The sequence below is a fragment of the Aplidium turbinatum genome, chromosome 11 (assembly GCF_918807975.1).
Source record: "Aplidium turbinatum chromosome 11, kaAplTurb1.1, whole genome shotgun sequence".
Lineage (NCBI taxonomy): Eukaryota > Metazoa > Chordata > Ascidiacea > Aplousobranchia > Polyclinidae > Aplidium > Aplidium turbinatum.
The window spans coordinates 18,025,646-18,088,481 of NC_137482.1; the positions used below are offsets into that span (position 1 = coordinate 18,025,646).

A 62,836-nucleotide genomic window follows, 5' to 3' on the forward strand; every position below is an offset into this window, starting at 1 on the left:
TAGAAAAACCTTCATTTCAGTATGGGCAGGAAAATTCTTGAGTTTTTCTTTTCATGGTTTAGTGAACTACGAAACTTAAATAGCCTAATTGCTGAAATCAGTGATGTGGTTAAAAAATTTCTGTTAGACAAGCAAACATAACAGAAATACATATTCAGATTATTTGACGAAAATGACGTACTTTGGTTTGGTACAAAACATAAGTGGCAAAGTTGGGTCAAGTCACTGTGTAGGTTAATTCGCTTTCCATGAAACGTTTCACCACTGTGGCTCTGTCAGTCATACCACTTTGAATCAGAGTCGTACAATCCATGATGTTTTTTTTTGTTCTCTTTCATAATATTGCATTCGTCAATGAAATTTGTGATAACCCAATAACTTGGAAATGGTAAATCCCATGATGTTACCAGAGCCAGATGTTACAACAATATTTGCATTAGTGTAGTCATTGTTGTGATATAGGCTATACTCTACCTACTACGAATTCTTGTGTCAACACACTAAGCACTCAATGTACCTAATCTTTAGTAACTTTATTGGTGTTTTATGTTTTATTTTTAAATTTTAATCGCGACAAAGTTTACTTTTGTATTGAGACTGTCTCTGTCATTAATCGTAAATTTCAAAGGTCACATTAAAAGTTTTCAAGAAGGCTCTGACCATGCTCTGACGTTGTGCGTCCTGGATCACGACATGTCGACAAATCAAGGACGACGAGTATAGCCTATAGGTTGAAGAAGGGATAGCATGGCAACTTTTCAGGCTACAGAATGTTCTTAAACTTCACTAACAAGTTACTTCAACAACTTTACAGTATTTGGACAATTTCAAAAAATTCGCATAGATTTGGCCAAATTTTTATTTTACTTCTCTAAAATGTTTGGTTCCGAACGGTTACGCATCTATTGCCATGCGGATGTGTCCAAGTGCTTGTTCATTAAAGTTACAAGCAAAAAAGCCCACCGTAAAAAAAGAGGAAGACATCAAGTGTTAAATGATTTCTTCAATAGAAAAAAATTTTATCCGTTGCATCAGAACCCAATGGGTTGCATTTCTATTAAAAACCAATAAGTGGTGCAAGTAGCTACACAGTTACTAGGCCATGCTACAATAGCTTTAGTTGAGTATTGGTATCTTTGACATTTTGCAACCGCTTTGCTCCATCACTGTCATCCTGGATACGTCAGTGTATGATCAAATTATTTTTTTTTGCATTTTGGCGTTTTTCGATAACTAATGCTGTTTGAAGGTAGCCTATATGTAAACAAATAAGATGATATTCAAACTAATTTGCATCGGCGTAGAAGGCAAGGATAAACACCGCTTTCGAAAAAACAGTTCACTTCTGTAGCTATTTTAAATTTAATGGACTTTTTGTTTTCCTGCACTTCCATTTGACTTCGACAAATATTCTTTCCAACGTACAAAGCTCAATATGCTGGTTCTAACACCTCCCAGCGAGGCGTCATTGGATATTTGAACACACCCTTTATACAAAGTATTTGTGTTGAAATGTAACCTAGTTTCCCTTTCTTCAAGTCGTCCGGTGGTAGAATAGTGAATCACGCGCCGTCCTCGTGGCATTTAGCCCACTAACCTTCACAGAGCAAACTTTAGTTTTTTTTAGCTGTTTACGTTTCTTTGTTGGAGCAAGGTCATGAAGACGATCCACTATGCAATATTGTTGTTTTTGTAGGCAGGGGCGCCGGAACGATTTTTGACTGGGGGGGCAAGATTACGAAAAAAGGGCACTTTTGTTTACTAAAAGGCCAATTTTTTTTCAAGTTTTAAGATAAGATATAGCGATAATGCTAATCTATCAGCTCACTATGTGTTGAGTAATGATAGCATACAAGTGTCCGGTATGCAAAGAAGGGCATCATGCTATGTTATTATAGGCTTGCCATACGTCCCGGTTTAGCCGGGACAGTCCCGATTTTAAGGCCTTGTCCAGTTGTCTCGCCCGGTTAACCAATTTGTCCCGGAGTTTTCAATTTGAGATTTGCAAAAAAAAACTCTTGAGCTAGTCATCTTAAACAATTCTTTCTCAAGTGGGTCTGCGGAAAATATCAACAAAATGTTTCAGAAGCAAATGATCAACATCGACTTCTTTTTCGATGAGCACGTTTTGGTAAAGAAATAGATGTCTAAGAGTGAGAGGAAAGAATCATGGCAAAATGCAACGACATCTCTTGAACAAAAGTAAACTTTTAACAAAAACATAACCATTCCAAACTTTCAAAACCTTGTCGAGTTTGTGTTTTGTTTGCCTGGGACATCAGCACCAGTTGAACAAATTTTTTCAATTATGAACAATATGTGGTCTGATGACAGAGGCCAAATGCTAGAACAGAATGTCAAAGCTCTCCTCACTTGCAAAATTAATGTTGATTTGACATGTAGTGAATTTTATGAAAAGATAAAATCTAACACTGTAGCCTACTTTCGAAAAAGGTACTTAGCACAGAAAAATATTATTAGGCCTGATTCATGTGCTCATAAATATTGTTAAGTTCCCTTGCTTTCGTTGGAGAAATAGGCTTAAATATATTGGTAATTTTCCCATATTAAATAATTATAGTTGCATTAAATTATTTTGTATTAGGCCTACATTAAGATTATTTGCAGTTTTATATGCGTCCCGGATTTGCATTTCTAAAAAATGGCAAACCTATGTTATAATGATGTAACCTACTGTCAAGCCTTAAAGCAGCCGGCGGCCATGGCCGCTAAGTAGTGCTTGAATAACCGCCGGTGCTACCTCCTCAATCGGCCAAGTTTGGCCGCCAGTCTCTTCTAGCCAATTATTTAATTTCGCAATAGAATGATCGTGGATTAACTGTCGAAAATATGTAGTGTCAAAGAGTGACGCAAAATTAGATCAGCGCGTCATAATCGCCACTGTTGCATTGTGCGGGAATATTTGTTATTGCTGGAATATATCCATCTGCGATCAGCCGATCAACAGCGCTGTAAGTCTTGTTTGTAATTCCCGATGTATATTTGAATAAAGTCTTATTCGAAAGTGCTAATTTACATCGGCTGGCAATATTGTCATTTTTATGTCGAATCGATGTTGTCGGATATTGAATCGTTGTTAAAAAGCAGAACTAGGTTAGTTGACATCCGAGGGGAAAACATTTTATCATCTTATTTTGCAAAAATTATGCTTCTTTTAGTAATGTCCTTCACATCATTGAAATACTTATTTTATTACCTTGCCGTCATTGTCAACACATGTCGAACGTTGCTCTTCGTTGCTAAAAATAATTCTAGATGAGTGGCGAACTTCTTTAAAATCAGCCACATTGGAGACACTCGTGCGAGTGTCGTTAGATGGTCTCGCAGTACTGGATTACAATCCCGATGAAGCAGTTATTGCGTGGTGCAACGATTCTATTGTAGGACGTCGCCCAGACCCAGACTTCAACAACGCTAAGTGATGATTTTAGCATTGTTGCAAGTTTAATTCTATTTACTTGTGCTATCGTTATTTTGTATTTTGGCCTCCAAGCACGCAGATTTGGCCGCCGAGAAGGAGCTCCCGGTAGGCCACGATGGCTGCCGAAAAAACAACGAGTTTTAAGGCAAAAAGCAGAAATTGTTATATTGTAGAATGTGCAGTAGCTTACATGACTTTAAAAGGGCACCATTGCCCCCCCTGCCCCCCATCTGCAGAAAAATTGAGGGCAGGGGGGGCATTCGCCCCCCCTGCCCCCCCCCGCTTCCGGCGCCCCTGTTTTTAGGGATGGCAAACATTCAATGGGCTGCATTGCATACCGTATGAATAGTATTTATCATTAAACGAGGCGGTTTACATTAGGTGTAAAAGTTTTGGTCAAGTGGCTGAACTGGTTTTGTCACAAGCTTTCACAAACAGGATGTACCAGTAGAGATTGAAAAGCCGGTTTTTCAAAATTCCGATCACGCTATTTTGACAACAACACACCGTGAAATATCTCTCAAGTAGACAGACCAGCTACTCCATCGAAATTTAAGAATTCCTGACCTTAACACTACAACCTTGTGACAATTTTTTTTCAAAAGTTCTCAGCTGATGTCACAAATGCAGCGTTACGCTTTATTTACTTCTGTTTGATCGACCTTCGAGGTTATTTGTTCTGACTATTGTCAAGCATAAAATTGATGTTGAAAATGAGAAAAAAGCTATCGCCCACTGTGACGTGGTTTCTAACGGTCAATATTAGCCACCTGCAGGATCTGTTACAATAGCGCTGTTAGCAAAATCCCGAGGTTTTTTCAAAAAACGAAAACTCTACCTACATTTCTTATATCAAGTGTCGTTGTAGAATAGAAGCAAAAAATGTTGGAATTTCTTTTAATTTAACTTTGCTGCTGATGATTGCAATACAGCGCTATCGCTCGCACAACGTTATCCGATATTATCGCAAACTCTAAATCAATGTTACATAAGGTGCAGATTAATTTAATTACAATACGATATGTAAAAAAGGAAAGCGTGTAATGAATGAAAGATACAGTAAAAACAGGTACATTTGGGGCATCTTTAACGACACCATTATCAATATATCGAACAGTTGTTATGACTATACTTAGTGGGATAATAATGCATAAGAAAAACGACATAAATAGTTTGTGGTATCCGAAAGTGCAGAGGTCTGCAGACATTGAATCAATGTCAAACCGACAGATTTTGCTGTCTGGAAATTATAGTCCACAAACACCGAATTACAAAAAACTTTGGAAACTTGCATTGTATTTCATATGCGAGAACAATCAAGTCTTGGAGAACCATTAACAATAATAGAGCTCGTTAAATATGATACGAATCATGTCGCATTGTACTTGACGAAAAACCCGTATTTGGTGTCACACAGGGAGTGAAGAACCGAACAACGTAGCCATATAATATTTGAACAGACCTTATGCCAGTGCATTGATATTGTTTAAATCAATGGAGATGGCAATTCTGAGTAAACACGCGTTTTTAGGTCGTTTTCAAGTCTAAAAACATTATACAAATAATGCGTCAGTTGGAGATTTTGTGGGCGTACAAAACGTAGCAGGCTTTCTTGCAAAACAATAAGGTAGGCCAGAATGAAATGTACATAAATACCAAAGCGATGACATCCCTGTGTATCGTGAGAGTGTTTCTGCTTTATAAATAACGCGACTGGGAACGCAGTATTTTAGTAATATAAATAAAGATTGCTAAAAAGTGATCAAATCAAATAATACGTCGAATAAAAACGACATTGACCTACAGACTACCGCGTGACATCAAAACTGTGAAAAGCACAAAGTATCTCATGAAAACGCAACGCAGATAACAGGAGTGAGCAGTCATCCAGTGTAAGCATTTCTGTAAGTTTTGGCGTGGCAACACGAATGTAAGTGCGAGGCCATGTATTGGAACCACAGTGAGAGGTGGTTTGTGGCCGCGGAAAGAGCGGAGCATTTGTTCGTAGTATTACTGTGAATTAGTATCAACAAACTCCATTCATCTGAAATACAAAAAAAAATGATTACCTAAATTCATTTTTTGGAAAATAGTTATTTTCATTAATGAAATATGTAAAAATCACGCCAGTGAACATTTGATAAAACGCATTATGTTGTTTGCACATTACATACCTGAGAATTCGTTATGCGATGAGCGACTGCTGTCACTAAGGCGGCCCCTTTTCCGCTGCCATCATACGACAGGGCAAAGTCGACATCGACGTCAGCGTCAAAACATAAATCCTTAACTTTTTCATTCATCACTGTACTGAATGTAGGGTGCTTCTTGTACACAGTGCCATCAACTCCAACTGTAATCCTCATGTCTTTGTCGGGATGATTTGCCTTTATTTTTCGAGCAACGGCCGCAATACCTAACAAAAAACAAACTCAATCAGCCTTCCGACATCAAACTACCGCAAAGGTCATGTGATGCTGTTGCTACTAAAGGTGACTCATTAACGTCATGGAAGTGAGGAAAGTGCAAACTTCACGCAAGTTTGTAAACGTGTTTTCCACTTAATCGCTGGTTAAATGGTGTAATAAAGTTATAAAACGGGATAAAAATAACACTTTTTCGTAAACAATAAAATTTCCAACCACGATTTTCGATCACTGTGCACTACCCCAGACAGCAAAACCTGTCATTTTTACGTTGATACAACATCTTCAGGCGTTGAATCAACATAAAAATGACAGATTATGATGTCTGGAAAACGACACCTCGAGCTACTCAGTGATTTATAAAGAATCGCATTCGACCGTTAGATTATTGTTGTTGTTGTTTTTGATAAAGCAGTTTCACTTTCTATAATAACAGGAAATGTAGGATTACTGCGGCTAAATGTTTTCTATGTCCCAGACTTCTACGTGTTTCTAAAAGTATACTGGGCAGTGCGATTTGAAGAGAAAAGCCCTTTCCTGCATATTATTCAGTTTACTATTACAAAAATAGAATCTTTACAAAGTCATTCTCATTGACAAATAGTTCCAAAGTCTTCACTGTTTGTATTGCGCTCAGCACGTCACGGTGATGTCAATATCATTAGTGACGCCATTGATGATGCAATAGTGCTCACAAAATTTCCGATCGACAACACCTGATGAGTTCACTGTACCTTGCTGGTTTGCTTCCAACAAAAAACATCGACTTATGTAAAGGTCGGTGAACGCAAAGAACAGAAGCGGCGATAGAATTTCTAGAACGTCGCGCAAAACAAAACCAATTAAGGGGGTGGTCGCGAAACGACCAATGAAAATCGAGCAGCGAAGGCGTGGCTCTATCGCAAAGTGAGTCATGGAAAAATACAGGAAGGCCGCCGTATGGCAAATCTATTCAGGCAAGCACGGTAGTTTTTTTTTTTCTATGAAACATGAGCGAGTCTGGGCTTTGTTAAGGATTAGAAAATTGCGAATGGGGCCAGAAAAATAGCTTTAGCTTGAAATGCAGAAAATGCGATAAATAACATACCGTCACTTTAACTTTAGGCTATTGAGTGGCCGTGTTGGCATCCACAACCCATAATCACAAATAATATTTACTTCAAAAGAATTCCGCCAGACCGTCCAGTTAAATTGAGTTCACCAATCAACACCAGACGGAGGTGTAGCCGACGAAGCAGCCAATTGGAAGCACCAACGTGCTTGCGAGGTTATGGCCATGAAAAATTTATCAGTTGCAAGATTCGCTTTCCAGCTAAGTAGATTGTACTCACATGCACAGCTGAAGACGTCATACGAGTCACGTACGAAAGTTACATCAAAACCGTCTCGACAACTCGCAGGATATCGACAGTACAGTCAACAGTCTACACGTGTGTACAGTAACTAGACTCTCAGTCAAACTGGCTTTAAAAGCGACCATGTCAAAACAATGCCTGATGTCGCCACGTCAGCAAACAGGGCAAGAAACAACTACGAATACTACAGGGAGGCATAAAAGAATGCTAGCTCACGTCACAAGTGATCAACGGAAGTCCGTTTGAAGTTGTTGCGCTTCACCTACGTGCTCAACCACAGACGTGCGTACCTGCTGCACAAAGATGAGCTGCTCTTCGCGAAACAGCTTGACATACACGAATGACAATTTCACAATCCATTCTCATAGCGCCGATGTCCAACTTTGCAAGGATGTTTTGGACAGCTGTCATGCCATCAGGAATTGCGCTGTGAAAGAAATCCATGAAATCTCGTGCATTGCGTACGGAAATGCATTATAAAAGTACCTTTGACAACACTTCACATAATTTCAAACGTTTTCGGTGCAACACTGTGGTGCTCGTCAGATGGCAGGTAATTACTTTTTCCAGACGAAGGTATACTATACACATTATTGAGTGGCAAAAGTTTGAATTTCTTGATGTTGATTGAATGTTGTCAATTCGGATAGCAGAATTAAAAAGATTGGTTTAAAAAATGCCAAAACAAGCTGTTTGGCAAATTGCTGTCACACTAACAAAAGTTTTGGCTACAGACCGAGTTTAAACAGAGCAAATTTTTGAAAAAGTGATAAAAAAAACGGTTTCAACTGATCTAGTCACGAGATAAAGCATTAATAGCACGTGTAAACATGTAATAAACACTATATCACACGTTGGCCGGAAGTATGCTGGAAAGAATCTAGCTTAGGCTTTATGGATTCGTGAGTTGTCATATTTATGACAAATTGGTAAAGTATAGATGAAACTATAATATTTAATGTTAGTCATGTTAGATTGAACCAGAATGCCTTCACACTAACCAAGTTTGATTGTGGCACTGATTAAAGAAACAAAGCTCAGTTGAGCAATGTTGAATATGCGCTTTTTGATGCATGTTTTGCCATTAAAAAAGTGATGGAAAAACTAAAAACTGCATCGTCCTGGCATTGAATAAGTAATCAGAGCATTAAAATGATCACGTCAAATCATGATTTCATGCATTTTTGTAACATGCAAAGCAGTCGTTAAAGGGTTAGTAAAATGCTTTTTTTCTAAACTAAGCAAAAAAATCGCTGTATAACCGCCTTGATCAATCACCAGTGAAGCGTGCCCATGTTAACTTACTGTTCTGCATGATGTTTAGGATTGTTCTTTGCCGAGCTTTGTAATAAAAATGAAAGAAATTTAAAATACTTTCAAAACGCATTTCGGAAAAAATTGTTGCAACAAAATCAAAAATTTCAACTTAATTGTCAAGATGATAAGTAAAATGAAACCATTAAGTTTCAGTTCATTTGCAAATGTCACACCATTCCCTCTACACTTGAACAACAAACAACATGCTTCTGGTTAAAACAGAGATTTCTAGTGTTGTCGTTAAGATGATGAAAGCAATCACTGTTAGACATAGAGGGGTAATGTTCGACAGAACAACACTAACAAGCAGTTTAGTTTTGAAATGACTAACCAATAAAGATTTAAAAATATACCTTTCGATTTGTGACACATAAGACGATTCAAAGTTTCCTTTTGTGAACAATGGCGAGTCTTCTTTTATTCCATTGAAAATTACGCCATCTTTAGTTAATTTACACAGAACCAAACGGACAATCTCTCCCATGTACATCCCACTGATCATTTTCTCGTACCTTGACAAAACAATTTGCAGGTATCAGCAATGTGCATTTCATTTCATAATCATTACATTATAATACATTCAGTTTTAATTGGAAAAATAAGTTACATTTATACATACAGAAAAAAAACTAAAAGCACAATATATTTCGATGAGTTGATATCCATTGTGTAGCTTCATCCGCATTTGCTCACCGTTGTTTTCCTTTATTGAGTGAGTGTTCATCAACATGGGCATCATATTCATTTCTAAACTCATCAAGGGCTCCATCATCACCAAAGGCTCCCCACTCCATGTTGACACACATGCTGCCTTCGTTTCCTTCTAGCAATTCAATATTTGACATTTTCTCCATGTAGCATGCATTAGAACCAGTACCTGAAAAAGTGGACCTTCTTCACAATCCATTCTTTTAATTCAAGATCGCAAAATATCAAACAATGCCAAAAAGACTTTTATGCAAAATATGCACAATTTTTATTTCATTTTTACTACTTGATAAAAGTAAAAGTTTTGCAGCACCGATTCGAACTATGTATAATGGCATCGTATGCTTAATTGCTTAAAGATTAACGTTAACAAAATAGCCATCAAGGAAAGTAAGCAAAGCAACTATATTAATGCATGCATTGAAAGCTCGTCCAACTAGCAAATCCTTTAACTGCTTAAGCTGTTGCCATGAATAAGCAAAAAAAAGCATTAAATCTACACTCTGGATGCAGTAGAGTAGTAATATTTAAGCTTTAGTGATTATACCTGCTTATATTGCAAACTTAGCAAAAAAGAATTTGCTTGCTGGAGTTGTCACTACTGCGACATGCAAAATTTTAAACAAACTAAAAAAAACTGATTTACCAATGATTAGTCCAGCACAACATTGCTTATAATCAAAAGAGCAAGACATCATGGTCCCAACTGTATCATTGACTACCGCAATTATGTCCACATCAATATCCTTTGAAGTCAGTGGAAAAACATAATTACTAATAGAATAAAAACTGGTATGATCGCATGAAAACTGGATGAAATTTCACCCAGTTTTGGGTACCGTACTTAAATTTTCTTTGATTCAATGGAAAGATGATGGTGTTGTGAGAGTGGGCAAACTAAACTACATGCAAATGAATTTTGTGCAGACATTACTCCAATTCTTTGAGAAAAATCAACAAGGTGGCATGTAACAAATTAGCTTGAGTGCATTGATGTAAGTTAATTAAAAAAAAACTGCTAAAATTAACCTTTTGTTAGTAAGAGCAAGAAAGCATAAGTAGACCCACACCAATTCAAAATTAGTTCAGTTCAGCATCATCAGCACACACACAAAAGCAAGGTTTAAGTGACATAAAGGAGCATGAAGATTGGAACCAAACATGAGAGAAATGACATTTTGCAGGCAAGCACAGAGACTACACTATGGTTCAGCAAGCGTACCAACAATAAGTCCAACTTTGCAGTGATTGTTTTCATGAGCACAAGACATCAAAGTTCCTACTGTGTCATTCACCACTGCAATAATGTTGCAGTCGAAGTCCTACAAACACAAAGGCACCAAGAGATATTAAAAACAAGATCAACGAACACAGACACAAATATAAATGAAGCTAATAATGTTGAAGCAAAATGTAAACAATGATATAATTCTTTTAAGACTTAAATAAATTATGTTTTTTGTGACAAAACTGGGTGAAATTGTCCATCACTAATTAAAAACAATCTTTATAAAACTATTAAAAACGATTTATCCAAAATATATACGGTACTTTCACAATTTAGCCTAAGCTCAAGTTAATTTACTGTATTCAACTTACCCCGCGACGATCAATGGCTGCTCTAAGCATTTTTACAATGTCTTGTCCAACAACTCCCTTTGCACTGAAACCTTTAGTCCATGTAATTAAAGTGGCCTAAAAAAATATAGCATTTTATTAACACAGTACATTTTCTATCTCTATATGAACAACTCATAAGTTGTAAAAAATGGATTTCACCAGTAGCAGAATCATTACAATTTTATCTTACATGATCTAATCCTTCTTGTTTGCAAGGAAATGAAAATGTAAATCCCACAGGCAACTTTTGATCCAGTAAATCTAAACGTTCCAAAAACTCAGCCATGCACTCAGCGATATGATCAAACAACTGTAAAAGAAAGCGTGTTTTATTGTTCATACAAACAGTTTATGTATTGAGTAATTTAACATATAAAATCTGTTATGTCTTTTGTCTGACCTGTGCTATTCACAATTAAACTGTCAACATAAGACATTTATGTAAAAAAACTAAATCGGTGGAAACTGCCTTGATAACCACATTAGGCCATTTACTTCATTTCCCTCAATATTGTTACAAAATTTCAATGACATGTTTCTAAAATCCTTTTGTAAGCTATGTAACTTTGTACAGAATCATGTTTGATTGAGCTACCAACTTACTTTTTCACCATCACCCACTATTACATCTTCAGGCATTCGATAAATTTGGCTGTCCATTTCAATGCTTGGTGATGGGTCAGATTCAGTGCCTTGCAATATTTTCACTAACAAAACTCTAAAGTTTGTTCCTCCAAGGTCAAGTGCAAGAAAGGACCCAGTTTCTGAAAAAAATACAAAATATTTATAAAGCAACATGAAACAAATGGAACATATGAAGCAACAACAATTTTCTAGCACGCAAAGTAGGCTACATTACTGAACCTAAATCATGTAGATTTTAAAAAATACCTGTTCCATCAGGGAGTGATCTAACGAATGAAGGGATCATTTTGACTTTTGCTGCATCGTTTGTATCTTTTCCAAGGCCCTTTTTCATTTCAAACAACATTTTGTTCATAATTTGCACCAGTCTTTCATCACTGATATTGAGCTCTTGCTCAATGCTTTTTACCTGATAAAACAGAATCTCAGTGAAAATTAAACCAAAAAAGCTAGTGACGACAAGCAACGAAGAAAAGTGCTCTTTGTTGTACTTGGCAACTTAGGCTACTTGATGATATACGGTACCTTTTTGAAAATGACAGTCGAGTTCAAAGAACAAAATTGCACAACTTTTTTATTGACTTACTTTTCTTTCTAAAGCTTCTGTCAGGTGCACTTCATGGTAATGTATTTTCGACATTTTTAATTTTTGTTGCAAAAACGCTTGGAAAATAGAGACTGTTGAAAAGCTTGCTGCTTGTAAATTATAAATTACACTTTTTGCTTGCTGAAAGATGCGAGAATGAAATACTACAACTCGCGCTCATTATAAATACGCCAAAGCACGTCACAAAAGGGGCGGATGAAATTTGACCAATCAGCTGGTTGAATTTTTCGCATTCTTTTTAGAGAAGGGCGCCAACACAACACAACCGAAAATGTTTGTTTCTCTATTATTTTTTGCTCTTCGCTGTAGCGCAAAAATTTTTTCATTCTATTTTTCTATAAGCTCAGAATAATCCCACACGCATTCCCGCACGCAGTGTCAGCGTTGCCAAAAAAAGCATTTTTTCAAACTAAAAAAAAATTGGTACTTAAAGTTGAGTATTCTTTAAAAATAACGTTACTAAAATTTAAGTTCAATAAAATAAGTAAATCTTTAAGAGACAGACAACAATTTTTTTCATATACAGTACTTACTCGACATTCTCAAAGTAATTTTAACTAAGCTTGACCCATGCTGATGCTTGACCTTATTTTTCAAAATACGATACTATAACATAATTTGAACCAAACTTAACAGTTTAATTTCAAACTAACTTTTGGCTGAAGGAAGAAATCTTTCTTTCCAGCTAGGAAACAGTTTCTATTTACATTGATTCGATCTCATAGCTCTCCATTCACGGGCACCAAATGGATTAAATAATTTTCCAGCAACAATTATCTGGACCGCCGCAGGGCGGCACGTCTGGGGGCGGCACTTTAGACTACGATTTTTGAGTTTGATTATAATCTGATAAAAAAACGCATTTCATTTTTACATGCTTTTTCTTGAAGGGGCGGCAAAATCTGAATCCGCCCGGGCGGCACGTCTGGGGACGGCACTTTCAGACTACGATTTTTGATTTTGATTAAAATTTGATAAAAAAAACGCATTTCATTTTCACATGCTTTTTCTTGAAGGGGTGGCAAAATCTGAATCCGCCCCGGGCGGCACATTCCCTAGCTACGCCACTGTGTAAAAGTGTTATTATTTGCACTGAAAAACTTTTTCAGCACTGCTTAGAAGTAAATCCTGGTGTTTATATTATAAACCCCTGTTCAGGTTTCTCGAGGGCGTCTGGCAATTTATGCACAAGTTTAGAGGTTGCGACAAAGATTTGGCCTACATTCGTGGATTTTCAAGCTGATATTTTTGACCTGAAATTTGCATAGATTTTCAAGTTGACAAATGACAAAACCTGTAAGGTGGCAATTGACTAGTAGACCGTAGGCCTATGGTTGTCTCCCTGTCATTATGGGAACTTGTGCATAGGCTAGGCCTATTACTTGCATATTTCAAACATGTACTTTGTTATTGTTTGTGATAAATAAACTTCTGATTGATTTTACAGTGTGTTTTTCCATACGTATTAGACTAGAATTAGTTCCTCGACAATGTTGTCTGATTCTGAAGACATTTGACTGACAATGTTGTTGAAAGGTCTGTCGACGTAGAAGGGGGAAGCTTTTGTGAACATAGGCTACCACTCATTTTTGCATTTTTGAGGGACTGTCTTCTATATTCTGTTTCTATATTAATGAAGTGGTGTTAATTTTGCTTTATCGATGAATAGGCTAGGCCACTAGGAAGCCTAAGATCAGAATTGTTTTGCAGTCGATCGATGTATGGTGAGTGAAAAAGATAGAAAATTTTGCTTATTTTTCACGCTGGTAGCGTAGGCTACTCTCGAAAAACGGACTATTGGATTACGATTTCGAAAAATGATACTTTTTAAATCACCCCTGTGAAAAATTGTCGACGAACTAGCTCTTTTGAGTCATCTAGCGGAAACAATCTTTATTTCTAACAATTGAATAAGACTGTTCACCAGCCAAACATGTTTGGTTGGTTTAGCCTACGCCCTACAGCAAGGGGTTCTTAAACTTTTTTTTAACGCGGACTCCTTAAACAAAATTGGTTTGCGAGGACCCCCTTTGTGGCCTAGTCCAAGAAAAATTTTTGATCAGCATGAATTGGATATAACGCAATAAAATTAAAATGAATTGGTAACAAAATTTATCTTTTATTAAATTTAAAAAATAGCGAATGCAGATTGTTTTTCAATATCTTTGATTTTATTAATGTGAAAAATGCTGCTGTTTGTCCTCAACAAGAACATGAAATTGTGGCTTCGTGTTTGATAGGGCTGATAGGATAGTTGTTTGAACTTAATCTTTTTTCTTTTGAAAAATTTATTCCATTTTTGAAATTATACACTAAGATTTCCATTGGGCCTTCCCTTCATGAACCCCTTAAAACTAGTCCGCGTACCCCTTGGGGGTCCACGAACCCCAGTTTAAGAACCCCTGGTTTACAGCAACATGGTCATGTGTTTTTCCATGCTAGACAGGTAGTCACTACCTGATCTAGCCCCTTGAGGACGTCGGTCGTGTCTGATTGACGAAACGTAGGAATAAAAGCAGATTATCACCTTATATAATATATACACCTTGATAGTTCAGCTTAGTTTGCACCAGAAGAACGTATATTATGTTATTTATCTTTATTTCTGTCACGAGACTTCAAAAGGTCTGTTCAGTATTTACAAGAGGACGAACAAAAAAAACTTGTGCTTTGTGGTTCTGGACGTCCACTTCTCATGTAAATGCTACCGAACCGCTCATTCACTGTTAATAATTTAGAGCAGTGGTTTTCAACCTTTTTGGTGGAACCGAACCCAATGAAACATTCCAAAAGCTCGAGGAACCCCTGTTCATTAATTTAATTGCCATATGCAAAAAACATCGGTTTGATTAATAAAATAGAATTAAAATACTCATGTTCAGATTTATTTATGTACAATAAAAATGCTAACCGTAAAAAATTACATTTATTCTCATAAAAAATCAATGAGAAACTTGAGCCTGGTGTTTCTTGCACAAGCTGACCTAACCTAATCAATATTTGATTATTTAAACAATATGCATATAATAAAATAAACTCTCGGATTTGAATGTAAACTTGCGGAACCCCTAGACTTACTGGCGGAACCTTAGGGTTCCGCGGAACTCTGGTTGAAAACCACTGATTTAGAGACATGGAAATCTTTGAATGAGCAACAAATTGTATGAATTAATTTATTTCAAAAACAAGGAAATCACAAAAGCTGCTACGGTACACGACAAATGGGATCTTGCATAAGTGGTTGCGTGTGGTGGAAAGTCTTTAAAACTAAAAAATATAAAACGTTTGTAAAATATTTATTAGAATTTTTTTTGTCAAATCAAATAGACAATAAATCACCAGTAGAAAAAGTTTAAAATCTTGAAAAAAAACAATGGTCCACACAGAGCAAACTCCAAAGTTCTTGCATTTTTTTTAAATTCAGATAACAGTCGGAAATTTCATTTCTGAGGAAATATGGCTTTGATAAAGTAAGGTACTCCAGATACAAAAAAAAGTCAAAACCGTACTACCATAGGGCGCAAAATCTGTTGAACAGATCGAATACAAAATGGTTATCCACAGTAGCACGTGTTCCAAACCTTTCCACTCCACCTTGGTCATGAAAGTCTTGGAAATAAACTCTTGCAAACAATATAATTATTTCCCTAAACTGTCAACTCAGAAGAGTTAAAACCACACGTCACAACTACGTATCTACAAATTGTCAAAAGTATAAAAAATTACTGCGAAATATATTTACATTGACTAATGGAACCATACAGTTATCAACTTATACATACTCCAATTACAGGCGTAATAACAAAAGCATATCTTTAATCTTTATACATTTCTATATCTGTTTACATTTGGCGCGAGACACATCAGCTACGGACAAAAAGCAGCAGATCGACGATCTTTGTAGCAAACCAAAGAAAAGACACAAAAACTTTTAAAAACGCATTTCTAAAGCAGCCTCAAACAAAATCAACACAAGCAGGTTATAACTACAACAAACATCTAGCTGCGGTAAAAAGAATAAAATTCTGCTTGGTCTCATCGATTTGGCTTCAGCATTTGTCAGAGACAGGTATGTATCTCGGAAAGTTGAAGCGAAAGCTACGTAAAACTCTCTGTTCGAGAGTCAGTAGCATCACTTTGCTGATATGGATTTCAAACATGGCTGAACCAAGCGACAAATATCGAAGACTTGTTAAGATGTGGAATAAGAAAAGAATTCGAGGACGCCTCGCTCATTATTGTTTCTTGGCCTTCTTCAATCGCAAACCCATGAGGATCTTTACTTCTCTTCGCTGATGGGGAATTCATGATGTGCTTGGTGAATCCTACGAAAACATTCAATCTAGCAATGTCAACTTTTAAAAGAAAGAGCAGGTAATACAGGAGCTGTTTTTCTATCTAGTTCACACAACAATGTTTTTAGAAGTTAGGTTTTAATAGTTTCGACTTGGCAGCGAGTTTTCACCGTATATGTTCCTGGTAATGTCAAAATATCAAGACGTTTCGATGAAAAGCTCTGCCTGGATCGAAATAGAAATTATGAAAAACAATACATTGGCCTAATTTTTCCTTCAGGTCTAAATCATGCTAGTAAGATTAAAAACTAACCTGAGAGTTTGGGATGCGGGGTTTGCTAATTGTGTTAACTGGCCTTCTTTGTAAAGGGAGGTACAAAACCATTCGTCAAGTCTGAAAATAAAATGAATAGTAAAAGGGTGCAAGTAAACAGACACCAAACAAAACCTCATCAATCAATCACATCAGACGACATTACACTTTTAAGGATTGACATTTTTATAACTTAAACCAGGTCTGCCCTTCAACCGTGAGTTGTACATTCTGATCTAACTTGACACAAACTGTATAATTTTCTTGCTCTTACTTTCTATCGGTGATGGAAATTGCACTAGCAAGATGAGAGTAACAAGACATGTGAAGCATCTGTTGCTGATGATTTGAGATTAGGCTCATGTCGTCAGCGAAGTATGAGCAATACGTGTCGTCAGAAATCGTATTCGGAATTAAATTTCGAGAGCTGCATTGTAGAGAAAAGTTGATGTGTATATATTAAGGTGTCCCACTTTTAGGCGACTTTTCAGGAAAATTAGGTTCGGGTTAAATTCTGACTGGATTTTCGTCACTGATTTCAAAAACAACGTTATTTTTTCATTATGACGTCATCTTGATGCGCCAGCTAGCGGATTTTTGCTATTTTGGCCTTATCACGAATATGGTATGAGCTAGAGAGTTGGAACTTGCGCCAAAATGTCCGGAAGGGGCGATTTCCTATTTGTTGTCAATACAGTATGAAATGCTAACTGCAACAGAAAAGGAGTTATATATAGAAAAAACATGTTTTTGGTCAGTTTTGGACAAAAAAAGCGAAACACGGCAATTTTGCTTGGGTTTTGCTACACTGATGCTTTTATTTCGATTGTTAAGCTGCGCCACCTTGTTTAAAAATTAAGTGCAGAGGTAGTAGCTTAACAATATAATATAGTGATGCTTTTATTTCGATTGTTATGTTATAAACAGTACATCCTAAAATAAAAATGATGCAATGTTGCATCATTTTTGTTTGGGATGTTTTGCAAACAAGATTCATAAATTTTGTCTGGCAGATGGTGGTTTGATGAACAGAATTAAGAAAATACCAAAACCTAAGCCCCAACATCTGAAAATCCGACAAGATTGTAAAGTTTCCATCACAGATATAGCCCCAAATCATTTAAAAGCCAAGATCTTATGGTTTTCTGACAAGAAAGAAGCTAAAGATTCATCTGTTCGGAGCGACCATATGTGTCTTCTTGCTCTGGCAGCTCATTTATTGATGGATGTTCCAGGAAATTTGAAACCCCTACTTTTTTATCGTCAAGAAGGCGTGTCCCATGCGCGTTGGATAACAACAGCTAGTGGTTACTTAAGAATGCTGATTTTTGGGTATTGTGTTGGGCCTCAGGATATCCCTAAACTTCAACGTATGGTTTCTTTCATTGTTTGTGTTCATTTGCCAGCAACTTTAGTCATTCATCTTAAATCTTCGGCTGCTGAAGGTCCCTCAATGGTACTGTTCACAAGAGATTTATTACTTGCAGATAAATATGTTCATGAACCAGTATTCAACGCTGTTCTGATACATCGTTAGGCATGCATCCTAATGGTCGAGCACTAAAAACGTTGCTTTAAGTTCCCACGCTGAAGCTTCGCATTTTGCTGCTGATGCGGTAAGACAGAAAAATTTTCCAAGAACGTTGATATCGAGTAGACGCTTTTGAAGCGTGGCAACTTACGTGATTTTTTCTCCGAAGAAAGTAAGATGGCTCCATCATGCATTGCATGTTTTTCATCTCCATCAGTGTTTTGGCGTATGATCGACAACAACAACAACAGAGCGCTTCATTGAAAGACTGAAAGGCGTTGTGAACGGCTAAATTCAAGATGACAAAGATGATTTGGCCAAAACAGACTTGCGCATTTGTGCTGCTTTGCACAGTACGGTGTGATAAATAATCCCATTGAACTGTGCTGTGTTGTTGAATGGTGGTTTTGTTTGATAGATCCAGGGATATCTAGAACAACGGGATTGCTGACTCTGTTTTGAAGTGGACAATAGGAGGGTTACTGCATCATTACTGCACAAACTAAAATGTGGATTTCTCAACATACAACCCATTTCTTGTTTTTGAAATGATGCTTGAAGATGAAATAATTTAAAAAAAGCAAAAAAAAAATTGAAAATGTGGCCGTTTTTCCCCAAACCGCCACCACGTGGTAAAAAATACACAAATTTCAAACACAAATATTTTTAAAACCACTTACTGGATTTGAATCAAATTTTAACAGAATGTTTATAAGTATCAAGACTGAAGCTCTATGGAAGGAAATGAAGATGCTTTGAGAAAATAAACAGTTATTCGAATTGTTGGATTTTTTCAAAAATTTTTGATCTTTGGACATGAAACAAATGGGTGCCGACAGCATCATGGACAAAATTTCCAAAATTCTTTGACCAGAGGCTTTGCATGTTTACTCTGTCTGATAGTGTTTAAAATTTGAAAGCGATAGGCAAATAAATGAAAGAGATATTTGGGATTAAAATTTGGTACTTGGTCAAAAATCACATTTTACGAAAAACAACAATAAACATTTTCAACACCTTAAAGCCTCCTTTATCATAAGTAGACCCTTTTTTTGCCTCTGCTTGGGTTTGTAATTTTTTCTTAAGTGCTTTTAATGTTTTTCTCCTGGCCTTGGATGTGCCAAAGCTTCTTTTTCATGATTTGTCTAGTCAAAACTTGTCGAGTATTTGGCAGATTTCTGAATATGCAGAGATTTTGCCACTGTCTTGTTTTCCTAATTTTTTTTGCTGAAGTAGAAGGTTGGCAAAAAGGGCTTTGATCTTCTGTTGTTGGATGGCTTTCTGGTGTTACAGGAAAGGTTACACTTGTGTTACAGTAACAGTTCATCAAGTCTACCACCATTGTTAGACTTACAACCAACCTTATCCAACTTTCTTTGTTTAGCAATACCACGAAATTGAATTTTCTTACTTCTTTTCATGTTTTTTTTATTTCCTATTTTTGATGACTAAAACTTGCCCAAAAGTAATGCAATAATCAATTAAATATGAAAACTAAAGCTGTGTTCAATACTCAATAGTCTTGGATGACTAACAGCAAAATTTTGGTTTAGAATGATGATGTTAAGTTATAGACAAGGCCAGCCATTAGTTGTTGCTATGGGCGTTGCTAGGAAAGATGCCTAGGAGTGCCCACTTTCAAGACCTTATTTTAGCTTCACAGCAGGGATATCTAGAAAAGGCGACTTCTCAACAGCGTAATTGACACGCGCTTTCGCCTTTTTCATTTTCGGGCGTTAACAGCGCTGACCCTTCTAGTGTCCATCGCTTTATCGAAATTTGCAAAGTCAGCAATCCCGTTGTTCTAGATATCCCTGGATAGATCTTTGAACGAAATGATCAAGGGTTTAACGTTAGCTAGTATTAGTAATATTGCAACATGCATGCAAAAATCAATGCTGAGGTAATTAATTCTAAATACAATATGCTAGTAGACTACTACCAAGTACCACTGTACTTAATTGTTAAACAAGGTGGCGCAGCACAACAACTTAATCGAAATAAAAGCGTCACTGTAGCAAAATTGCCATGTTTCTCAATTTTTTGTCTAAAAACATGTTTTTTCAAAATAACTCCTTTTCTGTTGCAGTTAGCGTTTCATACTGTATTGACAACAAATAGGAAATCGTCCCTTCCGGTCATTTTGGCGCAAGTTCCAACTCTCTAGCTCTTACCATATTCGTAATAAGGCCAAAATAGCAAAAATCCGCTAGCTGGCGCATCAAGATGACGTCATAATGAAAAAATAACGTTATTTTTGAAATCAGTGACAAAAATCCAGTCAGAATTTGACCCGAACCTAATTTTCCTGAAAAGTCGCCTAAAAGTGGGACACCCTAGTATATATAAAAGAAATGCTTATCTTTTAACTGCACTCGTACGCAACTGTGCTGCTGCCATGTGCAACTTTAACTGCATAAACAACAAATATGCTTTCTCCTGTAACTCAATAATAGCTCTGAAGCTTGTGTCGAAGAGAAAAACAACTGTTTAAACTTCACCTTGGGGCTGAAGGGCATAAACTGTCTAGCTCGTTCATGGAATTCGAGTTGGAAGTCGAGCAACTTGACGACTGAAAGCTGATTGGAGTACTTCCAACACTGCGAGATGCTAAGGCTAAAAAAACGATGCACATTTTGTTTGGACACGTACTTCTGTTTATAAAATCATTTTCTTAAGAATGAAAATCATTCAAAATTTGCAAGAAAAATTTTTCTCGAATGCACTGCAAACGAAAATCAAGATCTTGAAAATACGCAAGAAAAAGTTTTAATGCGAATTGTAGCAAAACAAACAGAAGAATGTTTAATTATCTTACGTAAGTTTGATCTTTTCTCCTGGTTCATCAACGGAATTACTTGATCTGCCGGAATTACAGGCGAGAATTTCGCTGATAAATGTCGATAGTCATTTTCCTTGTTAGAATCTATAAACAAAATCATTAATGTACTATTGTACTGTAATGACGGAAAATTACAAGATGCAGCGTTTTTAACAAAATTAGACAAATAAACTAAATTTGCAACCGTTTTCAGATGTTACACACATATCTCACCCTTTTCCTGTTTCTTCACAAGAGGAGTGGAAGTCTTATGTTCAGCTCGTGAAGCAAGAGAGAACGCCGAACTGGCCTCGTGCCATTCAGGGTTAATTGTGTAACCAGCTTCTTCAAAAGGAATCGCCAGCATCTCTTTGTTAGGAACTGTTCTTAACATTTTCTCCATTCTTGATCTTTTAGGTTGAGGCTGAAATAAGTTCGTTTTTATGAAAAACACGTTTGGTTTGGTGAGAAATCGGAAACTTACGTTACATAAGACAAACTGGTTGTTACTGGCAGTACAGTGCAAACTACCATATGTACAGTACTTTCCCAATTCTATTGATGTGTTTGTTCAAGGTAAATATGATATCATGTACAATGCGAACACATTTTCCACCATACCTTAACGACAACTTGGTCTTGAGGCAGTTTCTCAACGCCATATTCCCTTCTGCTGGATTTTTTCGTATCACTTTGCTTCACATCATTTCCCATCGAGCCGTATCCTTGCTTTTCTAGTCTAGACACGAGGTTGGTGACCACAGAAGAAGATCTGTTCGCGTGGCTTCTAGGGTCACATTTTAAGGACAGCGACACTTTCGATGTTTTGGTCATCGGCTTCGAAGCAGCACTTGTCAATGTAGAATTGGGGTCATCTACATTGGCCAAGTCTAACTTGATGAAGTTTTGCTTGTTTCTCACAGCAGCAATAGAGTGTCTGCCAGGCACGTTCAGCTTCACCAGTTTCATTTTCTTTTGTTTCGTTGGGACGTTCTCTTGATTGTCAGGAGCAAAAGAAGTGCAATACCGGCTAGGTGTGTGAGATGGATTTAAAACAACTTTCACTGTTTTACCTTCATGGTTGTTCCTCGTCGGCTGCTTAACAACGTCAGTTTGCGTTACATTTTCGACAGGAACTAGGTATTTTAAAACTTGACGACTGTGGCTCATCGAACTTTTGCAAATTGGAGTTTTGTTATTCAAATCCGAGAATTTTCCATCGGTTTCGACAGCAAACTGTTGGTTTTGTTTCAGTTTTAAGTCATTGGCAATTTGACCACTTTTGACCGGCTTTAACTGGCTTGAACCGGACCCTTTTTGTATAAAACAGTTACTATTGATGAATTGGACGTTTGAAACAGGAACAAGTATACGTCCGTCTGGGCAGAGTATCGGTCGAGTACTTTCGTCTACATTGGGAGTAAGGTCGTTACAAGAGGTGGAGAAATGCGAGGGGTTCGATTGGTTGCTGCCAACCCCACTGACAGCGTTGTCCACTGTGTTTGAAATAATGGCTTGTTGTTTGCTCAAATAATCCAAGCTGACGTTGGTAGGGGAAGAAACTCGTTCAACTTTGTCAGTATCGTTCTTCGGAGCAGTGTTTGGATATTCTAGGCTCGCTACAAAAAAAAAAATTGCAGTATTATAAACCAGTACTGAGTACAGTATGTAACATAGCAGTTTAAAAAAACATTATAAAAGAAAATTAACTAAGACTAAAAAATGTTAACTTTTAAGTAAAAATCTTTTCAAGAAATATTGAACCCAAGAAAATTTTGAAAACGACCATTTTTCTGCAAAATTTTAAGGCTTTGTCATAAAATACGTTCTTGAATTATGTACTTTGATAATGCACTTAGCTGAGGACCCAAACAGAATGCAAAGCATTAAATTCAGTAAACAGCCTTCGAAAGCAATTTCATGAAATACGGCAGTTGCATTGAAAATGCTTACAAGTAGCTATCAGCCGTATGCCTTACGATTCAAAATTAGCGATAGCCGTTAGCTTTGTCCCACCTTTAGACTGGCTTCTCAGCCGCTCCAACTTTTTCCGTTTATGCTGCGAGAGGGCATGCTGTACATTGCAAGCAGATAGCAACCTGGACATGGGAGAGGGAAATCGCTCTCGAAGTAATTCTAATTCTTTTCGAAACACCTCATCACCTTGAAAGAATCAAAGAATGATCAGCGGATGACAATATTAACTGACCAGACGTGGTGGTAAAAACTGGCTAGAAAGCAGAACTACTCGCATCACTGGCTGAGAGTGGAACAGAATGCCGACATCAGAGTTCATTTTGATAAAAACTAGGCTGTGCGGTTGGAATCAGGCAATCAGCACAGTAGCCCGCACAAAAAACAAAACAGCAACAACAAACCAACCCAACGGCCTACCCCTAGTGGTTTGAGTGGCAACGTCTGAGTGGACGCAGATGTGGATTTGATTCCTCATTTAGGGTCATACCAAAAACCTTTCAAAATTGTACTAAACTTCATTCCTGCTAGGCACTCAGCAGAAGAGTGGGTTTAGAATACTAACGTACTTCCCCGACGTCGTTCGCAACCGCTGAGCACTTTGCTCTCGGTGTCGGGGATGAGACCGCTCTCCTGAGCGCTGAACGAATTGCTTTCAAATAACGAGGACTGCTTTGAAAACCCGGCAGTTGATTGCAATTCAAGAGCTTTCTACGTTAGTCCCAAGAAGAAACCCAAACAAAACAACAACAACACACTACAGCATAATGCGTACTGTTGAATGAAGAGTCTAAGTTTATGTTCCCGTGTTCATCCAACGCAATGCCGCTTGCAGACGAAATTTGCATCATTTCGGGAGTCCCTTTTATAGGTGTTAGTATGGCGTAACTTTTATTCTTAATCGGGGTAACCATAGCGCAGTTGGTGGCCTTCACAGGAGTGGTCATGCAAAGGTCCCTTCTTTCTTGTTCGGCAACCTGAATTCAAAATAATAGTTCCGAGTCAAAAATGACAATGTTCAACATCTGTGGGTAATCTTAACCTACTGTTATATTTCACAAAAAGGTTTTGTTCATATCACTACTTTATTTGGCCCACGCACGCAAAAGGTTGGCCACCCCCTAATCTAAGGTATTAATAAAGTTTGCAGTAGCCTAAAGTAGCAACGCAAAGATATTAAGATATCTGAAACAAACATACACTTGAGCAATCTTCACAAATAATACCTCGCACAAGCTGGAAAACCCGTCATCCACTGAAACTAACTTAAGAGGAGGAGAAGACCAAATGTCAGCAATTGGTGAAGCAAACACAGTTTTGAAATCCGATCGCTTTGGAGAAGAGATCTGGATGCTTGAAAGAGGCCCAGTCCACCTAAAGACCAACACACATTGCCAGCACAATTCTTATCTATGGTGTAGTAACGACCAATATGGTACAAAATATTGTACTAATCCTTTCTCTTGGTGGAACTCTGGTACCTAAACGAAGGCTTGCGTCCAGGAGTGTGCATCTTTTTGATCAACTTGAGACTTGTTAATATGTTGGCAATGTCATACAATCGCCTAACTTTTGCTGAAACAAAAACAACAGATAATGATCCCGACAATACAAGATTAAAGCGCGGTGTAACAGTGACAATATTACATATAATAGATGATATTGACTGTTGAGGCTACGATTTTATGCCCATCACACTTCGATAATGGGTTTCAATTTGATATCAGTGCTTGTCAATACTTTAGTTTCAGTCAAACCATCTTATGGCAAAACAGAAAAAAACTTTCAAATCAAAAATATCGCTAAACTTTGAAATACTGACTTACCATACAAAACTTGGCACTTGGCAGTTTAAAAATTACAAGTAGAGAAAATGCAAAACTGGTACACTTACTTTTATATTTGTTTTCTGCGGAAAGTCCGTGTGTAATGAGAACACGTGCGGCCATTTCCAAGGAAACTGACTGGCTCTGTAGACGTGAACAAAACATAACTTGACGAAGTCGACGTAGCAATAATATGTTAATTCACCACACTGTGATGTGGCGCTAATAAATGGTGTTATTATTACTTCAAAAACAAATCTTTTGCATGTATTACATGCTAAAATTTGTATTTATAAAATTCTCTTCTAAAAACACAACATACTCACTGGTTGCACAATGAACATAGTGACAAATTTTCTGCTTAGTATTCCAAGTGACTTGTCTCTTCGCTTCACTGCTTGATCAGTATCCGAGATGGTTGAATCCGGAGGAGATGAAGAAAAGTTGCTGAGTTTACATAAGAACAAGCCCATAAGCGTGTTTTTCTATCTAATTTTAATAAAAAATGGTACACTTTGAAACTTATTCTTGAAGCATCTTTGATAACAAGAGTCATGAATTCAGCATATCATTGAATTTGAAACTCACAACAACTTTTAACTTCTTAATTGAGCTCACTCCGTGCTAGCCAGCTTTAATAGCCCACTTTGATGAAGGCTCGGCTTAGCGAATAAAGAAGCAGCGGGCGTGCTAATAATGGTTTAACTTTCGGGATGTGTACTTAAGCAGTACACTCCAAGAATAAACCCTCATTTAGTAACATCTAGAGCGGATAGATTAATTTAAAAACAAATATTGCTTCCATACCAAGCGGAAACTTCATTCTGTCAACCTCGGTGACCGGGTCTGCTTTAGTGGTTCAAAGCTTATACAAATAGATATACAAAACTGCTAGAATTACGTTTTAAAAGTGGTTTACTCAGTCAGAGGGTGAAGACTCCGACAATCAGTGTTATTACCATCTTACTATAAGCTTAAAACAACTACAATATATTGTGACAACAACCAACAATTCTGCGTTGCATTGGTGGCATAACATTGAAAGAAATGATTCAAAAGAAGTCACCTTTCAGGTTTGCTCATTGGTTTAAAATCTTGATATTGTTTGAAGTTTTCTCGCAGATTTTCAGCAAACCCACTGGCTTCAGCTTCTCTCTAACAAACACAAGATAAAAAGTACATAGTTATAATAATAATGTCGATGATCATTGATCATTGTCCTTGGTGTGTTAAACGCCGTGCAACACCATCAAGAGAATTCTTTAAAGCAAGTTGATTATTGTAAGGGAGTGCAAAAAAGCAGTCACGTGGAAAAACTGCGATTTTTATGCACTGCAGCATGTGACGTACACTTATGAAAAATTTGAACCCCTGCATTAAACACTCCAGCGGTCTAGGCTACTGCATATACCTACAAATCAATTTGACAGCAACCAAAATAAGAAAGGTACCGTAATCACTGTTAATTGTTAAATATGGTACTCAACTTACCCTAATTTCATTCAACGTCTGAGTTAAACCATTACGTCCTCTCCAAGTGTAGTTATTTTTGGCCAATCTCACAACAATCTTAATAGATTCTAGAACATTGATAATGTCATATATACGTCGTCTGCCAACAGATAACTTTCCAGCAGCATCATCCAAACAAATAGAAATGCTTTCCTGTAAGTTATAAAACAACAATTTAAAATTTATTGAATGGATGCAACTTCAGCTTATTAACGACAACATAAAAAATAAGATATTCATACATTTTAAATCGAACTTTAATTAGAATTTAATTGTAGGATAGCAAAAGATAATTAGCAGTCAACTGGAAACAGAATCATACCAGTAGACAACTGTTCCAACATGTAGACTGGTTTATTTTTGTCTAAATTTTATGACTATCCAGTAACGTAAGTTAAATAAATTCATACTATTAACACAAAGTAAGACTCGTTTCTCGCACTAGTTGCAACGTTTATGATATCTGATGAAAGTGAAAGTAAAAACGTCAGTGAAGCAATAAATTAACCTGTGTATTGTTGCTTTTACTTTCACTTTCATCAGATGAACTTTGCAACTAGTGCAAGAAACGATAATTATCCTGATGAACACCCAAGCTTTTCAGTATTCACAAAGTAAGACTGCTGAATGTTGTTCTCATTACTTTAGGATGTTCTGGATACAATCGAAGAAACCGTCGACACAAAAGACCAAGAGATTTTTCTTTCCTGTTGCACACTTTTGGCTTGACGCTTTTCAAGTTATGATGTGAGCATTCCTGACTAGTTAGATGATCCGAGACAGCTGCATCATAAATAACCGGTTCAGTAGATGTAGAATATCACCACTATAATCAAGACATTTTACAAATCACTGACATATTATTCGAGTAAACATTCAGTAAAAACTTACTTTCGCTTTCAGAGTTAGACCCATCTCGAACAGCTTGCGTGCAGTTAACAGTAACCGATTCTATCATTTGTTCTGAGAAGTTATCCTTAAAAACAAAAAATATGGTAAATATGATGCATAGAAGCAATGATGTCAGACTCTTGAGTTTATTCAAACAGTTGGACTGTTACCAAAATTTATATTTCAAAGTCTTCAATGCAGATCAATAAAGTCAAAGCAGGCACCAAGCACAAGCAACCACTACGCTTTGTTGTATATATATAATCCTTAATAATGAAGCAATTAAAGTATAAACTCACGCATTTAACTCAGTTACCCAACCAATAGCAACACAGGGCAAGATAAAAATTACTGAGACCAAATGAAAAATATCATGTTTGTTTAATGGCCTAGACCAGGGGTCACCAACCTTTTTTGCATGCGGCCACTTTGGCACTAAGGAGAGCTATGGCGGGCCGCACTAATAAAATGTTAGGTAGGTTGACCCTTATGCTAGAAAAGAACGCATTTCGTACCCAGTATCCAGCGTTACATGTTGTTCATATTTAATATGTTAGAATACCGCAGCAACAAAATTAATTGAACAACGCTACTGCCAGGCCAAGCTCCTTTAACAACACTTTTGACTTTTTTAACAATGCCTAATAATCGAGGCCACTTGTTTTGCGCACTTATAGAGAGGAGAGCCGCGGTTTCATCAGGCTGCATAGCCGAGTGGTGAGAACCCTGGAACGACTATCGAAAGGGCGCCGGTTGGACACCGCTCAAGAGCATGTGGCTGTGTTTATAGCAGGACACTTAAAGGCATGCCTGAAGGCAATCTAAATCTTCAACTACCAGGTGTAAACCTGGATACGGCAAACAAAAAAATCAGAATATTCATCGCCAAGCAAGAGTGGTGTGGTCACTTCGCTTGACAAAAGATATTTTGCAATTAACAATTTCAGTAAACCAGGAAATGTTTGACACATCGCAATACAGGCAACAATAGTGACCTGCAAAAATATCAGCGAAAAATAGGCTCCAGTAACAAGGAAAAAGAAACCAGGCACCATGTAACAAACGCTTGTGGAAATCACCGAAAAATCGTAATCCTATCGTAATTCATGAACAGTCTTCCCTCTAAAAAAGCAATGAGTTGGTTTTCATCCTTTTTGTGAGAGTCTATAAAACCGTCTTTCTTTGATTTTTAACAACTCTCACTTGCGGTGCTTATCAGCGTGGCAAGAATTTGTTGATTAATAACATTTTGCAGCTTCCGCAGAACATATAATAAAATTGGAACGATACAGAGAAGATTAGCATGACCCCTGCGCAAGGATGACACGCAAACTCGTGAAGCATTCCATATTTCTTTAAAAAAAAATATTTTGCAGTACGGTACTAAGCTAAATATTTTCATAATACAATCAGAAAAGTCTTTAAATTTATATATAATATTTTGCCAATTTATTATAAATTGAGTTGGCACACCCATCTATTTTGCAAACAAAAACTTGCATAAAGAGAACTCTGCTCGTGAAACACAATAAGGGTGAAACGCACACTAGTGTTTACATGACATTTGCAAACTTAAAATAAGCAACCCTATGCTCACAGACAATTTCGAAATTCGAAAACAGACGTTTTAATCAACCACTGGGACAGTGTGGCTGGATATCGCATTGGACCTAGAACCCCACCTAGAACTATAATCTGATTGGTCGGTCAGTGGAATCGCATGCAAAGCGAAAATATGATTCCCGGAAAGTATTATTTGCTTTCGTGCTCTTTAACTCCTCAAGAAAAGTATTTTTAGTTATAATTGTACGACTATGTACGTTGATACGTTCCGCGGGCCGCAGCAATACAGCGTAGCGGGCCGCATGCGGCCCGCCAGTTGGTGACCCCTGGCCTAGACCAAGGGTTTCAACACAAGGCCCATGGGCCACCGCCCACCAGGACGTTTTGTACGCCTGCGATGCATTTTTAAACTTTTAAATATATCACAATTGAAGCTCACTCTTATTCACTTGAGATAAAATTCACTTTAAAATTGCTCCAAAAATCTGAAAATACTTATCAAACTTCGCCCGACTTTTAAGCGCTAGCCTAATGTCATGCCATGTTATTGCGTGTGAGAAAGCTATATTGTTACATCAGACACATTGCCTAGTCACTTTTTCTACCATTGTCGCAATAATAATCTTGGTAGCCTATCTGCAGCACAGTTCTTCAAGAATTTCGTTTTCTTATCGCGCTTTTTGAAAGTCGGTTGCAAGATTTTTGCTCTCCAGGTCCAAGTCGTTCCGTTTGCATTTTTCGTTTTTGCCGTGTTTTTCTATCTCTTTGTTCTTACTACTATTTCTTTTTTTTGCGATCTTACGTTTTTTGTGCGTTCTTACCATGGAATGGTACCCCCTTTATTGCGTTTATCCTGTGTGATTTTGTTCAATGTTTATTGAACAGTGATAAACTGTTTTATCAGCATTGACAACACAAAGGTAAAAATAATTGACAAGGCGAGAAGAGCACAATGAACACAGTCAGAGGCTTTAAAGGACCGGCCTGCCACACTCGCGGTGGGCGGAGTGTTTTTAGAGTAGCAATGTACACTAGGGTGTACCATTTTGCAAAAAGTTTTTAGAAATTAGTGCGGCTATGTATCACGGGTTTCCACTTTTGTTAAAAAGTATTTTGATGGAGTTTCAGAATTTTCCCGCCAAAACTGTGGTTCTGCCGCCATTTTGAAAAAATGGCGACCAGATAAGATATCATAAAAATCTACAGCCTTAAACTGGCGCAATGTGATCATGCAATATGTCGATTACAGGGTTTTTGGGGTCATAGAACACGAATCTGAAGTCAAAAACGCTCTACGACAACAATTTTGTAAAGTGAATTTTGACATATAGCCTAGATGTGACCACACTGTTTAGGACTGCAGATTTACCTGAAAAGAGCATCTTATTGTCATTTTAACCTTAAAATGCATGTATTGTATGCAAAAACTTTTCTAGTCGGTGTGATTATATCAATCAATATGAGGGAAAAATGAACATGTACTTTCTCGTGTACTTCAAATCCAATAAAAATCTACTAACTAGTCTACAGTAGCCTGTATATTTAGTTGCTAACCTATACCTACTTACTAACTAATGGGCAGCAACAGAGTACCCCACGGCAGACCAAAAGGTTCGAAAACCAGAAGTAAACTCTCCCAACTGGGTAAATGCCTTACTTCTACACGACGAAGATCATCATTAGCTACAGTGACTCGAAGAGTAGCTAGTGATCCTACCCAAGTTACAAGATTCAGATCAGTTATGCCACTGAATGAGACGGCCGGTGAAGCATACCCGTCATTGGCACAAACACTAAAAAGAAAGTACTTCCTCATTGGGAACACTAGCACAGACTAGGTGTTTCTAAGCTTCCTAAAAGCTCTGACGTTCTAGCTAGGCTGCTGTTCCTCAGAAACGAAAGTCACAGAACGATCAACCAATCCATCGTTATAGCAAGGGAGGAAATTTGCCAGGTATGGAAACATCATTTTGGCGTGGGTTTGGTATTTAGTAAGAAGAACGAGAAACAATCTGGAACAGAGAAGGAATCGTGTAAGGTTGTTAAAAATGCGGATATAGACCGGCATCTGAGGAATTTGTATGAAACTTGGTATCAACTAGGACTTGATTCTAGGCGTGAGAGGAATAAAAGTGATTCATTTAAAAAACGTTAGCGTGATATGGAAGAAAAGCTCAAGGATGCTCTGAATATATGTAAGACTACCTCGCAGTCAATTCTCATGCATTCTGGTATCATTGACTGGGAGACAGATCTGGAACATCTGAAAAATCAGCTCCAGCGAGATCAATTAGGTTGCGCATTGTGCACAGTTGCTCTGCAGAAGAGATGGGACTTAGCTAGAGAAAAACTACACGGTGCAGCTGGTGAAAGGAAATAGAAAGAGGATGTTGCTGACAATCTTAAAACAGTGAAGTTGGACTTAAGTGCAGATGAAGAAACATAAAGTAACAACTGGAAAACTCCTGAAAGGAAGAGAAAGAAAATGAATATTATGTTGCCTACAGCTTTAACATCTGATCGACTTGGATTGAGCTATCGGCAAAGAACAATGTTCGTGGCTGCTGTGGCTCAAGCGTCCGGCATACAAGTCTGATACTAATATCTCAGCCACAACAGCTCGTACTGGCTAATAAGACTAGGTCCTCTCACTCTCAAAATATCAGAGATGAGTTCCAGGCCCCTGATTTGGAAATAATTTACTGGGACTGTAAGATTATGAAAATGAGAGGATATGTTTCATCAGAACGGTTAACTGTATATATATGTGTCTGGCGTTAGTTTTGATAATGAAGATAATGCAGAAATGAAGCAGGTGCTGGGAGTGAGATACCAGACGGCACCGGATTATCTCAGGAACAGGCCGTAATAAAGTTCGTATAAGACTGGAGAGTGAATAGTGCCATTGGTGGTATGTTGTTTGATACGACTGCAGCCAATTCAGGGAGGTGGCAAGGTGCTTGTATATTGCTGGAGGCAACAACTGGGAAAGCAATTTGGAACTTACTGATTAAGAGTGGCTACAAATGCCAGTATCAGAATGGAAAAACTTTTAAAATTTATAAGAAACTACACAAATTCACTTTGAACGTAAGGGTGGTCAACGATATTGCGGAACGCGGGATTACGCTATTCACTGATTTTATTGGCAGGTGTTCTGACGAGAGCCACCGGCAAGCTCTCTTGCTTGTTGTGCAAAGGCACAGAGAACAGATCTCAGATTACAAAATGCTACGTTAACCAAACTCAATTGTCAAAGAAATTCGTCAAGAATTTAGTAAATTGGGTGTTTGCTTAACTCTGGTATTGCGTTGATGATAAGGAATAGCATGCAGAAGAAACATGGATGGATCATGTCTGAAAGTGATTAACTCAATTTGTTTGTAAATTAATCGTGTTGTTATTTCAAAAGTTTGACAATAGTTGAGGATTATTCATTCTGGCGTGAGGTATTCTTGGTCAGGTTGCGTCCATGTCTGTAAAATTTCACCATTAATTTCAAGGGGTAAAATTTCACTTTGCAAAATTGTTGTCGTAGAGCGTTTTTGACTTCAGATTCGTGTTCTGTGACCCCAAAAACCCTGTAATCGACATATTACATGATCACATTGCGCCAGTTTAAGGCTGTAGATTTTCATGATATCCCATCTGGCCGCCATTTTTTCAAAATGGCGGCAGAACCACAGTTTTGGCGGGAAAATTCTGAAACTCCACCAAAATACTTTTTAACAAAAGTGGAAACCCGTGATACATAGCCGCACTAATTTCTAAAAACTTTTTGAAAAATGGTACACCCTAATGTACACAGAGAGAAGGCCCACCAGCTTAAGTTGCGGGGACGGGACAGGTTGGGGAGTCGAGGTACCTGTGGAAGGAGAGTGTGGATCGAAAACTCTATAGGACATGTCTGCAAAATTAAAAAATCGAAATAAGCCAGGGAGACTGGCTTAACTTTCCAAAATGCAAAAAAGTGATGCGACTCTCGGGTTCATTTAGCCCTCAGAGCAATTTGAGTTTGAGACCCTTGGCCATCAACAACAAGTGAGTAAATTATGCTTTAGATACTGATGGTTACATTTCAACATGTTTCAAGCACAACTTTAAAACTGTACAAAAAAAATTATACACACCTAGTCTAAGTAATGCTTTTTTTCAGTGCTGATACTGTATAGGCATTTTGAAATGTATTAATTATAATACCTGTGCTTGATGTGAAGAATCTGGACATACAATACTGGCAGTCGATGAGTTATCATCTTTATTTTTTTCATTGCTTGGAGTAGAATTGGTAAATAGCAGCTTCCTTCTTTCATAGTTTCTAATTTCAGGACTTGCTGCATGAAGCAAGACTTTGAGATTGGCAGTTGGAGTCAGAGGGTCTTGGGAAGCAGAGCTTCTTTCATTATTATCCCCTTTTCTTGGAGTGTGTGTTGTAGATTGTTTTTTGGTATTACTTTTTAAACTATTAATATTTCCATCAGCAATTGATATGGAAATGTTTTCTGAAATTTCATAGCATGTATTTATACAAGAAATTAAACTGTGTTCATTTAATTGTTGGAGTTTAGAGTTATCTCTGTCATCAATTGCAAATCCACTGTCTTCAAATTCATCAAGTTTGCTTTGAAATGGCATTTTTTGAGTAACACATTCATCTTCTTCATTCTCCCAGTCTAGAAATAAAATCATCAGTTATTATGTAATGCAATAAGAGTAAATTAAATCATCTTAGTCCCTTCTCTTAAAAGTGCATAAGGTTGATTAACTAAAGTCTCAGCCAAGTTCTAATAAAACCCTTTCTGGTCTTGAGAATTTGGTGCCAGATAAATTGTCTGCAGCATTGACCGATTTACGTCAGCATACATATGCACATTGTTAACCAGAATCACACAGCATCGATGTTTCAGCCTGTTTTATTTATAAAAATGCATGTTGCTGTTGTAGCATCTTGTGGTCATTTTTTTTGGGGGAAATAGAAACAATTAACAAAAATAGATAGGCAAGCCTACGTAAAAAAATATATATATATAATATACAGGGTGATCAAGCCAAGTGTAGACAAAAATTTATTGAAATAACAGTAGGCTACATCCAAACAGGAAAAAAATTACACATGAGAAGAAAAATACAAAGAAAAGTATAAATAAACAAAATGTACTCTTATTTTTCATTTGTACTCCCTTTGCTTTCACCAAACGCCTTTGTCTGTTGTGCATTTGACTGCATGGGACAAGCAGCCACTAGTTCTTTGGACAGACGGAAAGTTATTCACTGTCCAGGCTGCGTATAATCATCAGAATGACCGTATTTATGCAAAGAATAAAGATATCCCACTGAATGAAAGACTGATGTTCCGGAAACAGAAACCAGCCCCTGGGATGGTTTGGGGTGGGGTAACTTCAACTGGTGAAGAAAATCTCCTCTTCTTTATTAAAGAGGGAGTAAAAATTAATCAATATGTTTATTTGAAAATGTTGAGGAAAAAGTTGATTCCCTGGATCAATGCAACATTTGGAGAAGACGGAATAACTCTTTAACAAGATAGGGCTAGGTCCCACACAGCGAATCTTGTCTAGGACTGGTGTAAGGAGAATATGGAAGAGTTTTGGCCAAAGGAATTACGGCCTCTATCCTCTCCTGATTTAAACCCAATGGACTTCACAATATGGAGTATCTTGGAGAGTGAAGCCTGTTCTTCAAATCATTTAAGTGTTACAGATCTGAAGGCAAAATTGCGCACTTGTTGGAAAAAAGTATCATCAGACACCATACGTGCCTCATGCAGTCAAGTGCACAACAGACTAAGGCGTTTGGTGAAGGCAAAGGGAGGATATACTGAAAATTAAGAGTACATTTTGTTTATTTATACTTTTCTTTGTATTTTTCTTTTACTTGTATTTGTATTTTTCTTTATATGTGTAAATTTTTTCTTGTTTGGATGTAGGGAAGGGCAATTCAGAATAATTCACTATTCCAGAATACTAAACCGAATCCAGAATACCGAATCCAGAATAACGAATCCAGAATACCGAATCCTATTAACTTCCAGGCTCCAGCAACACAAAAAGTACAAAATTTCAGACACAAAAGCTACACAATCAAAGCAAATAAGACATAAGACACTGCCATCATGCATACGCAAACCTCTTGCAAAACGTTTTCTATATAAGCAGGGATTATTTTTTAAAATGTTTAAAAAAATTAAAAAACTTTCTTGAAAAAAATTGAGTGGGGAAAATTTCACCAGATTTCACCAAAAAGTTATCTGGTTCCAAGGTCAAACAGCTTGGCAATAAAGACCTTAATTTTCACCAGAATTTTTTAATTTGATATTCTATTTCCCCATCTGGCAACGCTGAACGGGAGCGCAGCTTAGTTGCCATCAAGCCCGCAGTGGAAAAGCATCGCTTGGAAGATGCTGATGTGGCAGGTATGCTGAGGTCTGAGGTGTTTCAGAGCCAACTCCTTTAGCAGGGGCATCTGCTCAATGTTGTTACGCCCACCAGTCAAACTATCGCAGAGTTGCATACGCACGTGGATTGAAAAAAAGCATTGCACGATTGTGCATGTTTACAAAGCGTGAAGAAAATTGCGCGCTTAGTTTCTTTGATTGCTTATGCGAGCGAGTGACGTAGGGTTGCATGCGCCGTGCGCGCACAACGCGTGCAAAATGTTTTTAAAAGTGCGGAACTGCAGATGGTGTCAGTGCAAAGAAAAAATGAGTAAACCACACTTTTTTCAGTTCACTGTCTCAAGCTGACAGCTTGCACAAGACTTATGCATATTTTTAAAACCGAATCTTATTACCCGGTTTTATTGCCGTTTTGGATTCGGATAGTTTAGGATCCGAATCCTTCTGGATTCGGTATTCTGAATTGCCCATCCTTATTTGGATCTATAAATATTTGTCTACACTTGGCTTGATCACCCTGTATATAAAAATTAAATCAAAAAGTCTTAATTTCACAGTGTAGCCTAGTAATTGAACACATATAGAGGCATGAGGACGGAATGCCTCTATTTAGCTTAGCAGTTTCTCAAAGAAATATCACTAATGCTTACAACTGTAACCAACAAATTTTTGTTGTTCAAAAATTTTAGTGTCGTCTCATGGGTTTTAAGCAGCCATAATCTGAGATTCGTTTATTTCCAATGCTGGAATAGAGTAGAAAATTCAAAACTTACAAAATTCTCTTTGTGCCTTGCATACAACATATAGCCTGAGTCCTATTAAACCATTATGACAGAAGACAATGAAAATTTAAAGTGAGTATTGCAGTAGGTATATACAGTATTTTTGATCATTATTTTTGAGAAAGTGCAATAGTTACCACTTTTGCGTAACTGGAGACTTTTGTGTTTGAATGACATCTCATTCCTCAATTGTAAGATTTTGCATTGTACGGTAAAAAGGAAGCTTATTGATTGTAGGTATACCGGTAGCTAATGGAGCAGACATAAGCAGATACAAGTAGGGATGGGCAAAATAGAATAATTAGCTATTCTAGAATACTGAAACAGAATATACAATACAGATATCTATTCTAGAATAATTGACCGTTTTTACTATCGACACATTTTAATAATTCTTATAACTTAACAAAAACAATGAACATCACAAAAATTGCTTATAAATTGCAGTGTAACAAATTTAGGCTTTCTAAATGTTCCCCAGTCAAACGGGATCTTAACTTGGTGACAGTTGAACCTGCACTTGAAAAACATCTCTCTGAAGAAGCAGATGTGGCAGGTACACAAAAATATTTTGAAACTAACTGATATAAACAAGAAAATTGGTTTTTATTTGCTTTCTACTAAACAAGGGCGTTTTCAACAGATGTGATGGATGCTTTTAACAACGTGAGATAGGTATTTATCTTTGAAGGTGGGGAAGCCAAATTTGCTGATTCAACTTCACTACTGCATGTAGCATCTTCAATCCCATGGCTGAATAAGTCGTCCATGTCACTCTAGTGGCATAGTAAAAGCTAAGACAAAGCCAACTACCCGTATGTACTTCCGCAAGACTGTGACGACTGCAAAGCATTTGACAAGAAAGATCTCTTTAATGCAATGAAACTTGTGCGTTTTCCCTACGCCGGATTGCACCAAATCGATAAACAATTCTACTTTTGCTGTAGCGAATTCGTTGCGACCAGACGGAGTGGTACGAAGTCGATCGTTAAAGCGGTTTCAATTATCCGATTTCATATGCATTTTGAAACCGGTTAGACTTCACAACCGGTTATTCTATATTCGGTATTCTGTTTTGCCCATCCCTAGATACAAGTCTTCAATTAAGCAAAATTGATACCGGTACTGCAGCTTTCTTTAAATTACAATTAGAGCTGCTATCGATATATGTCTGAGCTTTAAATAAAGACTTTCTTGGCCCAAAGATAAACTTGATCAAGATTAACATGGCATGGAAGTTTGAAGAAGGAAAAGTAAAAAACACTTAGGCTAGATGTTCAACAACCTATTAGGGATAAAGTGATAATCTTTATGACATCTGCAGGAAATGTACAATAAAGATCCATCAAAGTTTTCAACTTAGCATGATTATTTAAAAATATCTGCAGCTTACCTTCACTTAGGTCAGTTCCATTTAAAGCAGTGTTGATGGCAGTTGAAAGTTGCCCACTCTCATACTTGTCGCCATCATCTGAGGTTGATTGCGACAAAGTATCCATCATTCTGTTGTATTCGACCAAAGTACAACCTGCTTACCAACGACAGAATATTTTTTCCAATAAGATTTAAGCTGTGTCTTCCATCCGACAATCTGCGAACCTGAAAACCGAGAAATGCGAGAATTGAAATTCGCGCGTAAAAAATTCCGCTCACTTACGCACTGTCTGTGTGCTCAGACCGTGACGCGTTCGCTGTGACAACGGCGCCAAGTCCAAACTTGTCAATATCGGCCTCAACTTTGTTCGCAGTTTGCAGTTCAAATATTTTTTAAAGCCCGAAGTTTCACTCATACAAGACAGCTTCCATGTTCTTGCAAAACAAACGTAAATGTAATGAAAGGTCGCTGTCGGTAGATAAAAAGCACCACGTAATTTTGAATTCGGAAGGTAGGCTACTACATATCTGCTCATTTCCGTAAAACTAAGCTCGTGCTGCGACAACTTTCAAGGCATTAAACTACGCAATAAAGGTAGCTTCGTAAGTTTAGCTTGCATTTCAGTCTTTAAATTTTTAATATCATTAAAAAAATGAAACTTTTCAAGCAAAAAAAAAATTAGCTCACTCTTTCAAAATTATAGCTTTGTCCTTCGTTTCCAAATAAACCGTTTGGAAACATCTTTTTATTTCACCTTTACATAAAAAAGTAAAAAACACACGACGCAATATGAATGTTGAGGTCAGGAAGCATCAAAGAACCGTTTAGGTTTTCAAGCCAATTTGATTTCTGATATAATGATTAAAATAACAATAAAAATAAATAATGAGAGCAGCTGACTCGATGACCAAGCCTACGCCTGCAGGTCTCTTCGCTGCTTTCAGATGACTGTTGCATGTCTTATCTGTGGTAGGGAAAGATGGGGACACTTCGAACAGATTTTTCTATTTTAGTTGCCACATAAATAGTATAGAAATTAGAGATCAACTTTTATGTCCATTAGGCTATATTTTAAATTTATTACCGGTAGGCTACGTAAAAAAGGGTAGCAAAATTACTATAATTAATATAGGCCTCCTATAGTTGTGGTCAGGGATATCTATAACTACGGGATTGGAAACTCTTTTCTCTGCTATACAGGTCAACATAGGCCTATTACTATGACTACAGAAGAATTATTAAAACAAAACACTGTTTGTATCTACTAAAGAATGTATAAAATTTAATTTCGCAATAACAATATAAAATGTACACTCACATCAAAATTTATTTGATGTATTATATATATAAAAGTTTAAAACCACAAATCCAAAAAATAAATGAATGCAAAGAATCCAAAAATTTCCTGTTGCTCTTTAGCATTTTGCGTATTGCAAACCGGATCAGAAGTAAAATAGAAGTGTTCAACAATCAGTGAAATGTGTTGTCGTAGACTTTTAGGATAAACTTATTCACACACCAACCCAGTACGAAATCAATAAGTTTAAGATGTCATAAGAACTAAAACTAATAGGCTACTCGGTTTTGACATTATTTATTTGACATTATTTTATGGCAGGTGCATTGATTGTTACAGTTTTCCTTGTCTGTTGACTACTTACTATTTTTAAGGTCAACTTATGTAAACCTTTATCACAGCGACGCAAAGAACAATGACCCTACTGGTGTATAAAAGTGTTTTCAGTTACACAGAGTTTTCAATCTCGTAGTTATAGATATCCCTGGTTGTGGTAAAAACATGTATTTAAAGAAACACACGAGTATGTCATGTGTCCGAAGTCACCCCAGTAGTGGGGTGACATCGGACAAGTCTTTTTTTGACTCAAAAGAATTGCGTTTTTTCAATTGAAACAATTAGAAAAAATATTACGAAAAAAATACAAAATAATTGAATAAAACTATTTAGGTTAAATCTATAGCTCCTTTCTTAGAAGCCATCATTTGTAAGAAACCTATAGGCTAGCCTACATTCTATTTGTGATTTTGTGAAGAGTTCAAATCAATGCGACGTCTCATGAAACTGTAGGCCTACAAGCCTACAACCTACTTTTGGAACTGCTTCCTTTCATTGTTTCAGATGGAGGCAAAATGGTTTCTTGTTTTCGTTGAAGAGATCTATTTGTTGAACATGAGTTTAGTAGGTTGTCTATATTTTGGGTTCTTCATTTTTTGATTAGATCTAGTCATATCCATTAACGTACAAAATTAGCCTATCTGAGGAGACTTCGGACAAGATATCCGAAGTCTCCCCACTGCCATGTTTGGGTTAAATGGTCTCTAGCCTGTTCACTAATCATCAGCTTACGTTTTTGATCAAATCTTTTTCAGAAAATTATCTTCAGTTAAGCCTAGGCCTACCACTGCAATAACATACCAAATTTTAGCTCAATCTCTCTGCTCTGCACTACACCTTATTTGAGAGCTGACGTTTTGTGCAGAAAAAATTTTGACTTTGACAAAAGTGTAAATGTTGATTATTTTTCTGTGTTTGTTTATTGAGCAAACCCAGCTATGTGGCTGTTGAACATAAGGTCACATACATGATCCCGAAGCGCATTATGACGTCAACAGAAAAGGGTGCTTGTTTGAAGTCTCCTGCCGTCCGAAGTGTCCCCATCTTCCCCTACTGCATGTTGTCCCAATGGGTACAACATAAAACATTACTGATTTGTTACTGTGAAATCGAACGAACATATGTTTGGGAGTTCATTGTTTGTTGCATAAACTAAACTTATCAAATAGGCTAGCCTACAGATCTGTATAGGCTCTAGCCAGGGTTGGAAGTCGCTAGTTAATTTTTTTTTATCTTTTTCATCTCTTTTCTAGGTTTGGTGGCTGTGCACACGCCCGGATTTAGGGGGGGCAGAGGGGGCATGTGCCCCGGGCCCCCCTACGTGGAAAAAATGTAACTTTGTGTTATTTTTTTCCTTTCAGCCTTTAAAGACTCTGCAAATTGGTGTGTAGTGCTGAAGTAATGCTATTGTAGACGTGGAGGTGGTTTTTCGCGCCGTAGGCGCGAAAAATTTTTTACAGGGGGGCCCCCCGATCTAAAAGTGCCCCGGGCCCCCCATCAGCTAAATCCGGCCCTGGCTGTGCAAATTAAAAACAGTGACATCCAAACACTGTTTTTGCATATTTTAAACCTTTTGGTTTTGCCATCTTTCCCTTTTGTTGATGCCAAATTCGGTGTGTTTACTTTGCTGTTCTCTACATGTTCGCGCCAGCAATAAAAAATAAATTGAATTGAATAGTCAAAAAGCAATGACTATTTCACTATTCGATAGTGCCCAAAACAGCAATGACTTTCCGCTATCGATACTTAAAAAAAGCAATGAATAGCAATTACTAAAAATATTGTATTTGCGTAATGACTCTCACTGGCATGGTTTTTTTGAACTGTGTTGCCGCAAAATCTTCCTTAACCCTTTAAACTTCGAAAACCGGAAGGGGACTAGGTCGGATAATAATCCGAAAACTAAATCTCGTAAATTCGTTTTGACGACGAAGTAGGCTAAGTGAACAACTAAAAATGATTCAGAAGTTCTTCTAAACATCAATTAGTGAAAAACGAATAATGATTTCGTTGCTTGCATAAAAAAGCAGTGAATAACGCGCATTCAATATTTATTTTTAAAAGGAATGGGTAGGCCTATAAGCAGTGGCGTACGCAGGATTTTCTCAAGGGGGGGGGGGGCATTGAGAGTAGCGTAGCCAGGAATATTGAGAGGGGGGTTTTGACGGCCGGCGGCGAAGCCCGACGACGTTTCCGCTTAAGACGACACCCAGCGGTGAGGGGTCTGGGGAGCCTCCCCCAGAAAATTTAAAAAAACTACTTTAAATTTGGTGCATTTTGAGAGCATTTTCAACAAAAATGTGGGTATGAATATTCCTGTAAAATGGTGCTGTCCGGTGGCATAGCAAAAGGATAAGATCATGTTTTCTTCGGCATTTTTCGGAAATGAAGCTAAGTCTCTATGTTTTCTTGTTAATTCCTGGCTGAGATGTTTGAATGTTTGGTATTGGCAAAACTCGCTCTTTTAATGCAGTTTTGTTTAAAATTAGGCAAGTTTTTTTTAGACTGAAGCCATCATTTCCGAGCAAAAAGAGACTGAAAGCATCTTTCTCAATATCGTGACGTCACACGCGTGCCAAAGTGGGGTTGTAACCCCCAAGGCCTAACCCCCCTCCCCTTGGCTATGCCACTGGCCATTGATATCCCAGACGTCTTCATGATATCCCAGTATGGTTTTAGTTTAGACTTTATCCATTTCTCTCTCACTAATCACTATAATAGGCTTACAGAACACTATGCTACATTGGCATACCTGGGGTGGGGTAGGTGGATTGGGCCATGTATTTCGTATTGGCCTAGTCTATAAAACAACATTGTTACAGTAATTGCTTTGACAAAACATATTAAATGCCTTAATCTACGTCGTTAACTACTAAAACATTTTTAAGGGGGGGGGGGGGCATGCCCCCCCCTGCGTACGCCACTGCCTATAAGCATTTGATATTCAGAAAGCAACGATAAACGCTATCGAATAGTGACAACTAGTCGTTACTTCCAACCCTGGCTCTAGCCTAGGCCTACGCAGAGATTCTCAACCGGGGTCCGCGAAAGCTTCCGAGTTTGCAGCATGACTGATCAATTACATAATTTAATAACTGGTAGCCTACTTTTTAGTAACTTATATTACAGTGATTCTTTAATCAGGTCCGGTCCTAGGGTATCGCGAGCCCTGTGCGGAATATGCTTTGCGGGCCCCCATGACAATGGTCCAAATTGTTGTACTAAAATCGGTTTACTTTTACTTGGTTGCATAAATATGAATAAACATTTTTATCAATTTTTTCCAAGTTTTCGACTAATGGAAAAGTTTAGGGGTACCGTTGCATTCCCTGCACCCTTTAGCTCCTACGCCTATGTTTAAAGGATAGACTACCGGTAGGCCTACTTGCTGCGAATCTAATTAATTAAACTTATGTTCTACTGGAAATTACAAAAATTATTGTATTTTCTGAGTAAATTTCGGGCCCTGTGCCATCGCACACCCCAAAGACCGGCGCTGCTCTAACTGTAGCCTACGTGGCAACGCACTATAGTGCGTCGTTTGAAAGACATCGCACAAAGGCTTGGTTTCCTAACTAAAAAAGTTATATAAATGAGTTAGCCTAAATCTTTTAAGGCTATGCTGGCTATTTTCAACTTAATTCTTCTGAGACAGCGGATTGCTGATCAATGCTTAACTTAGAAATGCAAACGTTAGCCAGAAGTCTATCCGTAGACCTACTCAAAGTTTTGCCATAATTGTGATTACAGCGAAATATTTAGGCTACTGTAATACAAATTAAAAGTAGGAGAACTTTTTTGTAGCCTAACGGTCGGAAAAAATCTATTAATTTATGATACAATTTCTAGAAAAACATTAAATCAGAATATAGATTAGGCTACTGATTTTTGATCCTGTGTGCCAATAGCTCATAACATAACTTCGTTAATGTCATCAATCGTCATAAGTGCGTCGCGAGTTCAGCAAATTCTTCTATACGTCTGTCGCTGAGAAAGTTATGAAACTTTTGATTCCCTTAAGAGACGCGATACCAAAATTTCAGATTAACATAATTCACTCCGGGTGGTAAACGGATAGACCCTCGGCTCCAAAGGCTTACACGACGACCAAAAATTTCATCCTTGGAGTCATGACTGGTGTTGATATCACTCTGGGAGATATCAACGTAGCTTGATGTTTCCCGCAACAGTCGAAATAATTTCTGCCTTAATATTTCCATTCACGCATTTCTTCAGGATCATTTGTGGAGACGTAATGAAGAAACTAGTCACGACGTAGCCTATTCAAGGAAGAATGCCAGAATAACCTACATTAGATGTCACAAAATTGTTTCTTTGAAGACTTTTGATCTGTAGCCTAAATGCTTCGCAGATCACTGATCTCGGTCAACTTTTTAGCACAAAAACCTTTGTTCGCCCCGCTAGCTTAGTGGTTACACCCAACTCAAGATCACGCGGCGCTTGTTCGGCTCTCGGGTGCGCGCGTGAGCAACGCACGTTAAGGACTGCTCTCCATTGAGCAGCACCAAGTGAATGGAATAGGCTAATTCCCAGGAACAACACTTACCAATCGGAAAACTTCACTCTGCCAATCTCGGTAACCGGCCCTGTGTCAAAAGCCTTTACAAGTATGCGAAACTACCAGGAATAACCAATCAAGGCTTTGGCAGTCCGAGGATAAAGATTCAAAACTATCCAAATGAGCTTCATCACACGTAACTTAGATAGGCTACGGTACTCTTCAAAGAAGATAGAAGTACCGTAAGTTAGTAAAGCTATTTTCTGTTTTCCCTTTAACTAAAAAAAAATTTTGATCTTGGGATCAATTTTAATTTTCTTTTAAACTTGATAACTTAGAAACTTCTTGCCGTATCAGCCTGAAATTTAGACATTGACTTTTGGTTACCCTTATGATTAGTAAATATAGTTGATATAGCAATCATCGTTGGTATAAACAATAAATGTATCCTGCTCGTAGATTGATTTGTGAGGAAAATAAGCCACTCTCATTTCGTTTTGGCTTCCCAAGCTCATACGTCAAACATAGAGAATAGTTTATTGCAAAAAAGTTCGCATGAAAGCGTTTTTTAAGCTCTCATAAAACATTAAGCTATAAATAACAGTTCTCCAGCATAAAAAAGTGCAGTTACGAACCAACACCAAAATTTCAATTCAAAAGCGACATTAAACAAAAACACTATTTCCATCTTTCGAATTAACAAACGAGCAAAAAATTGAAATAAATCACAACAATGCGGATATTTCACCGTCACAATAACTTGTTATTTAAGACAATGTTGCCTAAGCTGCTGCAACTGTCTCTAGTGTGTTTTAAATTAGATATACATAAAAGCTAGAACATTCTATATTTGAGACATTTGCATCAAATCAGTTCGATAGGCTATTATCCAACACGAAGCATCCATGTGGTTAATAACTGATTACCAACCGCATCACAACGTCCAGACAAAAGGTTTCAATTTTCTAAACAAAGATTTTATGTAGAACTGCAATTGTCTTCATATTGTTTCCAACCAAAAACTTTGTTTGGAAATATTAAAACAAGTTCAGTTGGTAAATATCTAAAAGAACACAATTAAATATCTTTTTAGACCTCTTTGTCATAGCCTCGTGCTGGACCAACGACTTGTGGCTTCAAACAATGCGCAAATAATGCTTTGAAACCACTGCCCGTTATTTTTGAATTTTTTTTTATTTAACATTTGAAAAAAAAAATGCTGTGGATTTCACCGTAGGCCTAATACTCTCACTAAAACCGTGATTGGCAATAAAAAACATAATCCTTACTTAAAAATTGGGGGGGGGGAATAAATTTAAAACTATGCACCAGCCAGGTCAACATGCATTGGGGAGCCCATGGCATTGTGGAAAAGTGGCGTAGCCAAGGAGGGGGGTTGGGGGTTTCAACCCCCCTTTTGGCACGCGTGTGACGTCACGATATTGAGAATTATGCTTTTAGTGTTTTGTGCTTTCTAATTTTCTAATCAACACTAAATTAGTAGGCTACGGTATAGGCTCTATAATGTGACAATTGAATTTACGGATGTTAATACATTGTTTGCAAGAAAAGGTTTATGATGCAATTTCACACTGTACAAGGATGCAAGGCTTGCACATTAACTGTTCTGTTAACTGCTGAGATCGCTTGTTCGATCTAGATCAGTGCTCTTCAACAGGGGTTCCGTGAGTTTTAAGGGTTCCGCAAGGGTTCCTCGTTTTATTTAGGGAAATTGATTTCTTGCTTCAGCATTTTGATGCGTCATTCCGATTTTTTACATCACTGCACCGCATTCACACTTCAAGTAGGCCAGTTTGTTAAACGAGGGGTTGACTGCAGTCACCAACCGAATAAAACATTGCTATAATTGTTGCGTCACTGGTTGTTCATTGTTATTCTATTAACAATAACGTTATTGTTGCATCACAGTCATAGGATGTAGCCGGTGTACAGATCACAGAAGTACAAGCAGACTGAGTAGAGACTTGAGCTGCTGTTGATCCTTTGTGAGAATAAAGTAAAAACAGTTTTTAACCAAATTTTTATTGTTTAGTCAAGCCAGATGAAACAAAATAGCATATTTTCTTATATGAAGCCAAAGAATAGCAACAGCGAAGGTGTGGGCGGAAATGAGCCTTGTAGTTCAGTTGTAACAGAGACACCTCCGCCGAAGCGGACCAAATGTAATTCAATTGTCAAGGTTAGAAAATGGGACGACGCATATTTGAGATACGGGTTCTTTTTGCCGGATGACCAACTTTTGAATGTAGCTCCTCAGCCCGAATGTTTGATTTGCTGTAACAGACTTTCTAATTCAGCCATGGTCCCGGCTAAATTACAAAGACACTTACAAACAAATCATTCTGCGTACGCGACAAAGACTATCTCATTTTTTAAACATATGAAAAGAAGCGTGCACAAGCAAAAAGAGTCATTCTTAGGAGCAGTGAAAACCAATCCAGATATCTTGTTGACTTCATATCGACTGTCACATCATATTCTTAAAACAAAGAAACCATTTACTTTAGCCGAGGAAGTTATTAAACCAGCGTTGCAAATAGTAGCAGAGGAGCTCCTTGACAAGGAAACTGAACGCAAGTTACAAAGCATACCCCTGTCTGATACCACTGTAAGCAGAAGGGGATTTCATATGGCTGAAGATTTGTTGGAACAACTTTTATATAAAATCAAAAATGTTCCATGTTATGGGCTGCAACTGGATGAATCAACTGATATTGGGAGTAGAGCACAACTGCTTGTGTATATAAGAATTCCTGATATTGATTCATACAGCATTGTTGACGAATATTTGTGTTGCCTAGACTTGGATGTGAGCACAACTGCTGAACAAGTATTTAGTAAGCTCAACGAATTCTTGAAAGAAAAAGAAATACCATGGGAAAAGTGTTGTTCTCTAACTACAGACGGGGCAGCTGTGATGACTGGACGCTTTTCAGGAGTTGGTGTTCGTGTCAAGGCAGTTGCTACTAACTGTGTATTAAAACATTGTATTATTCATCGTGAAGCTCTGGCTGTAAAACCGCTTAGTTCTGACAAGCAGAGAAAAACGGAACTAGAAATGGTTTTGGATATAATTGTGAAAACAGTGAATTACATAAAATGTGGTGGTAAAGGCAAATCTACAAGAGTTTTTCAAAAAGTATGTGAAGAAATGGAGTCAGATAATGTCACTCTTTTGCTGCATACAGAGGTGCGTTGGCTATCTCGTGGCAAACTTTTGGCTCGGGTGTTCAAATTAAGACAGGAAATATCAGTTTTTCTTGCAGAAAAAAATCATGAATATGCTACCAATTTTCTTGATCATGAATGGGTTTGCAAACTGGCATATCTGGCTTCAATATTCGATATGTTGTCCACACTCAACACCAGCCTTCAAGGGAAAAGATCAGATATATTTTCCCAAGTTGGCCAAATTGATGGCTTTAAAAGAAAAATTGACTGCTGGGCCAATAAAGTTTCAAAAAATGCTTATTCTCTTTTTCGGTTTTTGAATGAATTTCTAAGTGAGGACTCCGAAGTTGAAGATACAGCTGAAATAAAGGAATTAGTGTTGGAGCATTTGAAGCTATTGAGGAAAAATTTCAACCGCTACTTTCCTGAAGAAGAATCTGAGATTTTCCGTTTGCGAAAGTGGGTGGTTATTCCTTTCGTTTTCCCTTGCCAACAACATGAAGAACTCCTGGATATCTGCAATGATATTCATTTGGAGGAAATCTTTGAAAAAAACGGAAAGGAATATTTTTGGATTTTTCTGTACAAAGAAGGGACAGAAATTTCAAAGGAAGCATTGAAACTATTGTGTCAATTTCCAAATACCTATTTGTGTGAAACAGCATTTTCTGCTTTAACAACAATCAAGAACAAAAACAGAAGTTGCTTGAAGAGTGTCGATATGTGTATGAGAATTGCATTAAGCAACGTTGAACCACGATTTAAGAAGATTATAAAAGATAAGTAACAACAACAGAGTCATTAAGTGTCTGACTTTATAACTATTGTAATAACTGTCAATGTTTTGAAATGTCTAATTATTTTTTGAAGTGTAACAGTGTAATAACGAAATATTTAATTTTCTGACCAAGCAATTCGTAATTTGTAAATTTTTTTTAGTGGGGTTCTGTGACAAACGCGAAAGTACATGAGGGGTTCCGTGTTGACAAAAAGGTTGAAGAGCACTGATCTAGATCAGTGGTTCTCAAGTTAACTGTTAACCCAACTGTTAACTGTTCTGTTAACTGCTGAGATCGCTTGTTTGATCTAGATCAGTGGTTCCCAAAGTGAGCGCCAGCGCACCCCTGGGGGCTTTTGCGACCATGAAGGGGGCGCTGGCTATAAAGTGGGAGATTGGGGGGCGCTGAGAGTAAATCGGGGCAGACAAGAAGAAGATTGCAAAGCATTTTTCATCATGTTTCGCTTCAAAGAAATACAAAAGACGATGACTATGAGAGCTCTGTGGCAGATATTGTGGCAATTATGTTGGCAACGTCGCTTCGCAGTGCCTGACAAGTTTGTTGCGGTCGTAACGCATAACTTACTTTGAAGTACTGCGATTACGCAAATCCGATCTTACGATCCGAGAGTATTTTGATGAAGCAAGTTTTGAGTTTACCTGCTGTTTCAGAAATGCGAATTGCATTCTTTTAACTTTGTGACGTCATGATTAGGTTTTCTTTAATTCACTGGAAAAGTAAGGATGGAAAACAGCAGCCAGAGCAGTATAGCCTACGGCAGGGAGACTTAAGATAGTTCCTATCCAAACTGGAACCCGATATCAAGAGGCTGATGACATTGCACCAACATCATCCGTCTCATAAGAGTTGGACTTTAAGTTGTGATGAATGGAAAATAACTTTGGTTTTACTTTTTTTGTCGAAGGGGGTTTTTGATACTCTGTTCGTTGTCCAGGGGGGTGCTACTTAAAAAAAGTTTGGGAAACACTGATCTAGATTAACGTTTCATCGTTTCGCTTTGTTGCTCTTGCGCATGTCTGCCTTTGTGTGCGCCGTGCACACGAATTTTTCATACGCTTCGTAGCGGCTTTACGCGAACGGTGAACGTAAATACGAGATGTTAATTGATGATAATTTACTTTTGCAACAACAATTGGTTGTAAAATAGCATCAGTAAAATGTTTTTTGGCAAATTTTAGACATTTTTCCCAGTTCCACGAGACAGAAAAAAACGGGCAGAAGCTCTCGGTCATGGACGTCTTAATAGTAGGATCTGGACAGGAAACAGTGCGATAAGTGCAATTACTGCCGACCAAACAGAGGCCAGTCAAATCTTATTGCGTGAAAGCGAGTTTTCATTTTGACAAAAGATTAAGACAACAAAACACCAGACAAAGCGAAATCACGTGCAAATGTGTGTGGTTTTTGAGACATGGTTGGAATTTTCCTGGTTAAAAACCTTAAAGCAGATGCGCAAAAGGCTTGCTATGAGAAAATTATGGCTCTTTTGCATAGCGTCGGTTTTAACGTAATTGATATTTCGATGAAAAATGCACCAATAGAAGATTTTTTAAAGAATTTCTCTGCAATGGAGTTTGGAAAGAATGTGTAAAAAACGATTGGACTGGTGGTGACATGTTTTTGATCCAACTCATGGCATTAAAAATATATACAACAACTTTTTAAGAAGAAAAATATTCAAACTGTCTAGTTCAAACCCCACTTGTGCCTAATGCTCTCAAGGCCAATTTTTTCGGATGTAGAAGAAGTCTTCAACATGGAGTGTGTGACAAGCCTTTAAAGATTGCACATCGTTTAACTGATACTGTATTAAGACCAAATACTATCGAAAAGGTAAACGTGAAGTTGGCTCTGTTCATGATACTGCTCAATTCGTTGAATTGATTCATAAACTATGGTCAATTGTAAATGTTTCCGATCCAACGTTGAGAAAGCACAAAAGAGATATCTTCCGTGATCCAGTGAAGTCACCAGAAGATTGGAAATTGGAGTTTGTGGAAAATTTTGGCCATTTTATCACGTTATGGGAAAATTCCAAGGCAAAAGCATTAATCTTTGTTTACGTTGTATGCTTGTTGTAATCCATAAAAGTTTGTTGGTGAATCTTAGCTTCATACAAAACAAATACCACTCTATAACTTTGAAGTATTACCGATAGTGCGATAGTACTTGTTCTTCATTACTATCGTAACATTCAGGTTCTTGATGTTTTCCTGGTAATGATGAAGGCTCAAGATCACAGCTGTGTTATAACTGCTTTAGCAAAAATTTTATCTTAATTCAGCGACTTGGGATCGATTGTGGTTGCAGGTTGCTTGCCATATACACGGAGATTGGATAATCGAAGAACATAAACTCATCTCTTTACTCAGCCCCATCTCACGTTGATACTCGCTTTGTTGAGATTTAAACCTTGAGTTGATAAACTATTCATGATCATTTTTGTTTTTAGCTTCCCGGTTTGATGCAAGAAACTTTCCTCGCTCTTCGGCAGACGTGTGTAGCTCTCTGTGGCTTAAGCAGAAGTCTTTTCAACAGTTACGGATTTAACTACGTACCTACGTTTGGGCAAAATTCAGTCGGACAATATTGAACGAAGATTTGGGCATATACGACAGCTCAGCGGAACAAATTATTTCATTTCCATAAGGCAGATTTTTGAAAGTGATTGTAAACTCTGAGCTATTTCTTTGTTGAAATATTCTGGAATTTAAATCAATAACATTGATAAAGCCTCCAAATCAAGCAGTGGTACAACCCTAGAAGAGGTAACATCTATGGCTGCTACCCTGCAAGCTGAACTTCTTTTCAATGTCGCACCAACTGAAACTGCTGCAGCCATTATATATTACGTTACCAGCTACTGCTGTTATTTTAAAAGTTAGGAGTTAGAAGATCATGGCAGAAAAACGCCAGTATACTATTGTCAACTTTTTTGAAAAAAGAAACTGTGTTAGAGGAGAAGGGGAAGTACAAGAGGGAAATGCAGAAGACGAAAGCGTGGCTGAAAGTGGAGGAAGTTCAGAAAAAGTTAGTGTTTTTTTCTTCATTAACGAGCCAAATAAACACCGATATGTCTAACAGTAGGCCTATTTATCCGAATGATATAGCTGAGATAGCTCTATCAGTAAATTCCAGTTTGTCAGCAAAGGAAAAGTTGGATGCTTTGGATAAAGTTTTTCAGCCAAAGCGCTCATACGAGTTTCCGCCGACAGGAACTCGTCGGCTTCGTTTTCAGCACAAATGGTTTGATAGATGGAACTGGCTAGCCTACTCAAGAAAAGAACAAGGAGCATATTGCAAATTTTGTGCAATTTTCAGCCCTACTGGTGGAGTAGGAATAGGTAACCAGCGAATGGGGGAAATTATGTGTTACAAAATCGATAATTGGAAAAGGCCACAGAAAAATTCAATAAACATGAGAAATGCCTTTATCATTAAAAATCTGTAGCCGACGCAGCTTCGTCGTGGAATGTTATCTCTGGGAAGCAAGATGCAATTAACATGCAGCTGAACCAAAGCGCAAAGACCAAGTGCTTGAGAATCGGCGCAAGCTTGCACCCATAATAGAAACCATTATTGTTTGTGGTAAACAATGCTTAGCGCTTAGAGGCCATCACAATAGTGGTCTTTTAATTAGTGAACAAGAACACAATGATGGAAATTTTCGGGCCATGGTTGATGAAGAATTCAAGTCTGCAATATCAAAGCCTTTTGGAAGAAATGCAAAAATTACGCGAGCAGTCAAAAGCAGCAGTTAACTTGATATTTGCACGCGCTTCTCAGATCGCTGACAAACTTGGCATCGATCTTCAAGAACCTCGCACAACAACGATTCAACAACACCGTAATATTGTGCAAGCCGAATCAGTGGAGAGTTACTATCGCATATCGATATTCATTCCTTTTCTCGATTCATTTATTTCTCAGATAGAATTAGAAACAACATTTCTCACACATCGAAACATAATCAGTGGATTTTTATGTCTGCTGCCTGATGATCCGTCTCAAAGTCCGTCACCAGTACAAATTGAGAAAACTGAACCACTCTTTGAATTTTACGAAGCAGATCTGCCGTGTATAAACACCCTTGCTATTATATTCGAACTGCGTATGTGGTATCGATGTCTTTCCAATTCTTGCCAAACCAGCTTGCCAAAAAGTGCTGTAAGTGCCTGGCTATTTTGCCCGCAGTTAACGTTTCCAAACATTAATATTTTACTCCGCACTCTGGCTACTCTTCCAGTTACAACTTGCACCAGTAAAAGATCTTTTTCTGCTCTTCGCAGACTTAAAACTTATTTGGGCCACGAACCACTATTTGTGAATCTGTTTATTCGCGGACCCCCAATACAAAGGTAAAAATGAATAAAACCGAATTTGTTTATTTAAAAAACTGACAACATCAATGGGACGGATGGGATTGCTTCTTATTGCATAAGTCATCAATTCTCGGAGTTATTTGTGAAAGGCAAACTCGTATGTAAGGGTCCACGGAAAGTCTGGACCTGTATTTTGTCTTCATGTTGGTAGGAGCTGAAAATGCAGTCTCACACATGTAGGTCGTGGCAAAAGGCAATAAAATTTTAGTTTCCTTTTGCGATAGCAATGGGTAATGAGTATCACCAACACAGTCTAGTCTTTCTATATTACGCAGACTATGACAGCCTTATCCCAGCCAGAAAAGCAGTCGCTTTTTACATTGATTCAACGTCTGCGGACGTTGAATGAATGTAAAAAAACGATTGATTTTCTGACTTGCATAGTTATGAACTGACAATGCCCAGACCTTCCTCAAAATTATAGCTTTATTACCATTCCCAATATTGCACAAGCTTTGCGAGGTTTGCTACATTTAAAGACGCCCCTTCAAAGTATTTCATTGATTTTTGAGAAGTTGTTTTTGACTGTTTTCCTCCAATTATTCTATTTGTGTTGAAAATGTTTGTTTGTAATACTGGTGCAAAAAACAGAATTAATTTGCATTATTTAATTTCATTTAGATTTTCTTTATTTGGTATTTATTTTGTGTTTCAAAACTGATTTCTATAGCTTGGCTAAGTTTGCCACAAAACATGCCAAGGCATAAAGGCTTACCATACTCCAGATGGAGCACAAGGCGTTACGTTAGACGAAATTTTAAAGAAAATTTGGATCAAGTTAGTGCCAATGCTACTGATAATCCTGAAAGTGCACATGGAAATACTCTAGTAGCACTGGATACTATAGCATATTTAGAAGTACCGATGCAAATTCACAAACAAGCAGGCCTACAAATGACCTCAGCACTCAGCAGCCATATCTGTGGATCCAGTTGATAGCTGTACCAGCAGTGAAAGTTCTACTGATAGTTGCAGTTTGGGATGGCAGCAAACATTTTCAAAAAGTCTGTCATCAAATAGCAATAATTCTGATGATGACCAAACTAGCAATGATTTAGGTTTTGCTTCGTTGCTTCAAAGATGGGCAATAACATACAATATCACACATGCTGCTTTAAAAGATTTGTTGGGAATATTAAAAGACCAAAATCTATCAGTACCATCAAATCCACAAACTTTATTACAAACAGGCAGTACTATTGACACAGATATTGCATCTGGTGGTCAATATTTTCATGCTGGCGTAAACTCGGCATTACAAGAAACACTTGGGCAGCATTTCTGTCTAATTTCACCCACGAATAAGATAAGTCCAAGTAAATGTTGATGGCTTACCTCTTTATATCGAGAACTGGAAAAGGAAAAGTGTCGTCCGAAAATATTCACAAGTCCAAGCACTCGTTCGATTTTTTAAAGAATATCAAAAAGGTTGTTCTTGGTGAGTATGGCTAAATGATTATGTCATAACTTTGCCATTTTGCTCTTTCTTTTTAATTGTTTGAGTAGGCTAATGTGTGAAAATGTCTTGGTGGCGTACTCGCATTGATGTGAACATGGCTGCAAGGTTGTCAGATGTTTTCAAAATTTCCAACCCAATTGCTACTAAAAAGTAGCTCAATTGTTACAAGTAATGAAACAAGCCCAAAATATGACAAATTTTCGCAAAATATGGTCAAATTCGAAAAAATTTCAGTAAAAATGGAACAAAACTAAACGAAAAAAAACGACTGCTAAAATTTTCCCTCAACTCTTAAAATTTTACGGCAATTCCTAAACAAAATGAGCCCAATTCCACGGGAAAACCGCGAAACTGGCAACTCTGCATGGTTGTTAGTATGTCCGCATTTATATACAGATTTAACACATTTTTCTTACTTTCGTGAATAGACATGGTCATGGCGCATGACAAAGCTGCTACCGTGCAGCAAATAGACGAGGTTTTAGGAAATTGGTTCCGAAATTAGAAGGACAGGCAAGGTGGCTGAATACGACGAAGACTAACTTTTGGTGAGCTTGTTATATGTTTGAAAGATAACTGCGAATGTGTTGCTTTAGTTGTTGAATAACTACTGTACAAGCAATTATAAGGTATCGTAACTCGATTATCGCTTTGTGTAGCGCAGAATCGAATGATGAAGTTTTTGTCACACACGTTGGAGAGAGGGATATTACATTGATATTGCAGATTGTTAATTAACGTCGCATTATCCTGGACGACAACTGCTCAAAATTCTACACTGTTGCCAAACAGTCCTTTTAATTTAAATATTTTTGTTTCAATCGCAGGAACTCAGAATAATGAAGATACACAAGAGAAAGCTGCTGATGTGCAATGAATCTCCATCTATCTATACGATTTGACGTGGCTTGTTTCTAATGAATGTGAAAATATACAAAGCTCGGCTGTTACTTTGCTTTGTCACAAAGGGAGTAGTATTGCCTATAAATCCGTGTTAATGCTGTTCTTTCGCCCAAGGATTAGCCAAGCTCAACAATAAACTTTTGGTGATGAGCAAGGTTTAGGTACAGAGACATTTGGCAAATGTAGATGCCAATGTTGTTCAGATGTTTTATGCACCAGCTTGCTTCATATGGCCAACCTTGGTCAGAGCGCGGGCAGCACAATGGAACAGATGAAGCATCATGGTGCATAAAACATCTGGCCAACGTCGACCAGAATTTGGGCGCCAACGTTGGCCAAATGCCTTCTTCCAAATATCCAATAAGGACTTGGTCATACATATCATAACTTCCATCCGTAGTTTGGTTTCTTGCGGCCCAGATGGAGGCCCATTTTTGGATTTGTCAATAACTCCAAACACAATTTCATACTTCAGTGGCAGCTTATCATTGAAACAAAATACATAATCAGTAGATGTAGGAGCCATACTACTCAAAAACTTAGAATATTAACAATCTGTCAAAATAAATGAGAATGGTAAATAATTTTAGTAATTTTCTCGAAACTTTTGCCTACAGTAAAAATGGTACCATTTTTTTTCGCTAGTACTAAAAATGGTACCATTTGGCCATTTCAAGAGCTTTTTCACTTTTTCTTGCACCAAAATGTTTGCATTTATTCTGACCATCTCACACGAGCGCTTAAAATACTGGAATTGGGATGTGGGGGGGCACAGCAAGAAGATTTTTACAATAATTTTTTTTTTGAGGGGTATTTTTTTAGTATTTTTGGAAGAAAAATCAAGTTTTGGCCACTTTCTACATGAGATAGATGATTTTAACCACCAAAAATGAATTCATTGCTGAAAAATGAGTAGGAATACACTTTTAAATCAACTGATTCTCTCAACTGTGTCAGATTTTATATCCAAAATGAACTCGTTTATCCAAACTGAACTCGTTTAAACACGGTGTGACAATAAATTTGAATAACAGTTTTCTTTAAAAATTTATGCGTCTTAACTTGTAATTTCTGCAAGGAGATAATTCCTAATAATACCATAAGAATAACATGAATAACAAAAAAACTACTTTTTTGTACCTGCCACTACTAGAAATCATATGTTAAATAAACGTGCGGCCCGCGGTTTTCCCCCATTATTTATATCTGGCCCTCCTGTAATAAAGGCTGCACACCCCTGCTATAGTATATTAACATGATGCATAAAGCTGTGTTTTAATTACCTATTATTTGGGGTCTATTATCTACTGTTCTGCCAACAAATTAATATCAAAATTTTACAAGTGCTCCAGTAATGTTAAAAATCTTCTATTCCGTTCATATTGTACTCCAATGTATGCATGTCATCTGTGGGAAAATTATCATCAATGTGACATTAATCGCCTGCGTGTTGCCTTCAATAACGCATTTAGAATTATACACAATTTGCCTAAACATTATAGCGTACGTGAACATCAAGTCTTGTGCAACATTATAACATTTGATGCATTACTTCGGAAATGTGTTTTTTCTTTTGTTGGAAGATGCGAATTATCGTCAAACTCTATTGTTGCCTCCCTGATGAGGTCCGACTGCCATCGTAAATCAAATTACCGTCTTTATTACAATAATACTATGTATGCTGTTACATGGTCTTTATGGCTGCCATGACTCAAAGATATCAATACCGGGTGTTCATCGTTTGATAACGTTAAATTCTACTGGTTGATTGTCTGATCAAAATGAGCTCGCAATTTCATTTTGAATGCTTTTGCGTTGTTGCTGTTTGTATGCCTCTTATTTTTATACTTTCTTTGCGCTGTTTCTTTTGTGATTCGAATATGGGCATCCTTGTCTGATACAAATAAGTGAATAAAAAAATAAATTAGGTTTGCAAGATACAGCTACCGCAAAATGACTTGAGACCTCGATCATTTTCACACGTTTTTAATTGCAACAAGTATTAAACCATTGTGTATTGCATAAAAGGCAATTGTTTCACTCAAATCAATTATGATTATGATGTATAATACGTACACAATGGGCTATTAGCAAGAAAATGTTACTGTAGAATTGCTTTGGGCATTTTATTAGAATAAAATAGTGATGAGAATTCAGAGGAAGTTCTGGGAGAATCTTAGTTAATCTGAAAGCATAAGAGAATCCAAAGTAAAAGTTTTCAGAGGTGAGTAAATATTTTTGTAGTAAACTTGTCATGCCTGGGAAGTACACTAGTAATGAAGAGAAGGCTCAGTATTCTTGCATGGAGGCAGGAAAATGTGCCAATAAAAGTCATATGCAAGCGAAGTGGAAGAGGAAAAGCAACCATTATGAGGCTCTTGGCTGCAGCCAAAAATCTTCTATGCAGAACAGTTCCCAAGCATAAGTTTGGTGGAGGAAGAAGAAAAAAAACATCTAAACAAACTGACACCATCATGAAACGAGAACTACAAAAGAACCCTCGTTTAACAGCATTAGGCCTGCAAGATCTTCATCCAGATCTGCTGCAGCATGTCAAAGTCCGGACATTTCAGCACCGCCTCCAAAAGGACTTGGATCTTCCGTGCCGTAAAGCTGCCAAAAAGCCTCTTATCAATGAGCGGATGAAAAAACAACGGCTAGCATTTGCCAAGAAATATGCCCATTGGACCACTGAACAATGGAGAAAAGTAATTTTCTTTGATGAGAGCAACTTCCAGGTCTTTAAGGTGGGGTCTACTATGGTGCGGTGTCCAAGGTCATCTGATTGTTTTGATCCTCGATATACGGCTCCGACTGTTAAACACCCACAGTCAGTCATGCTGTGGGGAAGTTTTTGTGGAGAGAAGGGAAGGGGAGGCCTGTACTTTCTTCCAAAAAACAAAAAAAAATGAACGCTGATCTCTATATGCAAGTTTTGGAGGAGCATATGCTCAATTTCTTCCACATTCATGGCTCCGAGGTGTTCATGCATGATAGTGCACCCTGCCATAAAGCCAAAAAAGTAACAAGATTCCTTGAACAGCAACAGATAAATGTTCTTGAATGGCCTGGCAACAGCCTGGATTTAAGTCCCATCAAAAATTGCTGGCACAAAATGAAGAGAACAATGGCCGAAAAAAAACTCCTAACCTGAATACTCTTAAAGAAGAGCTGAAAAAAGTGTGGTGCCTGGAATTGACACCGGATTATTTTAGAAATTCAAGTGACTCTATGCCCAAACGCTTGCAAATGGTTATCAAAAACAAGGGCAATATGACAAAATATTAACAAAAGTGACTATTTTTAATAAAAGCGTTTATAACAAATAAACCTGTGTTTTTCTTTAAAAATAAGGTAGGTCTCAAGTCATTTTGCGGTAGCTGTAGTTTTGCATTCATTATTATGTGTTAGTTAGTTATTATGTTTCATTATTATTTTATGTTATTGATTATTGTAGATAGAGGCCAATGATATCATCTCTTGGGGTCTATTATCTCTTAAACTAATGGTTAACCCCAACCCCAATCATATCATGGTGCCTATAACATACACCTTATGTCTAACACGACTCTTGTTCTATGTTTTGTGCAACCTTGGTATGACCTTTTGGACCTCAACAATTGCTAGTTTTTATACCTCTATTTCTGTGCCTATATTGGGAATCAATTGTAAGTAATGGATAAAGTCAGGCTCATTGCTCCGTTTCTATTTGTGAGTAATTTGTGAGTAAAATTAATCTTTAATTTATGGCAATTTGCAGATAACCCATTGTGATGCTTGCCAAAAATTTGATTTGATCAAAGCTGTTGCTCCTTCATTGAAACCTATCAAGTGTGTAGCGCTGATGCACTTCGTTGGTATGGATTTGATTGGCCCATTGCTAGAGACATCATGTGGTTACAAATGTATACTCACGCTCCAAAATGGGTGGAGTTTTTTTCACTGCAAGCTAAGTCGGGTTTGTGTGTCGCTGCGGGTTTACAAAGCTTCATTTACAGGCAAGCGTTTTGCATCAACTATATTTCTTGAAGGTTTTGTTAATATAGGTGTAATAGAGCTTTGGTAGAAAGGTTATTTTGTTATACCATTTGTTACCATTCGTAATTACAGATAAAACATAAGCAATTCGACCATTCTGTTCATTCTTTGTTTCATTGACTGTCATACCACTGAGAGTGAACAGTTTACATTGGCATACATCAGCAACAATGTTATCCCCGTTCAGATATGGTGCTCCCGAGAAACTTTTTTCAGACCAGGGAAAAGAGTTTGTGAATGCAGTTAACATGAGCCTTGCTGGAAATTTTCAAATCAAGCGTATGGTAACTTCTGCCTATCATCCTCAAACCAATTGCCTAGATGAGAGGTATGTTAATATGGATAACTATGCGCTGAATTTTTGTATTATACCTTACTGCAGCCTAGCTAATCTAGTAAGCCTACCTATAATACATGTACAACTTATTTAATGACGCAGAACCAATCAAACGTTAAAAACGAGGTTGAGCAAACTTGTCAACGAAAATCAAGATAACTGAGATGAGTACTTGCAGAGTATAGCCTTCAGTAATAGGACTCAGAAGCAAGCTTCCACTAAATTCACTCCATTCTTTTTGATGTTCAATAGGAATCCACATTTGCTAATAGACGTAGGTGAATAAGCAGTGGAGATGTAAGTTAGTAGTAATTTGTGACATAAATCAGATTTGGAAACATTTTAGTAAAAACTGCTTGTTAAAGTCTCAAATTGTCACACTGACTTTTGTATTGACCACTTTTGAAGATGAACAACAGTGACTCAAACGAAATTGAAGAGTTTCCATTAAACCAACTCACAGCCGAGGATAGAGAAGACTATATAGAAGCACTGAAACGAAAAGCAAAGCAAGTTCATGAAGAGGTTTGCCAACATTTTTTTGTAAGCTGGTATGTTTCCATTTCAGCAATTGGAGACACTACCAATCGTGAAACCGTCTGGTTGGAGGGTTACAAACATATTCAAGTTAACTTATATTCATATTCATCATAACCTTTTTGTAAAAGTGTAAAAATGTTATATTCATCAAAGTGCTTGTGAAGCCAACATTTTTTATCACCGCCGAAATGTTTTTGCTCTCTTACGTCTATGCATTTAGAAGTAGTAAACCGGTGAAATTCTTAATGATTGTAGTATTTTTGGAATTATTTCAATAAAAGTCAATTTGATGACTTCTATATAAAGATGCCCATTTTCAGTACTAGCTTTCTCTGTAGGGTATAAGCTCTGGCTTGTTTGACATGGAATGATCTCTATGCTGAACACAGCACTGATAGTGTCAGTCTTCATAGTCAAAAATTTTACTTTCGGCAGGAATACGCTTTTTCATCAAAATGCAATTCAATGCTTTTGGCAAAACATGCTTCAAGTGTTCCTTTCTGAAAGGCTAAAACAAACTTAATTCAACAATTCAAAAAACACTGATTGTTTGCAAGTTGGGTGTACTTTTATGCAGTTTGAATGTACAAATTTATTGGACAAAAGGTGTAATTTTATTGGTCCTAATGCTTTGCTTCACATAGTTCAAATTAACTAACAATGTACTCTTTTATTTAGAAAAATGTTCATGGAAGTGTGCGGGAGCAACAAATTGTCAAGTTGCATTGTGCATCCTACAAGGAAAGAAAAGCATTTATACCTATTATTTGACTTCACACACAATTTTAAAAATATTTTTAATAATTTTCTGAATAGAAAGAGAATGCACTTTCCTCTTGTTGGTGAAGATCATAGACAAATCCTTGGTGAAAAATGCACTGCTCATTTTGAGCATAAAAAACGCTTATATGCTCTTGAGGAACACAAGCCTCTGAAGGCTGCATTTGCAGTGAGGAAAGCATCTCTAAATCCCAGCAGCATAGCATGTACATCACCCCAACATGCTTTAAGTAAGTAAAGTTGGAATTATGATATTAACGACACAGGCCCATCTGTGGATTGCGTACTGAAATCACTGCCTTGTAATGCATACTCATAAATGGTGCTCAACTGGTGAAATTTCTGTCTTGTATGCAGAGGCCAGAGAGGCTTTGCCAAGATGATATGAGCATTGAGCACAATAACATTATAAAATAGCATTTGAAATTGGTCGGCTATGACATCACAAACACATACATGATGTAAAAGGAAGACTTGCATTCGTAAACATGAATCATTACTTTCCCACTGCTGTGCTATTACTGCTAGTAATTTAAATTAGCACTATCACTAGAAACTGCGTACGAAATTATTATGCGTACAGTCATAGAGTAAAAATTACTGAATAAGACTATTTTTGCCAGCCACAGATGGCCTTTGCTATTTTCAGATGTGTTCTGTGAATCAATTGCGCATGCCTTGGAGTTGTATGCTGAAAGCAATGCTGGGTTCTTAGAAACATCGAGATTAGTGAAATTCATATCTAACATTTGGAAAATCATGTCTGTTAAATCACCATTTAAGGGTATGTCTTGTCACTGTACTGATATAATAAATTTTACATATATATAAAGCGGACTACGTAAAAACCAACAATAACAGCTTTTCTGCGAAACAGAGGTCAGTGGAAGAAGTTAAAAACAGTGAACCAGCTAATCTTTGGATCAATCTTATTGGTGCATACGACCCTAAAACTGCTTTAAAGCTTATTATGCTTCCTGTCCACAGCATTACTTGCGAAAATGTTTTTTTTTTTTCGATCAAATTAGATCAAGAGCAAGTGGTAGAATCACTATCTCAGCAACTATTTCAACACGTACAAGCCCTTGACAGCTATTCCAACGCATTAATAGCCAAATTCAGGGCTTGTAGACTACATGCGGAAACATTTGCTACTGATAGCGGTTCGACATGTTGCTTTCCAGGCGTCACACTCTTATAAACTGTTACATATTAATGCAATGTTGTTGATCACATTTTTTTCCTTTTTGTTTGTGAAGTGCTCACCTAACTCACTGCACTGTGTGTTTTGAAGGTGTAGCAAAAATGAATGACATGTGCATGCCAATGACATTTCCTAAAGAAGGAGAGGTTCAACCTGCCAACATGTGCTACCTTGCAGCTGCAGTTGATATATTTGTCAAGTGGCAACAATCCGGAAATGCTGGTCTCCCTGAGAAAACATTCTTGGCATGCATCCAAACGATGACAGCAATGCCCGAACTTGCTCAGTATTAGCATGACAGTTTGGGATTGATGTACATTGTACATTCTTCCAGGCAAATTCACCTCCGATCCCATTGAAGGTCACTTTGGCTGGTATCGCCAAGTGAATGGAGGAAACTTCTTCATGTCCATCAAACAGTTATTGGAAGCTGAGAAGAAAATTCGAAAGCTCAGCTTACTGTAACAACATGGCTTACAAGCTGCATCCAAACTAAGCAATCTCGACGCTGTTTCAGTTGACAGGGTGAACACTGAACACTAGTACTTCATCAGCCATCTCGGAAATTGCATGGCTGATCCAACTTTTTTCCGAAGTTACTCTTGATGATCTGGAAGAAAATGATGCTAATGTAGCCTTTTATGTTAGTGGCTACAATGGATGCAGTATTTCTTGCCGTTGACATTGTTTGCCTTGTAAAACACTTTTAATTACATGCGACCAAACTGAGAAGTGATTTGCAATTCAGTTTAGGCAGTAGTTGAAAACTTTGGCCACTTGTTGGCAACTTGGGGAATGGGGATTTAAGCTGCAGTCAAGGGTTTAACTCTACATTTCATTACAATAAAATACTGCATAAAGTAATTTCGTTGCTATAAATTACAAGGCCCTGTCTTTTGTAATTTTAGCTTGGTTTATGCATTCACCTCAAGCATCGCTACCTTAGCATGCACATCCAATGCATGTACCTCAAGCATCGCTACCTCAACATGCACCTCCAATGCACTTACTTCAAGCATCGCTATCTCAGCATACGCCTCCAATGTATTTACCAAAACTTATGTTAAAGAAATTATAGTTCTCCTTTTATAGTTCTTTCACGCAGGAGTTTTGTACATTCGTAGAATATCTCAGATGATCGACGAATATCGTTTTTTTACAATACTTTTCTCAGATGACGGAAGTATGCGAAAAACTCAGAGATACATAATCTCGCAAAATGGGGATATTTTGTGTACTAATTTTCAATTATCTTGTATTTCGCTTGTATTTCATAGTTGTGCTCTCATTCACCGATTTCCCTGGCCAAAAATTTTGCACAGAGAAAAGTATGTTAGAATCAAAAGGAAGATGAACGAGATGTGTAGTGTAGATCTGGAGCTGGTATGAGCAGCTTCAACAATACCTCTGCTTGGCCATATTTTGCTGCAATGTCATTTATAGATGACCACATTCAGCCCAGAAGGTAGGATATTTTCAAATGTTAAGTTGCTTGTAAATATCAATTTACAAGTAACATTGTGTAGGCTTAAACTGCACCAGACTGCGTGTACATGAAAACGACTGGCTCAAGAAACAGTGCTTCTACTCTCAAAGGGACCGCTTTCTATTTAAAGGCACCTCAAGCCTTAAAG

The 62,836-nt window shown here is 37.4% G+C and overlaps 3 protein-coding genes, 1 long non-coding RNA gene and 1 other non-coding gene across 8 annotated transcripts; 3 read left to right on the forward strand and 2 right to left on the reverse strand.

Moving 5' to 3' along the window:
* Window positions 1-4,431: 4,431 nt before the first annotated feature.
* Window positions 4,432-12,241, reverse strand: LOC145779546 (hexokinase-2-like). Of its 4 annotated transcripts, none has more exons than XM_082591153.1 (12): window positions 12,100-12,241; window positions 11,760-11,922; window positions 11,472-11,632; window positions 11,059-11,178; window positions 10,848-10,943; window positions 9,895-9,994; window positions 9,234-9,417; window positions 8,894-9,052; window positions 8,529-8,564; window positions 7,514-7,650; window positions 5,617-5,858; window positions 4,432-5,486 (listed from the first exon to the last, which is right to left on the reverse strand). In XM_082591153.1, the coding sequence occupies exons 1-12, from the start codon at window positions 12,151-12,153 to the stop codon at window positions 5,469-5,471; spliced, it is 1,470 nt and encodes a 489-aa protein (XP_082447279.1). In that variant the 5' UTR covers window positions 12,154-12,241; the 3' UTR covers window positions 4,432-5,468. The 4 variants fall into 4 exon arrangements, with proteins under 4 accessions (XP_082447279.1, XP_082447278.1, XP_082447281.1 ...); XM_082591152.1 differs by lacking the exon at window positions 9,895-9,994 and adding an exon at window positions 10,471-10,570; XM_082591155.1 differs by lacking the exon at window positions 8,529-8,564.
* A 3,011-nt stretch (window positions 12,242-15,252) lies between these two features.
* LOC145780279 (uncharacterized) lies at window positions 15,253-37,573 on the reverse strand. Its single transcript, XM_082591982.1, has 19 exons — window positions 37,434-37,573; window positions 33,047-33,519; window positions 27,284-27,368; window positions 27,036-27,175; window positions 26,372-26,545; window positions 25,947-26,035; window positions 25,207-25,327; window positions 24,949-25,024; window positions 24,536-24,629; window positions 24,281-24,428; window positions 23,830-24,031; window positions 23,097-23,243; window positions 21,702-22,699; window positions 21,315-21,504; window positions 21,078-21,185; window positions 20,761-20,875; window positions 17,003-17,155; window positions 16,729-16,809; window positions 15,253-16,445 (listed from the first exon to the last, which is right to left on the reverse strand). Exons 1-19 carry the CDS (start codon window positions 37,540-37,542, stop codon window positions 16,400-16,402), a joined length of 3,549 nt encoding a protein of 1,182 aa, XP_082448108.1. The 5' UTR covers window positions 37,543-37,573; the 3' UTR covers window positions 15,253-16,399.
* On the forward strand, window positions 28,530-28,638 carry LOC145780400 (U6 spliceosomal RNA). Its single transcript, XR_014290633.1, has one exon. It is a non-coding gene; the product is annotated as a U6 spliceosomal RNA (small nuclear RNA).
* Window positions 37,574-45,656: 8,083 nt separating the features above from the next.
* LOC145780281 (SCAN domain-containing protein 3-like) lies at window positions 45,657-47,546 on the forward strand. The gene has a single exon (XM_082591983.1). It carries the CDS (start codon window positions 45,657-45,659, stop codon window positions 47,544-47,546), a length of 1,890 nt encoding a protein of 629 aa, XP_082448109.1.
* A 13,202-nt stretch (window positions 47,547-60,748) lies between these two features.
* On the forward strand, window positions 60,749-61,693 carry LOC145779900 (uncharacterized). Its single transcript, XR_014290573.1, has 2 exons — window positions 60,749-60,782; window positions 61,293-61,693. It is a non-coding gene; the product is annotated as an uncharacterized LOC145779900 (long non-coding RNA).
* Window positions 61,694-62,836: the final 1,143 nt, after the last annotated feature.

What these genes read in the sequence shown, in the direction of transcription:
- LOC145780279 (XM_082591982.1), bottom strand. Translation starts at nt 37,542, where the DNA reads ATGATGGATACTTTGTCGCAATCAACCTCAGATGATGGCGACAAGTAT. An exon ending in TGTATCCAGAACATCCTAAA is followed by an intron (nt 26,546 to 27,035) that starts GTAATGAGAACA and finishes TATAACTTACAG; the next exon opens with GAAAGCATTTCTATTTGTTT. An exon ending in AGACGTTGAATGAAATTAGG is followed by an intron (nt 26,036 to 26,371) that starts GTAAGTTGAGTA and finishes TGTGTTTGTTAG; the next exon opens with AGAGAAGCTGAAGCCAGTGG.
- LOC145780281 (XM_082591983.1), top strand. Translation starts at nt 45,657, where the DNA reads ATGAAGCCAAAGAATAGCAACAGCGAAGGTGTGGGCGGAAATGAGCCT.
- LOC145779546 (XM_082591153.1), bottom strand. Translation starts at nt 12,153, where the DNA reads ATGTCGAAAATACATTACCATGAAGTGCACCTGACAGAAGCTTTAGAA. An exon ending in CTCAATAAAGGAAAACAACG is followed by an intron (nt 9,053 to 9,233) that starts GTGAGCAAATGC and finishes TGTTTTGTCAAG; the next exon opens with GTACGAGAAAATGATCAGTG. An exon ending in CCTAAACATCATGCAGAACA is followed by an intron (nt 7,651 to 8,528) that starts GTAAGTTAACAT and finishes TTTCTTTCACAG; the next exon opens with CGCAATTCCTGATGGCATGA.